Source organism: Pygocentrus nattereri, chromosome 11, assembly GCF_015220715.1.
Source record: "Pygocentrus nattereri isolate fPygNat1 chromosome 11, fPygNat1.pri, whole genome shotgun sequence".
NCBI classification, from domain to species: Eukaryota; Metazoa; Chordata; class Actinopteri; order Characiformes; family Serrasalmidae; genus Pygocentrus; species Pygocentrus nattereri.
Window position 1 is genome coordinate 24798990 of NC_051221.1, and position 71771 is coordinate 24870760.

General features: G+C 38.8%; 5 protein-coding genes across 5 annotated transcripts; 4 read left to right on the forward strand and 1 right to left on the reverse strand.

The window, feature by feature from the left end:
* The first annotated feature begins 8968 nt into the window (after window positions 1-8968).
* hexa (hexosaminidase A (alpha polypeptide)) lies at window positions 8969-16122 on the forward strand. The gene is made up of 14 exons (XM_017722873.2): window positions 8969-9351; window positions 9609-9710; window positions 9849-9914; window positions 10333-10379; window positions 10524-10634; window positions 10743-10844; window positions 11031-11163; window positions 11772-11952; window positions 12068-12154; window positions 12651-12723; window positions 14686-14866; window positions 15467-15557; window positions 15672-15779; window positions 15896-16122. Exons 1-14 carry the CDS (start codon window positions 9096-9098, stop codon window positions 15957-15959), a joined length of 1602 nt encoding a protein of 533 aa, XP_017578362.1. The 5' UTR covers window positions 8969-9095; the 3' UTR covers window positions 15960-16122.
* An 8190-nt stretch (window positions 16123-24312) lies between these two features.
* On the forward strand, window positions 24313-28270 carry nr2e3 (nuclear receptor subfamily 2, group E, member 3). Its single transcript, XM_017722849.2, has 8 exons — window positions 24313-24756; window positions 25062-25212; window positions 25449-25552; window positions 25660-25935; window positions 26201-26382; window positions 26786-27026; window positions 27140-27245; window positions 27730-28270. Exons 1-8 carry the CDS (start codon window positions 24666-24668, stop codon window positions 27860-27862), a joined length of 1284 nt encoding a protein of 427 aa, XP_017578338.1. The 5' UTR covers window positions 24313-24665; the 3' UTR covers window positions 27863-28270.
* A 2447-nt stretch (window positions 28271-30717) lies between these two features.
* On the forward strand, window positions 30718-33686 carry stoml1 (stomatin (EPB72)-like 1). Its single transcript, XM_017722850.2, has 6 exons — window positions 30718-31106; window positions 31204-31353; window positions 31568-31771; window positions 32218-32431; window positions 32537-32731; window positions 32886-33686. Exons 1-6 carry the CDS (start codon window positions 30837-30839, stop codon window positions 33080-33082), a joined length of 1230 nt encoding a protein of 409 aa, XP_017578339.1. The 5' UTR covers window positions 30718-30836; the 3' UTR covers window positions 33083-33686.
* Window positions 33687-36223: 2537 nt separating this feature from the next.
* Window positions 36224-43668, forward strand: LOC108442685 (cholesterol side-chain cleavage enzyme, mitochondrial). The gene is made up of 9 exons (XM_017722851.1): window positions 36224-36510; window positions 37578-37733; window positions 37815-38014; window positions 38290-38493; window positions 39602-39762; window positions 39874-40040; window positions 41651-41729; window positions 41821-42012; window positions 43546-43668. Exons 1-9 carry the CDS (start codon window positions 36224-36226, stop codon window positions 43666-43668), a joined length of 1569 nt encoding a protein of 522 aa, XP_017578340.1.
* Window positions 43669-43804: 136 nt separating this feature from the next.
* On the reverse strand, window positions 43805-55584 carry ccdc33 (coiled-coil domain containing 33). The gene is made up of 11 exons (XM_017722852.2): window positions 55536-55584; window positions 52739-52923; window positions 52565-52631; window positions 49577-49772; window positions 47810-47898; window positions 46261-46392; window positions 46002-46095; window positions 45570-45694; window positions 44470-44559; window positions 44223-44339; window positions 43805-44054 (listed from the first exon to the last, which is right to left on the reverse strand). Exons 1-11 carry the CDS (start codon window positions 55578-55580, stop codon window positions 43992-43994), a joined length of 1203 nt encoding a protein of 400 aa, XP_017578341.2. The 5' UTR covers window positions 55581-55584; the 3' UTR covers window positions 43805-43991.
* Between the last annotated feature and the right edge of the window lie 16187 nt (window positions 55585-71771).

A 71771-nucleotide genomic window follows, 5' to 3' on the forward strand; every position in this document is an offset into this window, starting at 1 on the left:
TATATTGGAAAAGTATAAGACATTATGGTATGCTTTCTTGCCAAGCATAAATTTCTCTGTTGAGAACTGTTGTTTGTTTATGGTTAAGTACTGTGAAAAAAAGCATATATTGTAAATCTGTATACAGTAAATTATTTTGAGAACAAAAGATATACTATTAACATAATTACAGTCCATCAGTGATAAACACAGTACAACTGTATGACACATTACAGTATTACATTTATTGCAAAGTTCAACAAAGTATATGCAAAGCAATAACAGAAAGAGCAGGTTACTGTGAATAAACACTGTACTGTCTTTTACAATATCACACAAATTTTAAAGTTCTATTGTTTTCATACAACAGTTTTGCAAAGTAAAGAAAAAAGCAAACAGGTGAGTCAAATACATGTTAAAATACATGATACCGACAATGTCTTGTGCTAAAAGACGTAATAGAATATTTAGCGCAATATGTAATAATATTACAAAGAGAAAGACCATAAAGATACTATAAATTAAAGTAACTGGGACAATGCCTGATCAGTCAAGAACCAGAAGCAGCAGTGGATGGCTGTAAAAGATCAAATATTTGGTATTAGGGTTTAAAGGTTTAAAAGACTAGCTTCAACAACTGAAATAGATACAGGCACATTTATGTTGGCTAACTGCATTGGTATAAGCATTCCAAGTGTTGACAGGTGTTGGTAATTTGAGTAAAAGCAGAAATCCTCTTGGTTAAATATTACTTGTCAAAAGGTATTCAGTCCACATCTGTACTTGAGTCAACATGCACCCTCAATGAAAAAACATTTTAAAATATCACAAAACTGTTCTTTCCCAAATGTTATTACAGTCAGTCAACAGTCATTCATAAGAAACACAGACATACTAATAACTATTAAGTTTAAAACACTGACTTCAATTACTGACAGACATATTCAAATTTAGAAAATGAGTGTAAACAAACCAGCAACATGCCAGAGAACGAGAGGTAAATAAAAGCTGCTTCCATACCTGAGAAATGCTGGTGGTAGGTGTAGGAAACGTAGGTAACTGCAAGAAGAAAAGATACGGTTAAGCCTGAAAATAGTGACACAACAAGAAGAAAGAACAGATTTCACAAACTTTAGGGTGATATAGGATTGTTAGCATGTAAAATCACTTGCCAGCTAGTTGCCAAACTGCAGCTCAGTTGACCTTATTAAACTAAAGCTTTAACTGTTCCAATCACTCAACATCGCTGTTTTTATCCTCTAAACTCCTGTGAGAAAAGTACTGAACATGCTCTGTGGTGTGTGAGCCCCTTAGCCTGCTGGCCACCAAGCTAACAGCCCCACACATCACAGACCGCAGTTAGCTAACCTAGCTAGTTTCTGCTATTCTGTCATTCAAACACCGGTCAGTCTCTCAACGTCTCCCATTCAGATTTGAGCCTATCAGGGTCAGCACAGGTTAGATGGAGTAAACTGGTCATCCAGCAGAGCTATTAACTTATTAACGTATATACGTAGCTAAGCTAGCTAGGTTATTTAACTAACTAGTCAGCAACTCTAACAAATGTACACACTAGTTTATTATACCATACATTTGACACCGTCTCACTTTCAAACTGTAATTTAGCTAAATGTGCCTCTCATATTTTGTGAGAGCAAACAGTCACAAAAAGAAGTGACTCGATAGCAAGTTAGCAAGTGATGCTTATTGACATTTTCACATATGAACTGTTCAACGTTCACAAATTACAGAATTAGGTTTGAATAAATATCCGATTGAAAAGCCGCTGCTAAGTCAAATAAACCAATAATTTATTCACCAATGCATTTGGAATCCTTTCGAAGTTTCCAGAAGCGGCTCTAGGTGCGCAGTTAATGTAAAAAATGCAATTAATAAAACTTATTGGATAAAAATAAAATTTAAAATAAAATTTATTGGATTCAGCTTAGTCTTTTTATTATGGAGAGGTTACTATTAGTTATATAGTAATTAACCCCAGTCCCACTTTTTTTTGTGTGTTCACAGTGTTTGTAAACTTTAAAGGGAAGCTCTTCTTCACACCATAACCAAACAATAAACCTACTTATTTATTTTATCTTTCAGAATGGGAGGCATAGACTAAATACATGCATACACTACATATATATTACAAAAGATATATGTAATGTTGTTCCTGTTACAGGAATAATAATAATAATAATAATAATAATAATAATAATAATAATAATAATAATAATAATATTGCTGCTGCTGTTGTTAATTATTGTAGCCAGTTAACTACCTTACTACTAAAGTTCAATAGCACGATTTACTACTAACCTACTACTTATCGCTTCTACCTGCATCAACTACCACAAACACACCCCTGAAATACCCATGTGTGGAATGTTATATATCACTGTTGTCGGAACAAAACCTCATATCTCCAAAGTGGTAACTTTACAGGACAAGGAAAAAACCTACTTTACTTTTAATGTAAGTCAATGGAAACAGACTTTTTTCCAAGTCATTTTGGGCTGTTTCTTTCGGTCCATTCTTCATGTAATTTACACAAATTATGTCACAATCTAAAAACCAAAAATAAAGATACAAGGTTTTGTTCTGACAACAGTGACATGTTTCATGAATTCATGGATCTTGTTGGACAAAGAACATGTCTTGTGTCTCGTGTCTGTCTCTGCAATCATCTCAGACCTCACCTGTAGAGGCAAAGAAGACACTATAGAGCAAAGAGTTGTAGTGGCTTTAAAGAATCTGAAATTACTTAATTCTGATTCCATTTCACACACGTTTGGCATTGGCATACGTACAGCATGCATGGGACCACCAGGGATAAATGGCGCTTCCCTCAGCATACTGGGGCTACACATGGCACATATGTGCCTAGCAAAAAATATATAAACTTGATGTGCATTTCCTGAAGGAACAAGCAAGAGTGCTTGAAAAGTGCTGCAAGTGTGTGTGTGTTTGTGTGTTTCTGTGTAGGTGAACAACACCTCCTTAGGTATGTGTCTGTGTGTGTGTGTGTGTGTGTGTGTGTGTGTGTGTGTGTGTGTGTGTGTGTGTGTGCGCGTGTGCGTGTGTGTGTGCGTGTGTGTGTGTGTGTGTGAGGGAGAGATGTTTGAGGGGGGAGGGGGAGAGTCATTCAAATGAACCGTCACTCTGTTATTATGCAGCTCTTAGTGGAGAAGCCTTGTTTGAGTCTGATTTGCACCCTCTTAAACCGTTAAACATGGAAAATCTTGAAATAAGCAGATTCTGATTTTGAGAAATTTACATGGGAGTGAATGGAGCAGTTTTCTGTGCCTATTGCCAAACTCCAAAGCTAATAGATAAAGTGATGAGATATTTTGACATTTCAGAAAGGACAAGTTTCTCTACCATTTAAAACTGAAATGGAGTTTCTAGGTGAAAGTTTAATTAATCACAGAAAAGTGTGGAAGAAGAATAAGAAGTATGAGATAACAATAGCACTCTAGCACTTTCAAGCATTCTAATAAATAAAAAACAATAAATTACCCAGTGAGACATTTAGCTGTTGAACCTGTTCATGTTGTGTAAAACCGTTGACGGTGGTTCTGGGTTTAGTAAGCGAAAGGTGGGTGTCTCCTTGTGGGAAATGGCTGCACCCATCACGTAAGCAAGCATGCGCATCAAGTCTTAAACATTTTCCATCTGAGCCTGTCAGCATCTGCTCCTCCTCCACTCCTTTTCATTTCGTCTGTATTTGTGCGCGTTCTCTCAAAGTTTACGGATACGGACGAGATAGAGCCGCACAACTGGAAGCCGTGGGGTCCAATAGTTCACGCGAGACTGGGCGCCAATTTCTTTCATTGGTCATATAAATGAAGAGAACTCTCTTTCCACATATCACAAAGTATTTAATGGCCTCACAGACCACCACAGTCCACAGTCTACAATTTTGTAGTTGGTACATTATTAAGACCTCCACTGCCGCCATATTTGTCGTTATCAGTTTATTTTACTCTATACTGCCCTCTAGTGGATGTACTGCTTGACGTTCATGCCGACGTCTTGGTTGGTGTAGTATTGGGTAACACCTCAGCCTGCTATGTTGTAGACTAGGGTTTAATCTCCGCCTGGGTAAGCACCCTACACTATACCAATAAGAGTCCTTGGGCAAGACTCCTAACACTACCTTCGCCTACCTGTGCGAAATGATCAAACTGTAAGTCACTCTGGATAAGAGCGTCAGCCAAATGCCATAAATGTAAAGATCTCTCCAAGACACATTCAATGAACAAAAAAAAAACTCCTCTCCCTGTAGTGCGTCACTGGGCACATGGTCAGTGTCGAGGAGACGACTTAATCATGTAGGTCACGGTTGTGTACCTGACAAAACAAAATGCTAAACAGCAATATGGACAGACACTACTGTGCAAAACTAACTGTAGACAGAGTCTGAATGTAGATTAAATGTACAGCAGGTTAAATATATAGCAGATCCAAAAGTCTGAGACCACCGCAAAAGGGAAACACCACCAAATACTAAGGAATTCTGAAATGCATGGTCAAATTTGGTCAAATTCTACCTCTCAGGGTTTTAATCTTTGTATTAAAAGGAATGCAATATGTGTGTGTATACATACCGAATGTTTATCTAGAACCTGAACATCATTTTCATGTAGAACAGTGTGAAATTGACACAATCATGTAGAGTACAGGTTTTAATCAGAAGGAAGGGTGGAAGATAATTCACAGATGAGGAATAAAATCAAAACAAACAATGAAAAAGAGAAAAATGAACAGAATAGAGAAAAAGTAACCAGAGTAAATAATTATAACTAAGATAAAGAATTATAATGGAGTGTTTATGGGTGTAAAATTTAATTATGTTACAGTTTATTATGCTGATTATTATATTCTTTCTTATATAATCTATATTTATTATGATTATTAATGCTGTTGTTGATGTTAATAATAATAACTTAGGCCTTTTTATTATTATCATATATAATCTCCATGGTGGTGAAATTCATGGTGAACTGTTAAAGATGGTTCTAACGCTCCAAAAAGGGTTCCTCTATCAGTTTCAGAACCTTTGTTGCTGTTAAATGTCTTCTTCTATTAATTTCTATGATGTGTGTCAGTAGCTAAACTGATTGTTCAACAAACAGGATTTCTGCATTAATTTTGTTAATTTGTTTGTAGTTTATGTTATTATGTTGGATTACACAGTAATGCATTAATAATGAGGTGATTGTAAGGTACTGTAATGCACACATTGCTAACAGCGCCCCCTTGTGGACGACATTACTTTGTCAAGTTGAAACTTCCATTCCTGAACAGACTCTGAGTAACGTATCCCTGCATGTCAAAATCTTTGTGGACTTGCTGTTATTTCAGATGGAGTTGTTTACAAAGTCTGAGGTATCGGAGAACACCCAGTCAGAATGTCCCCTGACGCTTCTGTTACACCTGAGCTGCTTGTAGACCGTATGCTTACATGTAAGAGGTCCATTCACTGAGAGCCAGACACATCAAGGTGTATCTCAAGAGGCCGAACCAACTCTGTCTGTGTGCTCAGCCTTGACATTGTCTCTCCTCGATTTGGTCATTGATGGAATCCAGGAACAACTGCTTTCTGGTATGTCATCTGATGGTTTGAAAGAGACACAGTCTGAACCTTCTGATTGGAAGAAATCAGGTTCTGATGTTTCTGAGGAGAGTCTGGTCCAATGCGAGTACCATTTACACGAGTACGATGAGCTAGCTCAGAGACTTTTCTGCAATGTATCAGCAGAAAGCAGCTACAGTCGACCCTCCAGAGATCAATGGGGGGGAAACTAAAGACTTGTACCGTCCTTCATCAGTTCAGTCTGGTTCCTCTCCCTCTCTCTCCAGCCAGCTGTTAACAGACAAGGTTTGCTTAAGTCTCACACAGAGTTTCTTTGCTGGTTCTTTGGATTGTGGCACAGTTGGCAACAGCTTCATCAGACCTGAGAAAAGAAGTGAGCTCCAACAATCCTAACAAACTTTCTCTACATCATGTGGTCCTGCAAAGCTAGATGGAATACTAAGAGGTATGTTTGCTGAGCCCCTTCAAAGGTTTGGTGAGGAAGGTTCCCTGCACATGATCTTGAACCCTCAAGACTCTATGTTTGATGAGGCCCTGTTGACTGCTTTATGAAAGCATCTAGATCCAGAAGCTCCAACTGCATGTCCTGAAACAGAGGAGGGTGAAAAATGTAAACATGAAGAAGCAAAAGCATCTTCTTCCATCTCAAGATGCCAAAAATCAACATCTTCAAAAAAGTAAAGTCATTTTTAAGTAGTTTTAATCTTGTGCTGTTTTATTCCAGTAACAGTATAGTAATAACTTAATTATATTCATTATTAATATTAATACACTGAAATGTGGTAAGACTTCAATGATTATGAGGTTGATATGTCTCATACAGAGATCCAAAAAGGACAATAATGCTGGATTTTCAGATCAGGAGCGTTTGCAGAGTCGCTGCAAATTTACATTGTTAAGTTTGTATATAGTGTAGATTTTATAACATGCAAAAAAGGTTGAGATGAATGTCCATATAACTTTAAAAGTAGCATGACTTCTTCTTCTTCTTTCGGCTGCTCCCTTTAGGGGTCGCCACAGCGGATCATCTGCCTCCATCATGCCCTATCCATTGCCTCCTCTACTTTCACACCAACCATCTCCATGTCCACCTTCACTACATCCATAAACCTTCTCTGAGGTCTACCTCTTCTCCTTCTACCAGGCAGCTCCATCTCCAACATTCTTTGCCCAATATATTCACTATTCCTCCTCAACACATGTCCAAACCATCTCAACCTGGCCTCTCTGGCTTTATCTCCAAACTGCTCCACCTTCACTGTCCCTCTGATCTGCTCATTTCTAATCTTGTCCAGCCTTGTCACTCCCAACGAAAATCTCAGCATCTTCATCTCCGCCACCTCCACCTCAGCCTCCTGTCTTTTAGACAGAGCCACAGTCTCCAAATCATACATCATAGCAGGACGCACTACTGTCTTGTAAACCTTCCCTTTCACTCTTGCTGCTATCCTTCTGTCACACATCAGCCCTGACATCCATCTCCACCCACTCCATCCTGCCTGCACCCTCTTCCTCACCCCTTTTTTTGCACTGTCCATTGCTCTGGATGGTTGACCCAAGATATTTGAAATCATCCACCTTTACGACCTCTACTCCTTGCATATTCACCTTTCCACCTGCCTCCCTCTTATTCACACACATGTATTCTGTCTTATCTCTACTGACCTTCATTCCTCTCCTCTCCAGTGCAAACCTCCACCTCTCCGTATTCTTTTCCACCTGCTCTCTATTCTCACCACAGCTTACAATGTCATCTGGAAACATCATGGTCCATGGAGCCTCCTGCCTGACCTCATCTGTCAACCTGTCCATCACCATTGCAAACTAGAAAGGGCTCAAAGTTGATCCCTGATGTAAGCATGACATATTTAATAAAACAGCCTTTTTCAGTCATTGGATCAGTAACTCATTATAGTTCTCCTGATGACACCCAGGTTCACCCAGGTTCAAGCAAACTTTAGTTTGTTTATTTTTTCTTAAATGAGTACAAGTATGAGTATGTTTTTTAGTACTCGCCAATATCGATTATTGTACCATAATGAGTAACCTACTAAGAATTAAGTAGTTGGCAGTGTAAATAAGTGCAACATACCTTAACAGTTTAATCGTCAGTCTTGGATTGAGTAGCGTTGCTGAGGAGAAGGCTTTGTTCCATGTCAGAAAAGTGCTTTGATCCTATGCTTCTCATCTATCTCTTTCAACAACATCACAGTAACTGTAGGAATTGCATCCAAAGATAATCAGTGTGTTTTTATTAGTATGAGTATGAGTAAATAAGCATGGAATTGGGCCAGTAACCAATACCAGTATTGGTATCAATGCATCCCTATGCCAAATGGCATAAATATAAGCTTAGCTTCTTTAAAAATATATATTTTATTCACAGCCTAAAGATGAATGAACATACAAATGTTTGTTAGTTCAACAAATAAACCTTATATAAGGATGACTAAAAAAGCAGCTGTTTAGAAAACTCTAAATTGTTAATGTATCATGTTGCCTAGATATCTGAAGCTCTGATCCCTTTTCATGCACTAAGACACTGTACAGGTGAAAAGGAGACTACAGAGGCAGATCTACTCTTGGGATTGCTGTTTGCAATGTAAATCATGCAAAATATGCCAGATTTGACAGAATATTAAATCGGATATGTGTAATGAAACAAGGAAAAAAGACATATCGCAATAAATGTGGTTAGTCGACTGACTGGATCTTAGTTAAAAGCTACTACTGTTAGCCTACAAGTCAGCAATTTAAGTGTTTGTGTTTGAGTTCTAGTGTGTGTAAACTGACCAACTATTAAAATGAATCATTTTTCTGCAATAAATGTTCTTTGTTAATTTATTTATATAGAAGAATTTCTGAAACTGAAAAGTCCATATGATATGTTTAGGTATTTCAGGATTTTCCCTACAAACTGTCTTGTATTCATAGACATATAAACAAATTGGTTACCTTTTTTACTTTTTGCTCCTTTCTTTATTTCTGATTATTCTATTAACGCATCATTAGATCAGAACTATACAGTGCCTTTTCACTGTTTAAAAACTACAAGTGAAAAGTAGGACAAATGGCAAGTATTTGGATTTGAATCTAACCAATAAAAATAACGTTCCTGCCATACAGCAGGCTCTAGTGACCTCTAGAGGTTTAACAGACGTTTCCGGGCTTTTGTTTTATTTGAGAACGTAGGTCCAGCATTAGCGTTAAATATTAACACTTTATTGTGCACTGAATTGGTTCAGAGTACAGCAGTAATCACAGCCTGGATCTCTACATGACCCAGTCGTCTGACAGCCGCAGTATCTTTTCGGTCAAAATAAAAGCCGGGAGCGAATGGACAGCGTTGCTGCTGGTCACCTGACCACTCTTTTACACAGCAATGTCATATGACGTTGTAGTACGTTTTTCCCTCTTCAGCGTTTTCATTTTTTTGCCAAACATTGCTGCTCAGGGTTTTTCAGTCAGGACTCTAGGCTTTATAACGCGTTAAAGTAGGCTACATACAGCCTTTACTATGTTTCTGACCGAGACCAAGCGTTTTCACTTTTTACTTCTACTTATTATTCTTCACAGTGAAGTAGAACAGGCGTACGCAGTGTGGCCAATGCCACAGCAGATGAGCCAGTCTACAGACCGCTATCCTATAAATCCTCAGCTGCTCGCCTTCAGCTACGCCAGGGATTCAGCTGCGCAGAGTGGATGTTCTGTCCTGGATGCTGCTTTCGAAAGATACTTCAACCTGATTTTCCCCGACTTTGTGGGTGGAACAGGTAACGATCTAACTCAATAGCTTTCCTTTTAGCAGAGGAGCCTACATCTATTGCTGAAGTTGCTACTGTGGCACAGGCTTCATCCTTACAGCTCCATACTGCTCTTGAATTCTGATACTAAAGTCTCCAAACTCACCTTTTATGAAATAGAAGATATAAGATACATACTTCTTAAGAGGATACCATAGCTTCTGAGTGTGTAATACTCTTTTGTTAATTCATTTGTCTGACAATTATTGCCTCATTTTATTTTTTAGGACTCAGTAACATTTGGTCAGAGCCAAAACCCTTCACAGTATCAGTGAAAGTCAAAAACGGTGAATGTGATGGATTCCCTGATGAAGGCTCAAATGAAAGCTGTGAGTACATGTATTTTTTATTTCTGGCTTTATTTTTGATGTGTCTTCTAAGGGGCACAACCTTACCTACCATTAATTCACTTCTTTAGACTGTTAACCAGTCACATTCACATGTACATGTACATTTCCTCTCTTCAGATAACCTCAGTGTATCTGCAGGTCAAGCTGTCTTGAAAGCAGAGTCAGTGTGGGGAGCTCTGAGAGGTGCATCTTGATTTATGCTGCCATATTCTGTGTTGTCTTTTTGTTTGGAAGGAAACAAATCTGAGCACATGATTTGGCCTCTTCATACGGAGCTACCAAACCGTGACCTGTTTAACCCCTTGAACTTTGTATTTCCACATACTAAGGCCTATTATTCTGTAACTAAATGGAAATAATGCAAAAAGGTTGCATTCAACAATGCTTCAAAAGTTTAAATGTTTTTAATGCTTTGCGTAACTATGAAACTAAGAAAGCGTAACTCATCTTTTAATTTTACAGAAAACCTGGAAAACAGCCATATTTGACTTTAGTCTGTTTTACTTTGGTTTGACACAACAAATAGCATAAGACTCCATAAGATTCCAGATTTATCCTATAAGACAGTTTCATACTCATCCCCCATTTCTTATAAAAACAGGACTGGAGTCCTTTAGTCAGCTGGTGTACCAAGATGATTACAACTTGGTAAGTACGATATGAAACTACAAATCTGTACATCATAGTTTGGATGCCATCTTGATGGTGAATGTGTAAGAGAATATCAAAAAGACCAGACTTTACTAGCAATTAACTATGCCTGTTTTTTCGTTCTTACTTTATTTTTTGCAGTATTTTGTCAATAAGACTGAAATTGAGGACTTCCCACGCTTCCAGTTTAGGGGTCTTTTGCTGGACACATCAAGGCATTATTTACCCATGCCTGCTATTCTGAAGACGCTGGTAACCAGCTAATATTTTGGCTAGTCGTAATCACCATATGATAGCTGCTGACCTATAACATGATTATAGGAAATTAAATGCCCTTTCTGATGCCTTTTCTCCTTGTAGGATGCCATGGCCTATAGTAAATTCAATGTGTTTCACTGGCACATTGTAGATGACCCTTCTTTTCCTTACCAGAGCCGCAATTATCCAGACCTTAGCAGCAAGGTAGCTCATACAGATCTTACAGATATATCATGTGTGATTATTTACACATGAAAAATGTGATAACATCTTGGCCCGTAGTATTCTTTCTGAAACCCAAGTGCAAAATACCATTATTTTTATACTGACTTGTGCATACTGAATCAGTAATAATGTTTGGTGTTTTGCATGGCTTTATTTTTGGTGCAGGGAGCCTTTCACCCGATGACACATATTTACACACAGTCAGATGTGAAGAGGGTAATTTATCATGCAAGACTCAGAGGAATCAGAGTGGTGCCAGAGTTTGACTCTCCAGGACACACTCAGTCCTGGGGTAAAGGTATGACAAACACAAAGGTTTGTTATACAGTGTCAGTGGTTTTATATAGTAGTGAATAAAAGAAATAATGATTATGTATGTCAGTGTGTTTGTTTAACCATTTCCCAACTTCCCTGCAGTAAAGCCCAGTATTATTTGTAATCATCATCCAATACATTGTTTGGCTACTTAGTGCTTCATTATGTTAATGCATATGATTATGTTTAATCAGTAACTACATGGACTACAATTATGGAGTTACATCATAGTTATTTTTAAGTTACAGGAATGTGTATTAAAAAATTGGGCCCACCTTTTAAGAGGTTAATCAGGTGTACTGGTGATGGAACTTAACAAATCCATGTTGGTGGTGTTGAGACATCTGGAACTAAACTTCAATCTATCTCACAAGAACACAGTAAAATGACAAATTATTATTATTTTTTACTGAATTTATGTTTATTCACAGTTATTCTAATGATATATGGAGTTTGTACAAGCACAGACACACTGACTAAGCATGATCTTGCACTAAATCACTTATTAATTTAAGACCAGAAACAAAAAGTGTAAACTGTAATTTAAACCTCAGTGTTGTGGCTTTCTTTCATCCATTGCTTTGTTCTTAGGTCAGCCAGACCTGCTGACTTCCTGCTACAAGGGAAAAGTTCCCTCTGGAACATTTGGCCCTGTCAACCCAACCCTGAGCTCCACCTACCAGTTCCTGAATGGCCTCTTTAAAGAAGTGACCTCAGTCTTTCCTGATTCTTATTTACACCTGGGAGGAGATGAGGTTGATTTCACCTGCTGGTAATATTGCTCAGAAGTTGCACTGCTTTTATATCACATGATGATGAAGTGTCTGAGTGCTTGGTTTTACATTGCCTAGTAAAGGAGTTATTACATGCATTATTGCTTTTGATAGGAGGTCAAATCCTAATGTGCAGGCATTCATGGCAAAAATGGGTTTTGGAAGTGACTATACCAAACTGGAGTCATACTACATGGAAAAGTAAGTGGAATTCAAAACAGTGCTGAACATGTAACTGCTGATACAACACGCCATAGGTGGTCAAACTAGTTTCTCTCTGTTTATGGTAATTGCATTTTTCGAGAAATAGACCCCGGAGTCAGATTCTTAACAAACTCAACAGCAGCAAGTTGTGTTGCTACTTGAACTTATTATTTGTCAGATATTCTACAAGCACTGAATCCAGAGTTCCATGCCAAACACAGCCCTGAAAATTTTACCATTACTAATAAACAAGAACGTAGTAAGTTATTTGACATTGTATGGTAGTCGACATTTCACTGACAATAGAAACACCAAAGCTCTCTTATAAAGATATGTGTTCCACTTTGTACTGGCAGAATTACTCATTTAAATAAATGTTTTACACTTTACGTCTTAGACATCCACAGTATTTAAGTGCACTGGAATCAGCTCAGACATGTGATGTTAAAAAAAAAAAAAAAAACTTTGAACCTTTTTTATTATTTTTTTTTAGCATTGTGAACATCACTGCTGCCCTCAACAAGACGTCCATTGTTTGGCAGGATGTGTTTGACTACCGTGAACGAGTAAGTGCAAAACTATCCTCTCCTTTCCTCCTTAAAGCTTCTGCCTCCTCCTTCTATGTATGTATGCTGACTGTAAGATCATCCTCTTCTTAAAGACGCTTTCTAAAAGGAACGGGTGACATATGTTCTAGCACAGGGCTCACTATGTGGTGGAGGTGTGGAAGGGGGGCTGTTACTTGTGTGAAATGCGCAGGATGACTAAGGCAGGGCTAAAGGTCATCCTGGCAGCGCCCTTCTACCTAGACCTGCCTGGACCTACGCATAACTGGGCCCGGTACTACAACGTGCGGCCTCTTGCCTTTAAAGGTCAGGCTTTGAGTGCAGAGTGCTCAGAGTGTGGTGATGTTTTGCTGTGTAATGACTTATGGTTCAGTTCTGTGTACTTTTCTCTCTTTGCTTTAACTATGTGCTTTGTGCACAAGAATTCTTTGTTCTTATCTGTTTTCTCAGGTCTATGAAAGTGTTTACAAGTTCCATTATTCTCTTATTATATTTCATTATCTCTGCTCTGAAAAATTGCACGTGATTTGTGATTTAAAAAAAAATTGTGATTAAACTTCCACCGATTTTTCAAATTGCCAGCATAATTCAATGGTGGACATGTGACATTGACTCATTCTGAGTGGTCTGATGTGTAATAGTGCATTATAGAGAAACTTATCGACTCATATATCTTTATAGTGGTGGTGCTAGAACAAAGGTCTATAATGCATAAATTTAATTTGCTATCAAAAGCAACTTGTTAGCCTAGATATGTCTTCTGAGTAACTGACTAATTGTAATTGATAATGGTTAAAATAGTTTTAAATCTGGTTAAAAAAATAAATAATAATTTTTTGAGTACTGTTTTGCCTTATAACACTTAGTATGTACCTCTCCCCTGTGATTACATTTTTAGATTACATTTTAGGCCTCAATAGCTTCTCAAAACTATTGTAAAAGTGTCTCAGACATAAGGCAACAGAACCCTTTCGTTAGTACAATAACTGTCTGTGAGAGAGCTTTTAGAGACATTAAGCTCTTCAGACATTTGGTTCCAGTCACCACCGCTGTGAATAACTGACTTCACATCAAACCACTGCCTCAAAAATGCCTGTTTACACCTTAATGTTTTAAATGTAAAGTAAGAAAAGTAAGAAAGTAAGAAAAGTAAAAATGCAATGTAACAGCTTGATATATAATGAGCAAGGAAATCATTAGAGACTGCAACACATAGATGAATGTGTATATACTTGTTGCCAAGTTATTGGAGTGTATTTTATACCTGTCTTAGTTGTACCTACAGTTTATAGGCTGTTTTATCAGCTACACCTACCATAAAGGTGCACTTTGTAGCTAAGCAATTACTGATTGTAGCCAGTCTGGTGCTACAGTTTTTCTGGTCAGTGGTCTTACAGTGGTTCCTTTCCATAATTGAATCAAGGGTGGCTGACAAACCACAACAACAGATGGGCTACAGTCAGCAATTGTAAAACTACAAAGTGCACCTACGTGGTAAGTGTAGCTGATGAAATGGTGTGCTTAAATATAATAAACTAGCAACTCTGTATCTAATCATTTTTATCACCACCAGATGTCAGCAAAGGGTCAACTGTATAAGCCCACTGCAAAGTGATTGTGATCTCAACAATCGTCAAATACCCTCAAGCTGATATTAAAGTAGCTGTATCAGAGCAAGTTTCAGAGACTGATCATCTGGGTCTCAAAAGCAAATAACTTCTGAACTAAGCTATGGTTCTTAAGTTTGTAGAACAGGGGTGTCAGATTCCAGTCCTGGAGGACCACAGCACTCCACTGTTCAGCCTTCTATCTCTTAATACACCTGATTTTAGTCATCCACTAGAAGACAGAAACCAATTATCTATACAAGGCTGTGGCCCACCAGGGTCTGAACTGCACCTGCTGTTAAGCGTTAGATATGTGGGCAAGCGGAGCATTACTCTTTTGTGTGTACTCTCTCAGATCCCCATGGACACAGTGCTGGAGATCTGGAAAGGAGTTCCTGCAGATTACCGTGCTGAACTGGGCAGAATCACTCTTGCTGGGTACAGGGTACTGCTATCAGCCCCCTGGTACATCAACCATATCAGCTACGGGCAGGACTGGCGCAATGCCTACACTGTGCAGCCCCAGAACTTCTCCGGTGTGTGGAGCTGCATATTCAGCTGGGGGCTACATTTAGACGGGTCTCCAATTCCAGTCCTTACTGGTGTGGCCTAGTGGCCTGGGTAGTAGTGGATTAGTTCTATGTGAACAGTCATGTGCATTTCATGACTGGCACTTAGTTGGTGGTTGTGGTTATCTGTGCCATGTTTGTCATGAGGCATCTGATGCTAAATTTGCATCACAGCTTAAAAATCAGTAGCTCTTTTAAATGCACAAGCACATAGTACTTTGCATGGTCTCAATTATCTGGGGTATTTTTATCTGTTGCAATACGGTCAGACTCCAGTCCCATAGTGCTGTAGAGTTTAGTGTTTTGCCTGTTTTAACACAACCAGTTTAACTGCTCACTTCATTATTAAGTCTTTTATGAGTCAAGTTTAGTTACAATCTATTGCAAAATTCAAACTGCAGTGCTGTGGTCTTGGGTTGGGTTTGACACTGGGTTTGGGTTGGTGTGTCTATACGTTTAATGTGTAATGTTTGCCTAACCACTTACCTTGATGTGTCTTCCAGTTTGCATTGTTTCATGTTGACATGCAGTGTCTGTCTGCTTATTGTACTCATGTGTTGTGTTTAGGTACAGAACAGCAGAAGAAGCTGGTGATTGGTGGTGAAGTCTGCATGTGGGGAGAATATGTAGATGCAACCAACCTCACTCCACGCCTATGGTGAGAGAGAGAGAGAGAGAGAGAGAGAGAGAGAGAGAGAGAATATTTAATTATGTTGTTAAAAGCAATGGTTTCAATAAAAAATCAGCTACTTTCATTTTTTTTTGTACATAGGCCTAGAGCAAGTGCAGCGGCTGAAAGGCTGTGGAGTGATGAGGAGAAGACCTCTAGTGTGGATAAAGCTTTCCCTCGCCTAGAGGACTTTCGCTGTACATTGATTAGGTACTGAGAATGCAGAATTGCATAATTACACCTATAGCTAATGCACAAGCGTGACTGTAATGCCATGGAAGAAAAGGCAACTATCACATTTTTCCCATTTTTCTTTCTCTTTTCAGACGTGGTATCCAAGCAGAACCTCTGTTTGTAGGCCACTGCAAACATGAGTATAGTGGACTTTAAGTAAAAGGATGGAAATATAAATTAACACTGAACATATTTTGCACATAGATTGTGCTTGCATTTCTAAAATAAATAGTACTGTATATTTTCTTAATATTTTAATGTTTTTACTATAATGCTGTAAATTGAATCTAAAAGAATTAAAATATGATTAAAGACTTGACAGACTTGTTGTAGTTCATTAATTTTATTTTCACTGAATTGTAAAATAGTAAAATGTCTCTTTAGCCATGTGTGTAAAACATAACCTTTTCATAGAATAAAATCTGGGATATGGTGATAGCACTGCCTAAAATGTTGAGGTAATGTATACAGACATCTAATGAATTCTGCTGCTGCGATGCTGGTCCCATCTCACTATGCAGCATGTGCATCTATTGACCCTGATGGAGTTTATGCCTGAGCTGATGTAGGACAGCAAGGTGTTAGTTTCCTGAAATATCATGATTGCAAGATGATCTGTTTAGACACTTCTATTCAACTTTTCAACAAACAAGAAATTATATTTTTGTTTAATTAAATCACTGCTATTTTTTTCTCACAAAAATGGCACTATTTTTTATAAAATAGCTTCACTAACTACTGTTAATATATATATTAATATATATTAAAATAAATCTAGACAATGTAGAATTGTTTATCTTTTTCTTCCCTTCAGCTTTATGCTGTAAGCTGTGGCCTGATCCTTTTTGTGACAATTCAGCAACATTCAGCAGTTGTATATATTAAGCTTCTCTATCCCTTGTTCAGCAGTAACATGGTCTTTTAACTTAAGTCCCCCTAATGTTTAATTTACTTGCCAAATGAGCTTACATGTCTTTGATATTTACTTAGACGATTGATTTTCTCATTGCTGGGATTATGCTGCTGACAGCAGATGGCAGGAACTGGCTAATCCTGCAAGGCTCTGGTGCAAGGCCTAACACTCCCTGGACCACTGACAACCCCCTAACCCCCAATAACTTATTTTAACTTCCACTTGAGGGGCTTCATATATGAAAGATATAGCCAATCCTATCCAGTAGTCAGCATGATCCAGCAGGGAACTGACCTCAACATGAACTTTTGGCCTGTTCATCCATCCACTTGCCTATATAGGTGTGTGTGTGCATTTGACATAGTTTGCATGCATGTAGTCCTTTTTATTGTGTGTAAATATCATGATGAATGGATCATATCAAACAAATGGTCCAAAATGACTCAGAAAAAAGTCTGGTTCTCTTAACTTATATTAAAAGTAGTTTTTTTCCATCTCCTGTAAAGTTACCATTTTGGAGATACAAGGTTTTCTTACGATATATATAAAACAGCAATAGATCACTTATATATATTATACACACACATGGTTGTAACCCCCAGAGGACAAACACAGAGCAGGTTATATCTGAGTGATGATAATTCTCAGCACTGTTGTGCTGGTATGAGTAGATCAGATGCAGCAGTGCTGCTGGAGTTTTTAAAACACCTGAGTGTCACTGCTGGACTGAAAAAAGTCCACCATCAAAAATATCCTAATAACACAAATTGTGCAACAACAGATGAGCTACTGCCTCTGACTTTACATCTACAAGGCGAACTAACACAATAGCGCATTTAATAGAGTGGACAGTGAGTGGACAGTGTTTAAAAACTCCAGCAGCACTGCTGTGTCTGATCCACTCATACCAGTGCAACACACACCATCACACCACCAAGTCATTGTCACTGCAGTACTGAGAATGATCCACCACCCAAATAATACCTGCTCCATGAGGGTGTCTGGATTCTTGTGTATGTATATTTAAAATTATATATACACTGTACTTACATGCACATATATTGTATAAAATCATTTCTTTCCAGTGCTGATATATATATATATATATATATATATATATATATATATATATATATATATATATATATATATGAAATATTAAAACAAGTGATTTCATACAGTTTTTCCCATTTAAACATTATTGCAATAACAGAACTAATCCTAAATCTGAAAAAGCCCAGTCATCAATTTCATAATAATTAGACATCCCCTACAAAATCTTTAATTGGCAAGTGACTGCAAGTTCTCTGCCGATCAACACAAAGGTGCAATCTATTTAGTGATCTAATTAGTGCTTAAGCCTGATGTGTTGTTTTTGCCAAGTTTTTTTTTTCTACTATCCCCATTCATGCAAGTTGAGGATAACCTCAGCCAGCATATGGCAGCTTGAGTGCTTTAATGTGTTTAATCCTAAACTGATAGATGAATCACAATGAGTCATACAGAGCTATAAACCCTTGGCTTGCCTGTAGTTATTTTCAACTGTTTATCATGAATGGACTTAATTAGATATTAGAGCTTAACTTTATGATGAAATCCACAAAGAATACCAATTATGTATTATACATGGATAATACTTGATTTGGAATGACGAAGGCAAACTGTTACTTTCATCTGGTCATTCCATTCAAAATTATTACAAATGACAAAACATGTTTGTAAAAACAAAATTATTAAGAATAGACAGGCAGATTTAATTTATCCTAATCAGTATGAATAAGGTCAAAGCCAATTAGTGTGTGTACTGTGAAATTTGTGCTTTTGGCAAATTTTATGCACTGAGTGTTAAACTGGTTTCAAGTTTAAAACTGGTTTAACTAATTAAGTACTTCACACTAAAATGTTTGATGAAAAAATACCACACATTGTCTAAATACCCTAATAAAACAATTGAAAAAAACCTACAGTTACAAAGGAAAGGCAACACTAGACAATAAATGTCACATTCTTTAGATGAGAGACCTAATCATTTGAAGCAAATTGAAGATAAAGGGAGGATTTTTGAGATTTTGGAGTTGTTTCTTAAAGTTAGGTCTTCATTTACGCAAAGATTCATGCACAATAAAAAGTTAATCTCACTCTTTGACAATAGCTGACATTCAAACAGCTTATACACAAAGCTGCTTAGAGTGATGCACGGAGATGTGAACTTATGGCAATGTGCTTTCAAGGACATCATATTCACCTGACAAGGCTGTCATGATAAAATCTTGCTTGCTGTGGTAAACATTTGCGGTTTTCTCTGCTGATTCCAAAAACAATATTCATGTAATGTTATTGTATTACAATTAGCATTTGAGATGTTATTTAAAAGAATGTTAACTAAAATCTAAGAGTTTCACTGACAGATCAAGACATTCTATGACCCCAGACACACATAGCTGATGTGTAGCAAGTCAGCTGCCAAGGAAAATATTTGTCCAGTGCGCAGCAGTTAGTGCTAATTACATGGGCTGGCGGCTTGGGTGGCTGCTCTGTTTAAGTGCCTCTGGATCTTCTAAACAGTCTGAGGGCCGCTGAGCCCCATCAGGAGGCTCAGGAAAGGAGCAATCTGACACTGATCCGCTCTCAGGCCGGGGCCCAGCGCACCATTCTGCTGATGGCAGCAGCACCTCGAGCCGGGCAGCAGCTGTTTACTGTCAGAGATCTAGGTCAGGCCATGCGTGGGGAAGGGTTACGGCTGTGTACATGCTATGGATGGAGTGGGCCTCTCCTGTTTGGGAGCTGGACTCCTGAACATTCTGGAAGCTCCATGTTTTGAAACTGCCTGATATCAGCCAAACACTTTTGTCTACCTCAACCTGTTATACAGCAAGCTTATTTAGTTATATAGTTACTTAGTTAGTCTTAAGACTTAATTTTTCAGTAACATCTACAAATTATTTGGCAACTACTGTGAAACTGATATGCAAGTTATGAAGCTATGAAAGTAAAGAATTAAAGTGTCGGCTCACATACTGGCCCCTTACAGTTTAAGAGATGAGGCCATCTGTCAAATATTTCTAATTCCACCCATTTTCAGCATCCTGACCCCTCAATTCTCAGTGCATGGCTATTAGCACACTGCCCACCGCCTCTACATACATGTTAATAGATGCTGCTCTTATAATACAATGGATTTCCAATTCCATTCCAATCAGTTAAGATCTTATATCGCCCCTTTAAGAGTGACTGACATCAACAGCTTTCTCCTGACGTGTAGGGAGTGTAAGAGGCTAATCTCCAGAGCTCATGGCCCTGGCACAGGCAGACTGAGGTACAGGTTTTAACACATGGTTATGTAACACAGGCTACAAAGTTACACTGTCAGCACTGCACAGATCAGATTCTAAACACCTTACCTGACCCATGTATGCTGGAAAAGAGCTAGCAGTGGAATGAAATGGTACTTAGATAGATCTGTTCCTACTAAATAACATTCCATCAAGGTGTTTATTTGTTGGTTGAGGGGTTTGGTGGGTGAGTTATGATCATGCTGAAAGAACCTAGCCAGTATCAAGTGCTTTGGCACAAGCAGGAGGTATACTTCATATTAATACTTTAATAAAGTATAATACATTACTATAACATACTTTCAAAATACATAATAATGCTAGTAATACTGGTTAGTAATAGACTAATACATATATTACAGTATATATATATATATATATATTTTTTTTTTTTTTTTTTTTTTTTTTTTTTAATCTTGCCTTGAAGCAAGCAACAGCAATAAATGCATTTCATTCATCCAACATTATCCCAAAATCAGGTGAAAGAGTGTCAAGATGTATAAAGGATACCTTTTCACAGCCAGTCATCACACTTTATATTCAAACTATTTTGAGACATGCCGTTTCTAATCTCTTCCTTTTCATATAATCTCTGCTCTGCCCATCTAAGCAAGTCTTGTCCTAAAAGGCACTAGAGAGCATTATGCATGATGACAGCCACCTGCCTGTTACATAAACTCATCTAATACGACTGCTGTGGCTGCTACTGGCCCCCACCTGCACACACAGCGGACTATGCAGCGTACCCAGGTGTGTCATCCTCACATGACATCAACAGAAACAGGAGCTGCAGCTAGTCTTTGTTTTGGCAGCCTACATGTTTTCAAGCTTGTGTTTTCAACTCCCATTCTTTCATGTCTTTCACATCTCCCCCTGCCAGAAAAATCGCAAGCCAAAGTAAACAGCCTTTGATTAATGGCCCCTAAAAGATACCAGTATGACACAAAGAGCTACAGGAAATACTCCTTCCAAAAGTTTCTAATGCTCTTCCATTTTCTAACTAAGATGATGACAGTGTAATTCTTCATTGGAATAGCTATAACTGAATACTGTTGCTGTAGTCACAGGAAAATCTCATAACCTTGTTTTTTTTTTTTAAACATCAGTTGCTCTAAACACTATATGAGCCTTGAATAATGAATGGGCCAAAATTGCTATCTTCACAGATATAATGAACATAATTTCCTTCAACAGTTACTGTTTCCCAAGGTATAAGCTTTTATGACAGTTATGATAAGACACATTAAAAGGTTAACAGCAAGACAGTATTTCTCTTCACTATGAACTTTTCTCTACAGTTACTGGTTGCTATCTGCTACAATTAGAGATCACTAAAGAACTACCTTAACAGTTTCTCCACTACAAGAATATATACAGTCCTGTGCAAATATCAGACCATCCTTCATTTATTTAATTTCTATTTAATACAATCATTATGTACAATTATTAGATTTTCATGATATATTGTAGGTATAAGATAGTCCACCCACACAGGGAAGGGGAAAGTCAAAGGAAAACAAGTGGAAAAGTGCCAAAACTGGTGTTATTTACACTGCATGTATATTTAAAAATATAGAGAAAATGGGACACTTAACAACAATGCAAGACCTGGCAGACCAACAAAATGGTCACCATCAGATAAAGTTATATTTGAGAAACAGGAGAAAGTCAAGTTCTAGTTTTGCTTCAGATCACAAAATAAAAAAATACAAAAATTCACAAGTGGTTTTGTCCATCTTACCACTGTGAGAAAAGAACTCAACACTATGACTGTAAAAATGTTCCGTCAGATCAACCTAAAAATTACTTGATGTAGTAACAAGCAATTTAACTAGTTTTATTGAATTCAAAAAATGACATTTGACACACACAACTTCTAAGGAGGAAAACCCACGCAGACACGGGGAGAACATGCAAACTCCGCACAGAGAGTACTGTGGTCGCCCAGCTGGGGACTCGAACCCAGGCCCTCCTTGTTGTGAGGCAACAGCGCTACACACCACACCACCTTGCCGCCCTTATTGGAAGACTCATTCATTCAAATTATTTATTTGAATAAAACTAGTTAATTTACTTGTTACCACATGAAGTATTTTTTTAATTTGATCTGATCTATCTGAACCATTTTGGTGGGTATGAAAGGATGTGCAAAAAGCCATTACTGAGAAAAGGAAACAGACAAAAAAAGAAGAACATTTACAGATTAAACAAAGAAGCTGCTGGTGGTTTCAGAACAATGAACTGGAGTCTGGTGCTCTGGACTCATTGGGCCAAAAGTTTTTTTTTTTTGTTCTTGAGAAAGGTTCCTAGATAAAGTGTGTATTAACTTGTCCGTTTCATGACATGTTCTTAAACCATAGCATTGTTTGACCTTTGACCTGTGCTTTTGAGCGTGTGTAGATTCTGTTTTACCTAAGAAATTTTAAATCTTAAATAAGATAAACAGTGATGAATGTCAGAATCTTCATACAAACTGTGTAAGGGGGTTTCAAGAAGAAAGTTCTAAAGACTGGTTAGACAGGCCCAGTGAGTCCAGATCTGATTGCAAAATTGAAGATTAAATGCAAAATTTAAAAATTTTGTATTACATGTAGTTGTTGAGAATTTTGTGCAATTTTCTGTTAAATATAAGTTTGTTGTATTTTTCATGATGGTGAAAATAAATTACTTGTATTTAATGGCCCTTTTGACTAAAAAGATTTAAACGAAGAGAGGTACCTGACTTCTGCGAGGGGTCTTGGGAATGTTTCAGCATGTATTAGAACCAAGCAGGCAATTTTGTTCAGTTCAGAGTTCAGATACCTCCGTCTGCTCTGCTAGACAAGCCCCCTGCCCTAATCAGGATCTCTAATCTTTTTACACAGCAGTTTAGGTCAACAGAGAGGGGTCTGTCACAGAAACAGAGACACCAGCCTAAGATGAATTGAGCATTAAGTGGGATTTTTGCTTACAGAGATCATCTTCTGTCCTATGTTCTGCCTCTAAGCTATTTGTACTTTGAACTGGAAACTGGAAAAAATTGCCTGTGGCAGTTCTAGAGAAAGAAATATGGCTTTATTGACTGGTACCTAACATGCTAAAAACATCTCATTTTCTTGGTTGGATGTAAATTACTTGCAGTGTTGTTATTTAATTTACTGGAAGTTTTCCTACCTGTTGGGCTCATGGCACCAGCTAAAACCCCACAGCCATCACAACTTGGGAAGACCCCATAAAAGTACAGAGCCATGTGTGGCTGTCTAGCTTTTGTATGTGACCCAGCCCTATTAAGTCCTTAACAAGGCAAATCAAAGAAAAAAGCAAATAGCTGACTTCAGTCCTCTAATTACCAGTAAATCATGCAGGGGTCACTAATTAGGCAGACCAGGATCCAGAAAGCAGTCACCATATGGCACTAGGCACTAGGCTGGACTTGCGGTTGGGCCCCTGACTGCCTTTTCAGCCTTGCAGGCGGCTAATTGACCCCCACCACCCCCCTCCTGCAGTCTTTGTTAACTTGGGACAGCACGTTTTGTGGTAAGCCAAGCTGCTTAGCTGACTTGAGAAGGGTGGTGTTTTTTCAGGGTCTCCTTGCTGGGTAATTCCTTTTAAAGTTGAACAGTTGAAAAATCAATGCTACAGGACAAATCCAAATCTGTCAACATGTCAAACCAAATAATAAATGCAGAGAAAAATCACAATAGGCCACATTTAGCATCACTTTTGGCAGAGAAAGTTGGATTAGCGTCTTTATTATCTGCTTTTTGGAATGGATCCAAACAATATGACTCATTTTAGTGGTGGACAATATTGAGGATTAAAAATGATGAAACACTATGAAACTAACGGAACAATAACAGACCTCTCTCCAGAACACAAGTATAATCCCTTTTCCTTCATGGGCAGACACATTCTTATCGGCAATTACATTTTTGTTGCTTCATTTTCTGCAGCAACAGCTATAGCACTTGAATTAGTTAAGGGCAAAAAAACATTAACAAGATGATGTACACCTGCCATGTTTCTGAAGCATGCTACTGCAAGCTCACTTGCAGGACCACTCCTGGACAAAGACAACAGGACAGAAAAACAGAGACAGTGTGTCCAAACTAAAGCCAAAGCCTCTTCTTTATTCTTTTATTCACCATTTGTGGAAGGGGCTAATGCTGAATAGTGTGACTGATTGATCCACCCCTAGATGGACAGTAAAGATTAAGAGGATGACAAATAGGCATTTGCTTACACAGCGCTTGCTACTAATCCCCTTGTCTTCCTTTAGGGAGCTCAGACTGGACAGGGACTCAAACACATTTCAGCATCACCAGATGCAAGATGAGGAGGTGACAGGCTTCACTGGACTTTACTGCAGTAACAGTCAACAGGTTCTAGAGAAGAAAACAAAGTGCAAAGACAGTAGACCTTCATCAGGAGTAAAGACGTGGGAGTTTTTGGAAGACACTACAGAAAAACCTCAGCTTAACTGAAGGAACTGAAAGCCAAACTTTGTTTGGGGAAAAGGTGAATCCACTTGGAAGGGGACCTTCAGGACTCCACTTGGGCCAAATTTCACAGAGGAAAAATTTGAGGAAGCAATTTTGACGTGCCACAACCATTCACCTCTATAACAGGTTGAACTTAATGGAGGATCCCATTTTGAAAATTTCCATGGTGCCATCCACATCACCCACAGACTCCCCCAGGAGCAACTCCACAGAGGAGAGCCATGACGGTGAGTTCTGAAGCTGCTTAGTTTATCCCAGTACTAGGTAGCAACAGGTTTCTACTTGTCCAGCTTTGCTTTACACCATGCATTCATCAGGCATGTGTACCAAAAATACTGCATTTTTAATGCTGTTCCTCTATTCAACTACTTGCACTTGACAGAAAATGAAAATTTACAAAAACTTATTCTTCTTATTCTGCAAAAATGGTGCAGGCCCATTCAAATGAGAACTCTATGATGGGAAGGGAATTGGGTTTGCATATGTTTCCTTGCACTCCACATCAGGTTACAGAGTTGTTTCCTGTGTCTAGGTAAAAGTCCAGCTCCTGGAAAGACCCTAAGCACAGGTATGCTGTGTAAGGTGTGTGCAGACACAAGCAGTGGGAAACACTATGGTATCTATGCCTGCAATGGCTGCAGTGGTTTCTTCAAGCGCAGTGTGAGACGCAGACTAATTTACAGGTGAGGACAATGACAAAACATACAATGGGCACCTTCCTGATCAGGTTTAGGTAAAAAAGATAGGGTTAAATTGTTTTTAAGCTCACATATATATTACTGTATATATCCATTCATTCAAACTAGATTACAAACTGTAAAAAAAAAAAAAAAAAAGAACCTACAAAAGTAGTGTTGTAAATGAGTGCCTTCTGCACTGCAGTAAATTGTATCCTAACAACAAGCATGAACTGTTGCAGGTGCCAAGCTGGAACAGGCATGTGTCCAGTTGATAAAGCTCATCGTAACCAGTGCCAGGCTTGTCGTCTCAAGAAATGCCTTCAAGCTGGCATGAACAAAGATGGTAAATCTAATTGTCCCCTTTTTGTCTGTCCCATTTGCCCTGTTTTTGCCTTTCTCTCCCTTTCAGCCAATCCCTCTCTCTAACTAGCCACATCCATCTTTCCTCAGCTGTGCAGAATGAACGTCAGCCCCGAAGCACTGCTCAAGTCAGGCTGGACTCTCTGGATGTGGACACAGAAAAAGAGCACCTGGCCACCACCCGGGAACCCACGTCCTCATCGTCTACATGCTCTGTGATCAGCAGGCCCCTGCTTGCCTCCTCCATTAGCTCCAACATAAGCTCCACTGGCCCCAACCAGCGCAGCATCAGCCCCAAGAACAGTCACCGCTTCATGGCCAGCCTGATGACTGCAGAAACCTGCGCTAAGCTAGAGCCTGAGGATGGTAAGAACACATACAGAAATAGAGATTGACTAGACTAATCCAGCCACTCATAAACAAGCTTAAAAACAGTGCATTTATGTTTCAGATATGAATATTTTGTTAAGCTTTTGTTCTATGAAGCTCTTCTTTTTAATCTTGGAAGTAGTGTTTGAAGTCACAGCTCACTTAAGATACACAGAATCTCTGTGAATTATCCCATAATTCCAATGCCTAGACTTTATTTTCAATTTGCAGTACTAACATTGGCTTCTCTCTTATTTTGCAGTGGATGAAAATATTGATGTTACCAGTAATGAGCCTGAGAGAAGCTCTCCAGAGTGCAACACGTCCCTCTACTCATATTCTGGCCCTGAGAGTGTATATGAGACCTCAGCTCGTCTCCTCTTCATGTCTGTTAAATGGGCAAAGAACCTGCCAGTGTTCTCCCATCTGCCCTTCAGGGACCAGGTAGAAGCCATTCACTGTCTGTTCTAATAGAATGGCGTGTGGGAAAATAAATCATCACTGAAATAAGACAAAATTGTTTGTTCATTTTTGTAAACTTTTTGGAACTACCGGCACTCAGTTACATTATGGGAGTATTTCAGGATGACTGGAATAATATTGGAGTATTATTTATTACCATTCTGGACAATATTTTCTTGTGACAGTGATGAATGGCTGAGATGGCAATACTAACCTGGTATTCGTTGACTGCAGCAATAGTCAACCATTATACATACCGTGTACAACTGTAGAATGTAATATATCTATCTGAAACTCAAAATTTCGTGACCTGGTGAAATGTCAATGTGTTCTTAACTAAGTTAAATGAATAACTGTTACCTCTTATCTTTCTCTGTGTTTGCAGGTGATTCTACTAGAGGAGGCGTGGAGTGAGCTGTTCCTCCTCTGTGCCATCCAGTGGTCACTGCCACTTGACAGCTGCCCCCTGCTCTCCTTGCCTGACTTGTCTCCTCCTTCCCAGTGCAAGAGCAGCCCCTCTGCCTCTGATCTGCGCCTTCTGCAGGAGGTCTTCAGCCGCTTCAAAGCCCTGCAGGTGGACCCCACTGAGTTTGCCTGCTTGAAGGCCATTGTTCTTTTCAAGCCAGGTCAGTGATCATTCCTATGCTACAAGTAGGAATAAGTAAGCATGTTTTGAGCGCACATGTGTGTATTAATAGTGCAGTTTGATGAGTGAAATGGATTTTTCTCTCTAAAACAGAGACACGTGGCCTCAAAGACCCAGAACAAGTTGAGAATCTGCAGGACCAGTCTCAAGTAATGCTTGCTCAGCATATACATACACTGTACACCAGTCAGGCAGCAAGGTGAGCACAAGCACATGCACAAACACTTATTTGCTTTTCTACTTACTTATACCTTCTAACTTGGGCTATATAATACATATTGTACCCTAGATTCTATATATAATTCTTGATCATTAATGTAGCTCAATACAATATTTTATTTGAATAATTAGACATTTTGACCATTTCTATTGTTCCATTTAACAGAACACCTGTTTGTTCTGACAGTGATAGTATATTGATATGAAAAGTCTAAACCTAAACCCTGACTTACCCTAAACAAAAATACATTTATTTGTCCTTTCAGTTTTAAAAATGTAAAACATGTAACTTTTTTAAATCATTGTCAATTGTCACTGGAATGGACAAACTCATCCTTAAAAATACTTCTACAGATAAAATACATGTCTATGCATGCACACGCACACACACATGCATGCACAGGCACAAACAAACACAAACACACAGGAGGAAAAGACCTAATCAAATTCTCTGTGTTTCACAGGTTTGGAAGGCTATTGTTACTTCTTCCCTCCCTACACTTTGTGAGCTCAGAGAGGATTGAGCTGCTCTTTTTCCATAGAACCATCGGAAACACTCCCATGGAGAAGCTACTCTGTGACATGTTCAAGAACTGAAAAACTGTGAAAACTGTGATGCTGCTGAGAGTGCACTAAACACTGGAGCATAAAATCATTTAACTTTTAGGTGCTTTCTTCCTTGACTGCTGTATTAGTGAGAGGTTGCAATGCTTATCACTTCAATCAATTCCTCATGGAGAGAAATGTTATACTGTTCTTCCTTCACACATATTTTAAAATATTTGTGCTAGACTTTGTATTTTAATACTGCTCACAAGTATATGATGTTTATTTTACGAATTATGTCATTTAGGTAGAGCGCTTTCAGTCATCTTTATGCGTTAATGTATTTAAATGCATAAATGCCTTTTAAGCTTTTTACAATGCAAGATTATTTTGATAAAAGCTTTTCAAAAGTAGGACTTTTTATTTAAAAACACAGTATTTTTACTATGCTCACAGACATGCCTCTCCTCTGTAAAAATTGAAATAAAATTATGATTTTTTTCTGAGAAACCTAGAAATCATTCTTGTATCTTGCAACATTGAGTACAGATTATTACAATCTAGCATCTAAATACAGTCTGTATAGATCTGTAACTTCGTTGCCTGTGTGGTACTTCATGTAATCACATGAACTCCATGTAATTCACACTACAGAGCCTGCAGCTGTGAGTGTGCAAAGAAAAACTAACATTGAAAGCACAATAAGAGTGAAATTATTTCACATCATACATTTTATTTTACAAACATTTTGTTTTACAAGATTATATATCCATCAAAATAGTTTACATAAATTAAAGTATAATGTATTCTTTTTCAACGTACAAAGTACACTGCAGAACCATCACAGCTACAATATACAAGGCTATTTTAAATTTCCTACAAGTGCAATCTGTTTTTGGAGAATGCATGTTTCAAACGAGCTCTGTAGCTAGATTAATATTCATGAAAAGCACTCTGTTTTGAATAAGAAACTATAGAAATGTTGTGTTAACTAAAAATTGTAAAGCAACTTTCTATCAGCTTTTTTGAGACATTTTAAACAATTAATGAGAAACAGGTTCATTATAACAGTGGCAAATGGACTAGTTGCACATACACTATATTGCCAAAAGTATTCACTCATCTGCCTTCACACGTATACGAACTTGAGTGACATCCCATTCTTAATCTATAGGGTTTAATGTGATGACAGCCCACACTTTGCTGCTGTAACAGCTTCAACTCTTCCAGGAATGCTTTCCACAAGGTTTAGGGGTGTGTTTATGGAAATTTTTGACCATTCTTCCAGAAGCGCATTTGTGAGGTAAGACACTAATGTTGGATGAGAAGACCTGGCTCGCAGTCTCTGCTCTAATTCATCCCAAAGATGTCTTGTCAGGTTGAGATCAGGACTCTGTGCAGGAGTCAGGTTCTTCCACACCAAACTTGCTCTTCCATGTCTTTATGGGCCTTGCTTTGTGCATTGGTGCGCAGTCATATAGGAACAGGAAGAGGCCGTCCCCAAACTGTTCCCACAAAGTTGGGAGCATGAAACTGGAACTAAGGGGCCAAGCCCAACTCCTGAAGAACATCCCCACACCGTAATCCCCCCTCCTCCAAACTTTACACCTGGCACAATGCAGTCAGACAAGTACCGTTCTCCTGGCAACCGGCAAACCGAGGCTCGTCTAGAGTCCAGTGGTGGCGCTTTACACCACTGCATTGGATGCTTTGCATCGCGCTTGGTAATGTAAGGCTTGGATGCAGCTGCTCGGCCATGGAAACTCATTCCATGAAGCTCTATGCATTGTTCTTGAGCTAATTTGAAGGCCACATTAAGTTTGGAGGTTTGTAGCAATTGACTCTGCAGAAAGTTGGCGACCTCTGTGCACTATGCGCCTCAGTATCCGATGACCCCGCTCTGTCATTATACGTGCTCTACCACTTCATGGCCGAGTTGCTGTTGTTCCCAATCGCTTCCACTTTGTTATAATACCACTGACAGTTGACTGTGGAATATTTAATAGTGAGGAAATTTCATGACTGGACTTGTTGCACAGGTGGCGTCCTATCACAGTACCATGCTGAAATTCACTGAGCTCCTGAAAGCGACCCGTTCTTTCACAAATGTTTGTAGAAGCAGTCTGCAGGCCTAGGTGCTTGGTTTCATACACCTGGGGCCATGGAAATGATTGGAACACCTGAATTCGGTGATTTGGATTGGTGAGTGAATAGTGTACATTCACAAAGTCCTTACTCCAATCACACCCTGTACAGCTTATGAACATATAATAGTGATAGTACAGTCTAACGTTAACGTTACTTAGCAAAATATTAAAAGTCGATCCTAAAAATGACCGTTAACCGAAACATGTTCACTCTGGGTTAGTTAACGCTAACGTTATGTTTTATGGATCTATCGAATCTAATTAATTATGTGTTTGCTTGTTATGATACCAACAAAACTAACAACATTGCCGTCCATTTTAATCTGCCTCAATAACTAGCTACAGAACTAATCTGACTGTTAGCTTAGTTAGCTATCTAGCTAATTAGTACCGCTACGTTAGCTAGTGTAGCGTTAACGCTAGCTAAATTCGGCCTGCCTGGAGAAATTCAGAGTTTAACTAACTCACTCTGTCGTTACAAAGTCACGACAAAATAACACGAACTAGTGTTGAATAAAACGAGTAATATTAGCTAAATCTCAGATTAACAGTAAGAGATTAATTCATGTTCTCGCCTGTTCCTGCCGAAGTTGAATCGCGCTGTTTTTTTTTTCCATTTGAAATGATGTGCGGGCTTTTCAAATACGGGTGAGAATAAGCGCTTTCTTCTGTCTTGCGACCTTTGTACACAAGGTGGCGGTATGAGCCTTTATTTCAGTACATTCAGTGCCCGCATCTCTCTTCCTCTGCCCTAGAGGGCGCTGTTGGGCTGAACTTGTGAAATACCCGGAAGAAATGTTAGCTGCAGCCTTGAAGATTGAGAAGCGTTGCTGTTTTTATTGTTAAAACTGAGAGGAGGCGATTTTCTGTTAGTGAAAATGTTCAGTAAGTCTACAGGTTTCGGCTATGAATCAATTCCGCAGAGAGACCCTGGCAGTACTCCGGGCCTGTACGCGACCCCGTTTACCTTCGGACAGTCTCAGTTCAGCAGCGGTCACTCCTTTGACTACGTGCCTGAAATAAAAGACAACGACTTTACTGACAAAACTCAAGGATTGCTATCATGGATATGCAACTTGATTGTCACATTCCTGGTTTTTCTTTGCACTCTCATCACATTTCCTATCTCAGCGTGGTTCGTTTTAAAAGTAAGTCCTTTCTACAGCTCAGACAGACGGATATGGTGCATATCTGCAATGCTGTTGTCATTTCAGGTATAGCAGTCAATGTACACTGTGCCTTTAGACAGTGCCCAACTATCAGAGAATCGTTGTGTTCCGGCTGGGTCGCATCAGACCTCCTAAGGGTCCAGGAGTGGTGCTAGTGCTTCCGTTGATTGACCAGTGGCAGAGAGTGGACCTGAGAACCAGGGCCTTCAACATACCACCATGCAGGGTACTAACAACCACTTTTGCAAACACAAGTCAGTTACCCATTTATACAAGACTTGGACCAGCTTTTCCTGCCCAAGTCCTTACCTGGACCAACTTGCCACACTAGGCTCAGATTTGAAAGAACATTTCTGTCAATGCCAATATTAGTCTGACATTCTTCTTTACACCATTCAGCATTCTAGGAGAAGTTAACACTTCCTTCTGTGCTTTGTCAGGTGACCACTAAAGATGGTGGACTGGTGTCGGTAGGAGCAGACATCCAGTTCCGGATCTGGAATCCAGTGATGTCCGTGGTGGCGGTGCAGGATCTGAATGCCTCCACACGCCTCACTGCGCTGAACGCCATGACCCAGAGCCTGGGCAAAAGGACTGTGAGAGAGATACAAACAGAAAGAGTTAAGCTAGGTGAACATCTTGGGGTAAGATACTAAATCATACTTGTTATGCGAATGCCTATTCAGTGCCTGTATGTTTTACAGCATATAGAGAATACAGTACGGGCAGGCGCATGCCACAAACACTAAATTGAAAACTCAGAAGACGTGAAGGTTCACTGGTCATTTTGCATAGTAAGTAAAACAGCTGTATATGCTTTGTTAGCATCATAACCTCTGGTTCCTATAACTGCCACTGAAATCCAGAAGTTTCTGTTCAACGAACCATATCACATCTAAACCCTCTGAATGGCATTGTTTACATCTTAATGACCAAATTATGCAGACACAGGTGGCCAAATTTCTCTTTAACTTTAAGATCTGATTAAGGTCTGAGTAATTGAGTGACTGATTTCCCGTGCTCAGCAATCAGGATTCATTAAAGCATAACAAAATTCTTACATATTTTCTCATGCTTTGATGTTTTGCAGATGGACATAAATGAGTTGACAAAGCTGTGGGGACTGGAGGTGGACAGAGTGGAGCTGACCCTGGAAAGTGTGCTCCAGGCTCCAGAGAACCCTCAGGCTGGGCCCCTTATCATGCCTCAATCTGTCCCTGGCCTGGAAGGTCTCACAGGACCAATACAGCAGCTTGCCATGTGTTTTCTGGGTCAAAGCACACAAACATCCCAGCCTGTTAATGGTACATTTACTCAATTCACTTTTTTACTGCCCAGCCAGGTCATTCATACATTTAGTGTTCTTATATCAGTGCTGTGCCAAGAGCGTATTTGCATTTCCTGTGCAGACACAGTGAACTTCACCGATGAGCTGAGCATGGAGGCCCCAGTAGCTACAGCCAGCAACAGAGCGGAGGAGCTGCTGGCAGCAGTGAGTCTGGTGCTGTCTGAAAGTTTGGTTAAGCAGGTGGGAGCCTGCTTCCAGTTTTACATCAGCACTAGTAGTGGTGAAATCAGCAGCTACTACGTGGACCTGACTCAAAGTAGGTACAATAACAAGAAATATATGAAAATCTATTTTTCATGTTATGCAGCATTTTTTAAAGTATTTTCTCTTTTGCTTGAGAAATTAGACTATACTATGTATTATTAATATTAATGCATCTTTTTCTGTCCATTTTTCTCCAATATATCCAGACAGTGGAGCATGTGGTGTGGGTGAAGCAAGGCAATCAGACGTCTCTCTGAGTATGAGCGAGCAGGACTTGATGGCCATGTTCCAGGGAAGCCTCCAGCCATTTGCTGCATACAGCTGTGGTAGACTGAGAGTACAGGGAGACGTGCACACAGCCATGAAGCTAGAGACCCTTCTTAAACTCCTTAAGCCTCATTGAGGCCAGTTGTTAGTAGTGCACATGCCTCATATGTGCTGCCTTTGCATTCGTGTCAGCAAGTCGGTTCTCTTTCCGTAGGTTGCAGTACTATATTAACGCTGTTTGAAATAGGAACTTTTTAGTTATTTAAAAGACAAAAATGTAATTGGCCTACCATTAAAAAGGCTGTGAATGTGATTTCCTGAATAAATTACTGCCCTTCAGGATAGATGTTAGAACAAACAACATGCTTGAAAAATAGGTTCTACTTTGGAAATGTGAAAGGAGTGTAACATGTCACCATTTGCTGTGCAGAACAGAATATATTTCCACATTATATTTGCAATAGAATATATATAAACTTTATTGTGAAGTGGTAAATGAATACAGAACAGTTTTTACTAGATTATTTATTTGTAACTCGTAATATTGTCTTCCCTTTTGTGAGTAAACCGGTCATGTTATTTAAAGATTGTTTGAAGGAATTTAGTATTTTTTGTTGTTGTAAAGTTTGTACACACATAATTGAAATATATTTTTGACAGAAATCCTCAGCTTAGTCATGTTTATATATGTTCTTTGTTTAATATAAAACTTTAAAATAGAGTTTGCTTTGCCAACCGTCTCTAAAGCAGAGGTGTCCTTGGGTTTGTGTATCTGTCATCACACATCCATACAAGGCTGAGTGCCTCTCTGCTGCTCACTCTGACCCTCACTCCTGTGGTCTTCTCTGCCTACACACAGCTGCTTACAGAGAAAACTCCCACAAGGCCACTCTGCTGTGCCATCAAAATCCATACTTCCATGGAAAAACAATGTGCAGTATATGGTGGAATACATACATACACATACATACATACACTGCTCAAAAAAATAAAGGGAACACTCACAACACATCCTAGATCTGAATGAATGAAATATTCTCATTAAATACTAAAGTATTTATAAAAATAGTTTGTTAAAAGTAGTTATAAGTTGAATGTGCTGACAACAAAATCACACAAAAATCATCAATGGAAATCAAATTTATTAACCAATGAAGGCCTGGATTTGGAGTCACACACAAAATTAAAGTGGAAAAACACACTACAGCCTGATCCAACTTGTCCATCCAGCAATGTCCTTTTAAAGTCAAAATGAGGCTCAGTATTGTGTGTGGCCTCCACGTGCCTGGATGATCTCCCTACAATGCCTGGGCATGCTCCTGATGAGGTGGCGGATGGTCTCCTGAGGGATCTTCTCCCTGACCTGGACTAAAGCATTCGCCAACTCCTGGACAGCCTGTGGTGCAACGTGGCATTGGTGGATGGAGTGAGACATGATCGCGACATGTGCTCAATCAGATTCAGGTCTGGGGAACGGGCATCTTGCAGGAACTGCTGACACACTCCAGCCACATGAGGTCTAGCATTGTCCTGCATTAGGAGGAACCCAGGGCCAACCGCACCAGCATATGGTCTCACAAGGGGTCTGAGGTTCTCATCTCGGTACCTAATGGCAGTCAGGCTACCTCTGGCAAGCACATGGAGGTCTGTGCGGCCCTCCAAAGAAATGCCACCCCACACCATTACTGACCCACTGCCAAACTGGTCATGCTGAAGGATGTTGCAGGCAGCAGATCGCTCTCCACAGCATCTCCAGACTCTGTCACGTCTGTCACATGTGCTCAGTGTGAATCTGCTTTCATCTGTGAAGAGCACAGGGCGCCAGTGGCGAATTTGCCAATCCTGGTGTTTTCTGGCAAATGCCAAGCGTCCTGCACGGTGTTGGGCTGTGAGCACAACCCCCATCTGTGGACGTCGGGCCCTCATACCATCCTCATGGAGTCGGTTTCTAACTGTTTGTGCAGACACATGCACATTTGTGGCCTGCTGGAGGTCATTTTGCAGGGCTCTGGCAGTGCTCCTCCTGTTCCTCCTTGCACAAAGGCGGAGGTAGCGGTCCTGCTGCTGGGTTGTTTCCCACCTACAGCCTCCTCCACGTCTCCTGGTGTACTTGCCTGTCTCCTGGTAGCGCCTCCAGGCTCTGGACACTACGCTGACAGACACAGCAAACCTTCTTGTCACAGCTCGCATTGATGTGCCATCCTGGATGAGCTGCACTACCTGAGCCACTTGTGTGGGTTGTAGAGTCCGTCTCATGCTACCACGAGTGTGAAAGCACCACCAACATTCAGAGCCACTTCTTTATTGAGTGTGTCTGGCAAATTGCCAATAATTTCCATCTGTTGTCTATTCCATTTGCACAACAGCATGTGAAATTGATTGTCAATCAGTGTTGCTTCCTAAGTGGACAGTTTGATTTCACAGAAATTTGATTTACTTGGAGTTATATTGTGTTGTTTGTGTTCCCTTTATTTTTTTGAGCAGTGTATTAAAAGCTGTTGTGTAGCTGTTAAGAAGCTGTTGCTGAGAAAAGGAAAAAATAATTGAACTTGCAAATCATACAAAGATGATGCTGATGTTCTCAAAACAATGGACTGACCTCCCCAAAGTCCAGACAATGTCACTGAACTTTGGAGGAGTGAAATCCTTGCAGATTTATCTGAAAAACCATGTTGTTCCTGGAGGAATGTAATTTCACTCTACTGTGTGCTTGTACATAGACGGAATGACAAAAGCCTCTTGGCTTGACTTGAAAAACTGAAAGCCAGCATCCTGAAAAAAGGAAAAAAGGAGCTGGAATAACGGCAAAGGGTGGACACACTGAATAATAAAAAATATATATTTAGTAGTTGATGCTTTTGTGTAATTTTATGTTAAATATATATTTAGCCTTTTTTTCCTGACACTGATAACATTTTGACTGGAAAATCATTAAATAGAGGGTCTTTGACTTTTGTATAGTACTGAATGTTTAAGTAAAGAATGTTTGAACTTGTTAAGACAGCAATGAAATATTAGAAATGATGTTTACAGAATTTACAAGCTAAAAACACTAAAGGTAAATAATTGTTTTAAAAATTGTAGTGAATAAATGTGCATTTATAGGAAAGCAATCTGTAAGTAAACTTGCATTTTAACCTTGAATTCAAGCAGTGAGAGGAGGTGTACATAAAACCAAAGACCCTGACCAGAAGAACTGTCCCTGAGAGTTTCATTGAGAAGATAGACAGAGAGACAAGGTGTGATAGAAAAGAGGAGTCTGTGCGTGTGTGAGTGAATGTGTGTGATGGCAATGAGGTGGAGAGTGTGGTCAAGCCCTGTGGCTCAGTCCCTGGCCATGCTCAAGGGACCAGGCCAAGTAAGGACCTGCCACAGCGGGAGTGTGTCTACTGGAAGAGAGACACTTTTCTCAGAGAGCAGCTCCAGCATCAGACCCTTTAGTGAAATCCCTGGACGGTGGAAGAACAGCCTTGGAAACCTGTACACCTTCTGGAAACTGGATGGCTTTCGGAACATCCATCACATTATGGTGCATAACTTCAACACTTTTGGGCCAATTTATAGGTAAGTCGTCACTAAAGATCAAGATTTGTATTTTGACTTATCTATGATTTTGCAGCAAAGACATGTACTCTTTGTTTGAAATATTTTGAAATAATAAATTGTCCCGTGAAAATTAGAGTAAGATATGCACAAAGCCTTAAAACTGAATTTTCGTTGAGGATGTGTTCATTTTTTCCCCTTATTTAGATAGATAGATAGATACTTTATTGATCCCGAAGGAAATTTAGGCATCCAGCAGCAACAACACAATACAGTAAGAAACATATTCAACATCTATTAAACACAGAAGAATAGAAAATATATAAGGGTATAAAAACTTTCTGTACAAGGTAAAGAACTATCTGTAGATGGAGCAGTGCAGTAGATTTTGCTAACAGCCAATAAATAAATTCACAGAGCAAAGTGCAAACGACATTGGTTATAAAAGTGACTGATGTGCCATAGAATTATTAATATGTACATGTAAAAAATATAGTTCTGTAAAGTGAATATGTGAATATATGAATATATTAATGCCACACCATGAGTAAATGAGTAAATTTGACCAAGGTGTTCAAAATTTTGTGTGCTCCTGTATGTCCCAGTAAGCTTTACATAATAGGCCTAAAAACTATGGTAACACTGTACACTAGGGCAGTACACATAAGGCTATGTGAATCCTAAATAAGCTTGTCATGACTACTGATGTAAATGCATAAATATTGGTAAAGTCTTTTTCCTAAAAGGCATCATTAATTTGTCATAAAGGTTACAATTTTGATCAAAGTTTGTTTAAAGCAGCCTTTATGACAAATAACGCCTGTTGGAATAAGACTTTGTGAATGTTAACGTAGGTTTGTCATATGTCATTATAAGCTTATTTAGGTGTCATGTAACCCTTATAAACACTGCCAACCTACAGTAAAGTGTTACCAAAATTGAATGAAATTAAAAAAAATTACTATTCTTACTCAATGCCACATCAGTAACTTAATGAACAGAACTAGCTAATGACAATGATCAGGTTTTTTCATCACATGCCGTCTCATGATATTTAACAACTATATCTTTACATTGTTTATTACCAGAGAGAAAATTGGATATTATGAAAGCGTGAACATCATCAGCCCTGAAGATGCTGCTATCTTATTCAAGGCAGAGGGTCACTATCCCAAGAGACTTCAAGTAGAACCTTGGATTTCCTACAGAGACTACAGGAACCGCAAATATGGTGTTCTTCTCAAGTATGACTCCTCACATTATGCTACCAGTTGTACTTGAATATTTCTGAGCATGGAGTTCAAGTCACTTGTTTATCTCTTCAGGGATGGAGAGGACTGGAGATCTAATAGAGTGATTCTAAACCGAGAGGTGATCTCACCAAAGGTGCAGGGCAACTTTGTGCCACTGCTGGATGAGGTGGGCCATGACTTTGTTGCTCGTGTCCATAAAAAGATTGAAAGAAGTGGCCAGAATAAGTGGACCACAGATCTCTCCCATGAGCTCTTCAAGTATGCATTGGAATGTAAGGTTTGGCACATAACCAATACTTATGTCAGTGTTTTTAAATACTAGTTTGACAACAGTTCCGGCCTTTAGTTTTGTTGTCTGGTCTGATTCAGTTTGGCAGCTCATAAAGCCCTTATTGAGCTGAATCAGACTGGTTGGAGGGTAATGAACACAGAAAAATTCACAGTGCTGGACTGTTTCAGGATGTGGGCTGAGAACCAACAACTTGCTTTACTCAGTAAGTATCAGTTTGCTTTGTGAATGCCTACTCATGCCCTGTCTGTTCCTCAGCTATCAGTGCAGTGCTGTATGGGGAACGCCTGGGGCTTTTGTTGGACTATATTGACCCAGAGGCTCAGCACTTCATTGACTGCATCACTCTCATGTTTAAGACCACCTGCCCCATGCTATACATCCCTCCTACCCTGCTGCGCCGGCTAGGATCCAAAGTGTGGAAGGACCATGTGGAGGCCTGGGATGGAATCTTCAACCAGGGTAGGACTCAAAAGAGGGACTGAATAATATTATATTATGTTGTGGTTCTTAAAAAAAAAAAAGAAAAAGGTTCCTCACTAAAAAGTAATGTGTAAAAGTTTAATTTATTTAATTTCTAGTCAAAACGGTCTTTTTTTTTAGCATCAGTGGAAAAATCCGAAAACAATTATTTAACAAAAAAATAAATACACAGAGGCTTCAACATCTAAATGTAATTTTTAGTGTTTAGTGTATCCACCCTTTACATTAATTTACAGCTTGCTTTCTTTTTTGGGAGACTTGCTTGTAGTTTTTTAACGAAATCTGCAAGGATATTTTGCAAACCTTCAAAGTTCAGTCTTAGAAAATGGTTACATTTTCTGCTTCTCATGATCCAAATAATCCTAAACACATTCAGTAATGGAGAGATCTTGACTCTGGGTTTGTCAGTCCATTGTTTTGAGAACACCAGCAGATTCTTTGTTTGTTGCACAAACTTTTCTTTTTTTTCTTTACACAATAGCATCTTCTTGACAGCTGTCTATCTTTTCAGACCCACAGTGCTGAGTTGTCTTTTCACAGTGGAAGGATGGACAAGTAGATCTTAATTTTCTTGAAATACTCAAAATGATTAAAGATACTGCTTATCTGATGGTGACAGTTTTGGTGGTCTGCTGGGTTTTGTATGATTGTTAGGAGTCCAATTTTCTCTTTATCTTGTAATAATTTTAAACTCCAGTCTTTGAAACTTCTGTTTTTTTCCCCACTTGCTTTTCTTTGATATTTCCCTTCCTGGTGCAAGTGGGATGTCTTATATTATATCCTGGGAAATGAATCACTTGTACATCCTTTTTGACTGGATGTCAAATAGGTAAAGGGTGACATCTGACTTTTGCACAGTTTTGTATGTTAATGCAATGAGATTATATTCCAAATAAATTTGGATCATTTTTATTGGTCTATTCATCATGAAATGTTCATAGTGTGAAGGGCAGCTGCTGTTTTCAGATTGTGTAAATTTAAGAGGTGACAGTGACAAGAAAAGTCATAATGAAATAGACCAGTAGAAGAATTGTGTAATCATGGTCACATCACTGCATTACACCTACTGCAATCTGGTGCTCTATAGCGGACCGCTGTATCCAGAACACCTACAGGCAGCTGAGGAAGCAGTCTGGAACCCCAGGCAAATACCCTGGAGTGCTGCCCAGCCTTCTGATGCTTGACCGCCTGTCCATTGAAGAGATCAAGGCCAGTGTGACTGAGCTGATGGCTGGAGGAGTTGACACAGTAAGATACATAAATCAGTTTTTATCACTTTAATCACTGACATATATTTAGCAGTGATTCCACTGCATGATGAGCCTGATGCTGTGCTGTATGTGTGTTTGCATGTTTCAGACATCCATCACTCTGTTGTGGACTCTGTATGAGCTGTCGAGGCACCCTGACCTGCAGGAGGAGCTGAGGGCAGAGGTCACTGCTGCTCGTGCTGCCTCTCAGGGAGACACAGTGAAGATGCTGAAAATGGTGCCGCTGCTAAAAGGAGCTCTAAAAGAGACACTGAGGTGGGTGCAGAGGGACAAGAGAGCAATAGCAAGAGTGATGTTCACCTTTTAACCGTTTTAAACAGTATAGCACTATTACAAAAAATTGCACCAGGTCACAAATCATTTTCTGACAAGGTTTTGTGTCCTCTAAAATGCTCCTAAATTTGATTTATTAGTCATAATGGAATCCAGTAAGCATATCCTAATCCGTATGGCATTCTGATTAGTCATATACATCAGTGGTGCTCAGACTGGTTCTCAATGTCCCCTAGATGGTCCAGATGTTTTGCTGCACTGGAAGTCGAGATGGGTGAATTGCGGATTGGTTTGTAAACCACTGATATCAATTTGGGGTATTTGTATGATCAAACTCAGTGTGTAAATTTGAGGGCTATAGTTTAACAATCAGAAAAAATGCCTGACTTGCAATTAACAAAATATAAGTTTATCATCTGCAATACCAGTAATAATCCATCACATTATCCCTTCTGGATCATGGAGGAAACATCTTGGATAGTGGGGGTAAACATGCATATCGTTGCTGTCAGGAGAAAACCAAAATCCATTTTTGGCATTTTTTAGTTTTTGACTTAATTTGAAAGTATCTGTTACTCTTTACATTGTTTGTAAATTTTATGATGAATGGCCTAAAAGAAATTACCCCAAATGACATGAGAAAAATTCTGGTTTCATTGACTTACATTGAAAGTAAAGTTTGTTTTTTCCTTCTCCTATAAAGTTACCATTTTGGAGATACAAGGTTTTCTTCTGACAGCAGCAATATATACATTACATATATACATTCACGCACACACACATACTTAGGGGCAATTTAATGTGTCTAATTTGCCTGACTGCATGTCTTTGGACTGTGGGAAGAAACCGGAGTACCTGGGTGAAACCCATGCAGACACGGGGAGAACATGCAAACTCCACACAGAAAGGACCCCAGCCGCCTGGCTGGGGAAGTGAACCCAGTAACACTAATAATTTTTGCACATGGCAATCCCTTACAAAAGTGGATACTTATTTTACATGTGATTTGGTATAAACAAATGATACACCTATTCTACAACACATCTTTACATTTTTTTCTAACTCTCCATCAACCACTGTATACACTTATGTTATACAAGTGGCGCCCTGTGGCAGAAGGGGAGGAGGAGACAGTGAGGATTATTCAAACAGAAGACAGCTTCAGTGACCCCTCAAAGGGCTCGTCTAACACCCTTCACCTGAACCAGTAAAGTAATAGAATGGCGCTGGGGATTCCTACGAAGGGAAATGACAGCGCCAAGTGGGTGCCTTCTTGGCTCCCCACTGAAACATTCGTATGAATTTGGGTGTGCTGATTTTTAAATGAGGTACTGGTTAGAGGGAACTTGATTTCATGCCCTTAAACCGATAATAATTTACCTTCAAATCTCTGCTTGTTTCCACAACATTTTAAAGATTTATGTACCAGACTAAGAGTACATTGATCAGCAATCAAATCTGCATTATTTTCAAACAACTTTAATGAATAAGGGTCTAAAAAAAAAAAGATTATTCCATCCTGGGAGGCCACTTCTGAAATATACATGTAACCAGGATTGGGATTCTTTTACTGTCACTTTTTTCCTTTAAAGGCTACATCCTGTTGCAGTGAGCCTGCAGAGGTACATCACTGAAGATATTGTGATCCAAAACTACCATATTCCATCTGGGGTAAGTGCCATTTGAATAACCTTAATCAGTTCCATATGCAGAGATGTAAAGCACTGTAATTCTCATCTGGGTCTTTTTATGTGTGGGTCAGACACTCGTGCAGCTGGGGCTGTACGCCATGGGCAGGGACCACCATGTCTTCCCTCAGCCAGAGCTGTATCTGCCCTCTCGCTGGCTGAGGAATGAGAGTCATTACTTCAGGAGCTTGGGCTTTGGCTTTGGGCCTCGCCAGTGCCTCGGCCGTAGGATTGCAGAGACCGAGATGCAGCTTTTCCTCATTCATGTCAGTTCTGTTACACATCATTTCATTACTGACTATACCTACTTAATATACACAATATATTAATTATTATAATAATTATTAATTATTATAAACACAAAGTTCTTTTCTTGATTTATTTAATATGTGAAGTATTTTCGGAATAACAAAAAGCTATTACGTGATACACAATATGATGTATTTATAACATTTTTGTCAGGTTACCTGTCTTAAGGTTTGATCATGAAATATGAGGCATTCTGAGTTTTAATTTTACAATAACTTAATTTTCACTGTTATACAATCTTCTTAGTAATTTTAAAGTCATATGCAGCTCTCTACTTTGCTCTTTTTATTTCTTTCATAACTGCCTACTAATTTGCACAGTGCTAGTATTATATTAGATTCATTCATTTACATTATTTATCTACAATAAAACAAAAAAAAAATCCGAACTATAATATATATATATATATATATATATATACACACACACACACACACACACACACACACACACACACACACACACACACACACACACACACACACAAACTATATTGCCAAAAGTATTCGCTCGTCTGCCTTCACACGCATATAACTTTGAGAGGCATCCCATTCTTAATCCACAGGGTTTAATATGTCAGCCCACCCTTTGCAGCTATAACAGCTTCAACTCTTTTGGGATGGCTTTCCATAAGGTTTATGAGTGTGTCTATGGGAATTTTTGACCATTATTCCAGAAGCGCATTGGTGAGGTCAGACACTGATGTTGGACGAGAAGACCTGGCTTGCAGTCTCCGCTCTAATTCATCCTAAAGGTGTTCTATCGGGTTGAGGTCAGGACTCTGTGCAGGCCAGTCAAGTTCTTCCACACCAAACTTACTCTTCCATGTCTTTATGGACCTTGCTTTGTGCATTGGTGCACAGTCATATAGGAACAGGAAGAGGCCGTCCCCAAACTGTTCCCACAAAGTTGGGAGTATGAAATTGTCCAAATTCTCTTGGTCTGCTGAAGCATTAAGTTCCTTTGACTGGAGCTAAGGGGCCGAGCCCAACACCTGAAAAACAACCCCACCATAATCCCCCCTCCACCAAACCTTACACTTGGCACAATGCAGTCAGACAAGTACTGTTCTCCTGGCAACTGCCAAACCCAGACTCGTTCATCGGATTGCCAGACAGAGAACCATAATTAGTCACTCCAGAGAACATATCTCCACTGCTCTAGAGTCCAGTGGTGGCGCTTTACACCGCTGCAATCAATGCTATGCATCGCGCTTGGTGATGTAAGGCTTGGATGCAGGTGCTCGGCCATGGAAACCCACTCCATGAAGCTCTCTATGCTGTTCTTGAGCTAATCTTAAGGCCACATGAAGTTTGTGCATATTGTGCCATAATTTATAACAGTGACTATGAAACATTGTCATTTTAACCCTTAGTTAAGCCTAATTTTCAATGCTCTAAATTTAATGGAATCATCACTCAGAATAGATCAGAACTGCCTGATAAGACTGACTGATATAACTTATCCTCTGTAACCTCTGTATCCTGCAGATGCTGGAGAACTTCAAGATTGAAAAGCAGAGGCAAGTGGAGGTGAGGAGCACCTTTGAGCTCATTCTGCTCCCTGAGAAACCCATCGTGTTAACTATCAAGCTTTTGCACGGTTCCAGATAGTAGGGCACTGGATGAAATAAAATGGCTTGAAGACAGAGGTTTTTTGAGACTGACTTTTTTTTTTTTTTTTAAGAGGGATCAAAGGCAAACAAATTCCAAAGGCAACCTTCATACCCATTCTAGAAGGCATCAATAGTGTTTTAATTTGTCTTTGTACCATTAAGACATACTTTAATAAATTACTACACAGTCTCTCTATGAAACACAAAATACATCAGAAGTAAAAATGATAGAAGGGCAAACATTGAAATTTGATTTCACTTTTCAAAAACACATTCTTGTTTTATCATTAAGAAAATATTTTACTGTGACATGGACCATGGTCACTTCAAGGGATCCAGCTGCTTGTGACGTACATGTCTCATAACAGGTTCGGAAACATCTTTCTTTAAAAAGAAAAACAAAATTATTACTGCTTGCTACATCCAGGCTTCACTTTGGTGTTTTATGTGTTAGTCCTGCACATTTTTTCATACAAACAGATACAGGCATACAGACTCTTGCCTTAGTGCCCACATTAACAGACGTATATGTAATCAAGGTTACATACTGACCGGTGGCTGGTCATGCAGGATCAAGGTTGATGTGCGAATGAATCCATGGTCGTATTCACTGAGTCTGATCAACATCTCCTGCTTTTCTTTCCCCCACTGCCTGGTGTTCTCCTCCAGCTAGAGCACAATGCAGGCTCAGCTGTCACATTTCAAATGTACTCAAGGACACAAAAAACTGAGGATGTAACATAGTGGAGTTCTAACATTTATTTTCCTGTTAAGGTGAGCTGCTCCTTGAGAGACACACCTGTTTTTCCAGTGTGTGGATGTAGGCCTCTGCTCTCTCTAACTGCCCCAAAAGTCTCAGCTTCTCACTGTCTGAAAATGGCTGCTGCAACTGAGTAGAACAACACATACGGCATGGTCAGTTGTGAATATACTGAAAGTGTTGGCTTGTTTTTTTTTTGTTTTTTTTTTAAGTGTTTTATAAGCTTTACACTATGAGACACTTTGCCATGACAGCATGAGTTAGTTTGACACACAACACTCATACATATATGCAATACATGTATAATCCAGCAGGTTTACCTATGATGCATGTTATGCATTGGTCTAATAAATAATGGCAATGATGAGATCAATCTAGCATTAAGCATCTTACAGGTATTTGGTTGACAGCCAAAATGCTAACTTTACAGAGAAGAAGGAAAAACAGGTAACACTTTACTGAAGGATGTTCATAAGGCTAGAAGACACATACATGAGCCTTTCATAACAGCTAGCCTAAACATTTTTAGAAATAGTATACTCACAGCAGCTTTTATGGCAACTGATGCTTGTTGGAATAAGCTGGAATATGTCCTACAGATATTTATTATTCTCTACAGGGAACATACATCGGCACAGGTATAGTTTACTTGATAAATTTAACATATTGGAGGAAAAAACATCATAAAATATGGCCGGTGCAAAAGTTATGGTGCAATTTATATTTTACGTTTCATTTTTTTCTAATATGTTAAACTCAGCAAATAAATAAAAATTGCAGGAAAATGACATCTTTAAGTGTGTTTCTGTAGGGGATGTGTTAACTTCACTTAAAAGCAAAACAATAAAACAAAGTGTAATTTGACCTAGGATATACAAACCTTTGCATTCAACTGTGCATTTATGTTAGTTGTCAATGGAGTGTCATATAGCCCTACAAATGCTGCCTTTTAATTGTTTAGCTTGATGTTGTTTAATTGTTAACTTGATGTTTGTTCATCATGAAACATTCACACAAAATAACTGCTCCATATTTTCATATGGTACAATGGAGTTACAACATTTGCATATGAAAGCAATGATATATACTTGTAAATACATGAGTCTGAGAATCTGACAGAGTGAAAAAAAGAGGTTCACTTGAGCAGGTTGTTGTATAAGAACAGCAGGTGGCTGATGGCGGAGTCTTTCCAGCTCCTCTCTGAGGCGAGTGTTCTCTGCTGCTAGCACAGACTCAATCTCTTTCCTCTTACTCTCCTCTTCACCTACATATGCAGACACACATATACTAAAGGACTACTTCATCAGCTTTATTTTCTTACAACATTCTTATTCAGAACAGCACACTCAGGGTATAGCATCACAGAGCATACATCACTACATTATTGCACCAGATCGATCCCAAACCAATAATTACCCCATTTAAATAGCCAAATGTGAATGCCGTACCATGTCTGCACTCACTTAAAATGTAAGCGCAGCTCTATTATGGTGCAGGCCGCAGGCATTTTGTCTGTTTACTGCTCTCATTAGGGAAGTATATCAGGATTATTCACCCTGTGGTGGACACACCTTTGTGTTTTAAGACTGCCTTCTTCCTCTGTGCATTTTCTTTATTTCTTTCCCTCAGCTTTGTGTCCAGCAACTTTTCCATCCTTTCAATAACCTCAGAAAAGAATGAAGGAAAATACAATAACACATAGTGAGGGGCACAGGAGACACAAAGAAAGCTACAAATATATTCACAGCAAACAGATGAACAAAGGTATCGAAGAGATACACATAAAAGAATAACAGGTTTCTGCAGTTATTCTGCACAGTGGGCTGGTACCTTCTCCTGCTGGTGGACTGTGGCCTCCAGGCCTGCAAGTTTCCTAATGCGTTCCTGATAACGCTGCAGTACGGCCTGCTGCTGTTGGTGAGCCTGCTGTAGCCGCACTAACTCCTTCTCGCTGTCATTCTTCTACAGCAGAGGAACAACAGGGAAGATCACTTAACCTTTCTAGCAACTTTCTCCCCCTGCCATAGGCACCTTGTAGGACCAATTCTTACATTTTGTTTACTTATTTTTCATTCTGAAATTTAAAATATTGGTTTGTAAGTACAAAAGAAAATATTTTATTATTATTTCCATTTAAAAGTATTAAAAATGAAAGATACTGTTATGCAGATTATTTCATAGTAAAAATTTTGTTATGTTTTTGTCTTTTTTTTAAACACACAGAAAAAGTGGAAGTTGGAACTGAAAGTTGAGTTTTGAGATTTTGAATATCTGACTTTAGACTAAATTCCTTGTGCTTTTACTGACCCTATGCTATTAGTATGCTTATTTTACTAAAATAAATGATTGAAAATTCCATTTTGTCACTAACAAAACATCATAACACCCTCAAAGCATTATAATATGTTTCATGTGAGTGGAACTCAAAAATGTTAGCTAGTACATGACTAGCTAATGCAGCTTTGAATAGTTATACATACAAAAAATGTATATTTTTCCCTGAAAGAGTTCACTTAATTGCAGAAAATGTGTTTCAGTAATGAAAATTCTTAATGTTACACAATAATTCTCAGACTTTGTAACACATTTACTTCAAAACAATGAGATCTAACTGCTGAGAGACAGGGATGCAGTCTCAGTTGTTGGTCTAAAATGCAGGGCTGTGGCTAAAAAAGGGCTTCGCCTTTAGACTAAAACTTTGTGTGCTTTGGTAGTGCCATGCAAACCTATTTTTAGAAATTAGAATTTTTTTATTATAAATTATGAAACAATCGTGATAAATCAAAATTTTACAACTTTAAAAAAAATTACCAAAAAAAAAAATAAAATAAAATAAATTAAGCATTATTTCCACAAGTTGAAATTCAGGGGTTATGGTTTGGAGCAGTCACCTCCCGATATAAGCTAATGTAAAGTACAAAGAGAGAACCTACAAATAGGAACGGACAGAAAATCTTGAATGTATAATTTTACAAATGAATGCTTTTCCATATATGTATTTATCAAATGCATCATAAAACAATCCTTGTAAATATATTCAGCTGAATGGTCCATGTAAGTAGATATATAAGTATGTAATGTAAAGTAAATGTACAGCTAAGGGTTAATGAAATGAAGCTGACATACTGTAGAAAGTGCTACAGAAACATAATGAACTGAATGACCTTATTCGATCAATAGACTTGGGCAGAGACCATTGATATATTATTCAGCACAGCATTTCCTTAATTTCAGCCAATATAATAAAGGTGTGGCAGGCAGTCAATGGGTAATCTCTTTAAGGCTGCAGGAAGCCACCCATGCAAATGGCAATAGCCTACCAGTACTTTGATATCAGAAAGTCAGAGTGAGAGAGGCTGATCTTAATGCTATAACTCACCCTGATGAGCTCATTCTGAAGCCGCTGGATCTTCTCCCTCTGTTCTGCTGCTTTACTGCTCTCACTGGCCAACTTGACCTTCAGGGAAACTGGAAAAATAACATACCATTGGAGTAATGGACAAAGAGAGAACCTACAAATAGGAAGGACAGAAAATCCTCAATGTATAATTTTGGGTAAAAAAATGATTTTATAATGTTTTAACAAATAGTGGAACTAGGAGAGCCCTGCCCTCCATAGAGACATTTTGCTGCATCATTCAGTCAACATCATAAAAGAGAGTGTTCAGGAATGTTTAATAGCCACAAAATATTTCAGAAGCATTCCAAAGGTGGCCAAATAATGCTAAAAGGCATGACCATGGAACAGAGGAGATACAGCTACAAACTTTGCCTTTCAAAACTTCATGACAATCAAAAGCTCTGAAAAGACACCAATGAATTTTCCACAGAATTAAACCTGCTTGCTTTGATGGCTTTAAATGGTCTGTGAAGCTTCCTTCAAGCAAAGGCCTTGTGAGCTCCTCTGTGTGTGTGTGTCACACACTGTCCTTCAGGAGATAAGGCCCTGACTACTTATCAGACTCTATGCTAAATGAGCAGTCTTATCAAGCCACAGCACAATCCAAAGAGAGGGAAAGACTGCCACATTGGACTAGTAATGAACACCTTCAGCTTCCCTCTGAAATATCATACCTACACTTAGGACCACACCCTACTGGGAGGAAAACTTTGAGAAAGCCTTTTTTTACAGCAGTTATTTGTTCCAACCACGCAAGATAAAGGTTGATTTATCTAATCAGTTTCCCTCCTTGTTGAGGAGGAACCATGTGGTGTTTATGGAGTTGGAACAAATATCTGTAGATGCTGTGGCCATTCATGGTGTGTAGCAGAGTCCTTTAATGTCTCTCTGTAGCTCAGGGGTGGGGATCTGCCTGTTCTGGTATTTATTTAACCTCTTTTCACAGCAGGCATAAATTTCCACCTGTTCTTGAGGTCCCACAGTTGAACCATGCATTTCTTTACCGTTGATAGAATATATTTTGATGAAAATGTATATGATTCACAAATCAGAAAGCAAACTGGATTATTATAAATCATCATTTATAAAAGTATTTTATTGTGTTTAAATCCTATATTTACTGTGCCATCTGTCTGTATTATCTTGTTACTGCTGTCTTTGTGAATAGATGTGAATTGTTTTCACCCTTTTCCCCCATATTGCTTCCTAGCAGCTGAATACAGAGTCACATTTTTTCACAAATAGTGAGTTTCCTTGTTAAAGTTACACTATATAAGTTCTGGAGAAAGAACATTTTGTAACATCAGTTGCCTTTTGGACCTCTTCCCCGAGCAGATGAATCTGTTTATTGCGGGTGTGTTGAAAGAGTATTTAAAGAGAATTCAAAGCTATATAAAGACAAATGTGTGTGACTCACAGCAGCACACGCACACCATACTGTAAAATGTTTTTATTTATTTTCTGCCCAGGTAATGGCCATTTGAGGGCTTTCAGGAAGAGGCTACAAATGATCTGATCAATGATCAAATTAAAAAATTAGCATTGTGCTAATTGGGCAGTCAGAATAACTATCCTTCAGAAAGAGCAATTTGATATATAAAGATGCTATTTAAATAAAGCAATTATTATCATAATAACTTGGTGTCAAAAAGTCCTTTCAGTGCACTACTAAATATGGAAGGAATAAACTAAGCTAGTGATCAATAGATAATGACATAAGGATATATAAGAAAGAAAATACCATACTAATTCTGTCTGTGATCTCAGTCTTGGTCATAACATCAATGTCTGTGTCGTCCAGCAGGGTGCGGCCCAGGTCCTGGTGCAGGGAGAGCTCAGTGCGCAGCTGGCTGTTCTCCGCCTCCAGACTGGCTAACTGAGAGCGCAGAGCAAGGATGTCCTCAGCCATCTTACACATTGCAGTACGGTAGTTCTCCACTTCCTGATGAAGACCGACAAATGAAGACATGCTTCTTTAATTGGAGGAAGCACACAAGCATTAGAACCTGCACACTCTGGCACAGTTAACCATCCAAAATTAAAACCAGTTACCATCTATACACAATCCATACATAAAATGTAGCCTTATATGTCAGTTTAAACATGTCACCTCTCATTCCCCATAGAAAATTCTTAAGGATCAAAGCTAAGCATTTATTTGGCTGAAATATTAAGACTAGGAGGCTGAACAATTAAACATTTTGTGTGGACAATCACCCTTGCACATAACATACTCTTAGACAATAACAGAACTGATGATAACCAAGTCTACAGTCAGGTGACAGTAGTTACAATGTCCATGCACTAGGTGTCCTCATAGCACCAATGTCTCACATACCTAAAGAGTATTTGAGATAAGAGCAGAATGTGCTTCACACTGCCAAAACAGGATTAACATCCATCTCTTTATGCTATGTTTGTCTGACCTGGCTTTGATGCCTGCTTAATTAGCATTCATTTATTACATAGAACTCAAATCATGTTAGAAAGAAAATGAGAGGTGCTCAGGTGTAACTCAGCTTTGACAGTAATCCATTATTCATGGCATTCTTCATTATAATCAGTCTCCAAAGTTTAGCTGCACGGTGAAAATGAGACCTGTCTGAGAATGTACAGGGATTTGAGTAAAAGGTGCATCATGCACTGTAAAATCATGTTTACAGAACAGCATGGCTCAAAGTGAAAAGTTGGCATGCACACTCTAAACAAAGCTGGAGAGATCATGCAGCCAGTAGGAATTTAAAGGGGAAGTGTCCCTCTTTTTTATTTGTACATAAGGTTACCTCCTCTGTTACAAATCTGTGTGAAGAATAATCCTGGAGTCTGTCCTGAATTTCTGTCCTGAATGGTGTAAACATAATGGAATGGTATGAGGCCAAAACGCAGCCTAAATTCTGGTTATTGTTGAATTAATTAAACTCCAAAAAGCTCATATTTAAAATTCCACTGTCCCTGCATTGGGAAGTAAGTTTTAGAAATTTTAAACTGTTCCTTTATGTAAGGAGTTGCATATGCAGTTTGAAAAAGTGCTTGGTACACAGTTTTTATTAAGCCTAGGCAGACATAGATATTTGGCCTTCACACGTCTGACCGTCCTTGTTACACTGCTTCATTATAACTCACTGAACAATAGCACCATTGTAGCATTGCAATAAATGAACATTCAGCCTGGTTGGAGTGTCGTATGTCTTTGTGTGCCTTTGTGTTATTGTGTGAACTGTGTCATGAACTAACACATAGATGTGAAGTCTTTTTCACATCCCCCTGTCCATCACTCAGGCCCCACATGTATAACATGGGGAGGCGGGGTAAGTTCGCTAGGTGGATGGTGGTAGGGGGCCAGGGACAGGAGAAGAAAGCAGAACCGATTAGGAGATTCCAATCTGGGCCAGTGTGGCGCCAGCTCCCTTGGGCCCTCTGGATGAAATTGAGCGCCTAATTGAAAGGGCGCACACGCAAGGCTAGAATCATGACTTGGTGATGAGATTGGAGACTGGGGAATTGCTTGGGGGGAGGGACATGGTTCGGGAAAGGGAGGGGCATAATGATGAATCATTTTGGACAAATAAAAGAGTGAATAATAGGATGGAGGAAAAGGGGGGGTGGGATGGTCAGAAAGAGAGTTAGAGAGGGCCCCAAATGAATGTTTGACAGCAAAAACAACAGTGTCCCACAGAGTGTTAACTGTTGCTCCAGGACAAACAAATATAGAACACAGAACATCTCTCTCTCTCTCTCTCTAATGTGAGGAGTGCATTCTGGCGAAGTAACGGATGCCAATATATTCTCTCAATGTCACTATAGCCTTTGTGTTTCCTGTGGGTCATTGCTAGGTGATATTAATCAAATTTAATATCATGATATTTTCTGCATGAATTATGGTATTATGGTGTCAGACATTAAAGGTTTTAAAGGGAAAATCCACAGATTTTTCAACTTTTTTGCACAAATGAATGGTTCAGATGTAAGTAAAGACATTCAGAGTGGTTTGTGAGATGTGCTATTTTAGAGAAATGCTCAGAACATTTCACAGTTGTAGTGACAGGAACCAGAAATCTGAAGCTTTCGATGCCTCTGAAAGCTATATCATTAAAATATATTACAGGAAATGGTTACAGTTACAATCACTATTAGATTGCCTTTGCCTTTTTTATTTGTTCATGACAGACAAATAAAAGCTGAGGGCCGTAAGACAAAACAGTCTCCAAACAAAACCTTTTCAGATTTTCAGATTTACTAATATTTTCATTATCAAAATTCCTTAGAATTTAAAGAAATCTGAGCAGGTGAGTCTCTCCACAATGAACAATTTCACATCCATAAGAAATTGGATTCTTTAAAGTATAAAGCCGGTAATATAACACCAATAATTATGCCTTGTGCTTATGGGACGGATGTAAATTTGATCAGTATTCTTATTTATGCATTCTAAAACTGTCACACAGAGGGATGTGTGTAAATGTTAATCTATTCACACAGTGGCTGTGCACCCCTGGTGACAGAAAAAAGGAGGACGAGGGGGAAGAGGACAATTTCTCCTATGAGAGAATAAATCTCTTTAAAGTGTGTAGTGGAGGGTTATAAACATATGTTTTTTTGCAGGCAATGATAACACAAAGCATGATATTGAGTAACTGCACAATACAGATTTTGTCACCCAGTATGGGACATCTTGGGCTGAGAGGAGCTGGAGGTATGGGAATGGTTACAGTGTGAAATGCTGTATAAACTCACTTTTATTTGGTGTTCGGTGATCTCTGCAACATGTGGGTCACTGTCTTGAACATTTGACACTGGGAGTCTGAAACATTTACAAAAACCCAGGTTTGGGTGATGAAAAGATAAAAATAAACAACTAATCTGACTTGATAATTCTTCATTGCTCATGCTTAGGTCCAGGCAGCTCACCCCTCATGTGGAGAAAGGATTTCAAATGTTTGGTTGAGCTGTGATGACTTCTGGCTCTTCTTCTGTTCTCTTGGTTCTCCTCTGCTCTCTTGAGGAGCTTTGGGCTTTTTGAGGAGGTGCTGGTATTCAGAGAGGATCTGGGCGAGGGCATCGTAGGCCGGTAGGTCAGAACCATCCTTCTGGAGCTGTTTAGAACCACAGAGCAAACAAGCTAGAATCAGTTTTCTTAACCAGTGTCTTTAATGCTGAATATATAATCTGCAGGGGTCATAACTTTGTTTTGAATAGTGCTGGGGACAGGGTAGTACAGTACGGGTCTGTACTCAGGGGAGGCAGTAATTTGGGCTAAGTGAACATCATCATTCTGAGACAGCGCAGCTGCGGGTGCAAAGTGCAGACAGCTAGCCAGAGATGGAGAAGATTCTCAGGGCACTTCGGTTGGTGTGGACTTTTTTCTTTAGCTCACTCCGTTTTGATGTGTTAAGATTCCACCCATATTTGGGTCTGCAACAAACAGCTAGTCTCGGTCCGCTTCAAACAAACCCTATTCAGTTCACTGCTGATGGAAACACACTCTGTGATCAAATGAGGGAATTCATCAGTAGAACTGGCTTTCCATCTCTTCTAGCAGCACATTGGTGCCGTACAGGCGGCGTAACGACTGTTTTAACGAATGACTCTTTAGACGCTGAACACAAGCTGCTGTTAAAACAATAGATGAGCAATAAAATGATAGAGAAGAGATGCATTTCCTTTCAACTCATGAATTGCAGAGTATATATTTGGTCAACCATCAGCAATCAGAGTGGTTAAACTTCAACTGATAAACCAAAGACAAAGAAGCAGATATCAGTTAAGACTTACTATTACTGTTGATTGTGACAACACTAATCAAAAAGCCCAGCAAATGTAGTGAGGTTTTTTCATATGAATCACAAAAACTCTCAAAACTAGAGACCAAACTATTACTCTTTTGAGAAACCCAGTAGAGTATTTTCAGTGAACACGCACATCTACATTGTACATTTCTATTCTTTTTTCTTTTTTTCCCCTGCTTTTTGACATTACTACAACCATGTGGTTTTTAACATGTTTCATGTCTTTCAACATACCTGTAAATTCTGCAAACCTACTGACAACCAGAATGGCCAATCTAATCTTTTTCAGGCCCTAGTTTTCAGGTTTTTGATATCAACATTTAAGATACAAAAAAAGTTGATGTTAGTTTTCCTGGTCCGCTATGCTTTGTAGTTATACAAAGGTGGGCCTTGGGGTGGAGAGAACCCCTGGTATATATGACATTTAATCATGTTGTGTCCAAATGTAACATAAGAAATAATAATCATGCTAAAGAGATATGCTCAATCTGTCACCACTTACCTCTGGTCAGAAAAATTCAGCCTTAAAGAAATATTGATATTATTTCAACACACATAAATACAGAGCTGATTTGTTTAATAAGAATGCACTTTATAACCACTGTCAACTGTCAACAAAATGGTGACAAATTCTTCATTGTCATAGTGATGTTTTTAGAAAGTGTTTCTGCTGCAAAGTATGAAATAATAGATTTTCAACATAATACACTTTCAATACGTGCGAAGGACAAAACTGAACATGGGGGAAACAAATCCAAGATTCTTAGTGTAAATTATTGTTATGCCATTCCTAATGTGAAAATTCTACTTTGTAAGTTGTGCCCTAGTTCTTAGAGGTATTAGAGGTTCACATTCTTTACACATATACAAATTCATGCCTTATTCAATTGAGTAAAGAAATGTGTAAAGAATGCCAAACTGTTTCAGAGTGCTGCCGTGTCTGTGTGCCCTTCTGCGTCTCTCCTTTTAGTTAAGCTGTCATAGTCAGATCTGCCGGAGTCGTTAGCCACACTCTGTAAATGTTTACATTCCCTGTTTATGTACAAATGGATAGAATAAAACTAATTCCATCTACCTGCTTTCTTTCCGAGTATACAATCACCCATATGTCCAGCTGGACACTGAAGGACGACCGACTGCTGAGCCCTCCTGCTACCCACTTCAGACCAGCTGCCCATGCCCCAGCTGCCACCACCTGCCTTGGACAAGCTGCCCACCCTACACTGATGTTCTCATAGACTCCTAGTTATTCCTAATACCAATATTACTGCTATTAATATTAGTAATATAATCACTTGTAGGTAGTTTGACCAGAGGAGGATGGGTCCCCCCTGGTGAGCCTGGTTCCTCCCAAGGTTTCTTCCTCAGTTCTGAGGGAGTTTTTCCTTGCCACTGTTGCCCCTGGCTTGCCCTGGGGGGTTTCTGTACATTCTTACAGTCCTGTTGAAACTTTGTCTTTTCCGAAATTCTGTAAAGCTGCTTTGTGACAACATCCGTTGTAAAAAGCTCTATACAAATAAATTTGATTTGATTTGATTGGAGTTTAAATTAGCTTGCTTTTCTATTTAGTCTATAACTTGGAAAAAATCCTATTAGCTGTCTTACTACTTACAGCTCTTGTGAATGGTCTGTAAATCATATTCATTTTGAAAACTCAAACATAGTGCACCTCCATAGCAGTCCAGCTACAAGAATCCTATTTGTCCTTCAGGCTCTGTGAGTCTAGTATATCTCAACGCTGCTGCCAAGGACCCTCTGTCACAGTCACATGTTATATGGCAGAAAGAAGAAATATACTCCCTGTAACTAAAAACAACCCACCCCTGGCTAACTATCTCAACCTTGTGTTTGCCTTCTCTGAGAAGAGAATCGTAAACTCTAGAACAGTTAAGGAAAGTTTCTCTCTACTGACAGCATACCTGTCTAGTGGCAGAGAGCACCTGTGGTTCCTTAGAGGTCTGCATTTGATTGAGGGATTCTGACTGTATGAGAGGAACTAATTCACGAGAGTGAAAGTTAAAGAGAGTGAAACTAGAGGCTGTTTCCACAACAAAAGCCTTGCTTAGCAACTGTAATGGGTAATGCTCACATAACTGTAACTCTCAGATTTCATGTGTTGTCGCTAGCTATACAGAAAGCTGTTTTTTTTTTAAGAGTAATACAAAATAATATTCAAAATTTCTTTCTGCTGTCAAGAAAATCTTTTTCAGTTGTTGACATGCCTGTTGTTCTTTACATTGTGTGCAAATTTCATGGTCAATGGACTAAAAGAAATGGTCCAAAATTATTTGGAAATCAATCTGGTTCCACTGACTTACATTAAAAGAAAAGTAGTTTTTTTCCCTCCTGCTGTAAAGTTACATTTTGGAGATACGAGGTATAGATATATATGTATGTCTATGTATGTGTGTTTGTAACAAAGTGACATGTGTTTTGAAATAAGACCTTTTAATACAATCCAAAAGTAAAACTCACTGATTGGAGCTACAGCACAGTAATCTAAAATTTCCAATTATACGTATGTCTCTCATTTTTCTATCATATTTTCTCATAGCAGAAGAAAATCAAGTTATGACAGTAAACAGCATATATGCATCATTATCACTGTCAACCAAGTTAATGAAAGGAAAAAAACAAACAAAAAAAAACTAAGATACAAGGGAAAAAAAAGGAAGACGAGATGTTTTGCTGCCATTATGTTGCATATTTGCTTGGACCGCAACTGAACTCTAACTGATCAGCCTGATTACATGCATCCATACAACGCAGAAAATCGAACTGGCTCCAAGTAAAAATTTTACATAGTGTTGCAGTCCATCAGTTTTGGATTTGATGTGAAAGTGTGGTCCTTTTTTATTTTTATTTTTTACAAATTGGACATGACTGGTTGACCAGCAATATGTGAATTAATATTTCAACTCATGACCCACCTATTTATCATAAACAATTTAATTTTGGGGAAATTTTCAACACAACTATGTTTGAGTGCCTACCCCCTCAATACAAGACCAGGAAACATTAAATATCAGCTGAATGGTTGCAAATTAAGTGGAATATTTCTACCAGTGGTGCATGCAGAAATATGAGTAAGCCTGTAAAAAAATGAATGTGCCAATTTGATAGACACAGTTTCAAAGCACATTAATGTCCTGCAATAATCACCCACCCAGCTCAACTACCCTATCCAAAACAATAGCAAGACTGTACACATCAGCTGTGCATGCATTAGCAAGTAACGTTAAATATTTTGACCGCAGCTGAAGCTAGAATTTCAAACACTGGTACTTTGATAACCAACTAAAGGCCTGAGGCAATGATGGATAGCAACTGTTGGTGGAGAGCATAACGTTTTTGATTGGCCATTATACAGTGACAGCATTCATGGAAAACAAATCAAGTTTCAGTGTCATAAAAATGCAGCATAATAAATATTCTACTCTCATTTGTTTGCATGGGCCTGTGATGAATCTGGCTATGCCCCAGGTTTTTACAACAAAAAATTAATTCAATAATCATCCACTATGGACCGTTTGCTCCTCTCAGTATTGGCCAATACTGACCATCAATCTTTGCTTTGTGGACCACAAGTGGACTGTCCATGGTTCAGGGTATCTCATCTAGAGAACTATGTGAGGTTAAAAGTCACCATTAAACCATTTAACAAAAAGTTGTATAAACTGTATCATGTTTTCAATTAACACACTGTTAATTAACCTTAGCAAAGCAGATTTTTTTTGTTCTGCTATAGTAGCACTATTTGAAGGCCAAGTTAAGTTTTACAGCATCTGTTTTGTTACAAAAGTCATAGAAAAATCCCAGACAAAGGCCAGTTAAGAGCCTTCCCCTCCAGCGCTAGTCTGGTGCAGCAGTAGATTGATGAGGAGTATTTGTTGGTGTGCTGTGATCATGCTGTGAGGGCTTGTTCCTTATTCCTAACACGGTTGGAAGCACACCAAGATACCTGTTTGCTTCTGAATACAAGATGTTCTGCTCCCCATGACAAAGGTTGCAAATCAATATTCAGCCAGTTCATGTGTCATTTTTGTACTATGTACCCTTTCTTTAATTACTTTTAAAAGAACTTTTCCTCATCATTTTCTCCCAGTTGAGTCAAAATCAACACTGTTAGATTTCTTCCAGTGTACACAGGCACACCAATCCCATCACCTCTTCTGATGTGAATGAAACCACATGACCATCGAGTTTGCCGAATGGCTGGTAGGTCGCATAGCGACAGTGAAGAAAGAGACCCTGCAGTCCTTCTCTTCCAATGAGAACACAGCCAATAGCATATCTAGACACAAATGGCACATTTCTCAATGCAAATGCTTACTTAAACATTCTGTTACAATTACAACTCAGTCATGAGATCAAAGTAGTTCTTTTTTTTTGTTTCTTAAGAATCCAAAATATGCTTTAAAATATATTCTTTTAGACTGATGTTTTTCCCAGAGAAAATGATATCATTTGAGACTTAAACTGAAAAGTCTTAAACTTAAAGCAAAGTTATTTCAGAAGGACAAATAGTGGTTTTCAATATTGACTGCTTTAATCCATAATTAATTATTCATTCAGTCCTCACAGCTATGTACTCTGTCTGGGTAAGAGAGAGAGGGAGCAGGAGAGAGAGGGAGTAAGTGTGTGTGTGGGTGTGTGTGAGTGAGAGAGAGAGAGAGAGAGAGAGAGAGAGAGAGAGAGAGAGAGAGAGAGGCACGAGTAAGAGAAACAGAGAGGGAGAGTTAGTGAGTGAGGGTATGTGTGTGAGAGTGAGAGAAGACAGTGAGAGAGACAGAGAGCAGGAGAGAGTGTGTGTGAGAGAGAGAGAGATATGAGAACAAGAGAAATATAGCACACCAATGAATTAAATATGAATTAAATAAAATTGTTTTTCATCATCCATTAAATTCTAGAGTGACATGGTGATGTTAAATTTAAAAAGAAAAAGCAAGAATCATCATGTGAAATGCAGTGCACACTGATAGAAGACAGACAAAGAAGAGAGAGAGAGAGAGAGAGAGAGAGAGAGCATGAGAGAGTGCAAAGAAAAGAGACAGACAGAAATAGAGAGAGAGAGAGGGCAAGAGTGCTCTGACTCCAGACGGTTTGCTGATTGCTCTGTGAGCTCTGTGCTTGAAGGCTTGGCTCTCATCCTTGCATCAGTATTCAGGACACAGGCTGCTAAATGCAGCAAATGGGCCTTCAGAAGAGTGACAGGCTCAAGTCTGCCACCACATGGAGCTCAATTAGCCTGTCAGAACAGGGCTGTGTCCCCAGAGCCCCCTGTATTCTCTGCCACTATCTACACTTTCCTCTTTCCTTATCCTCCGTAACATGTGCTTCTTCCTTACACTTCTTCTTCCTATCTCATATTCATCCACCCTAACTCCACATGGAAATAATTTCTCTTTTCTTTATTTTTTATTTTCCATTCTTTATTTTAATTTCTTTATGCATTTTTTCATATGTATAACTGCATCATGTCTTTCGTTTTCACTAACATTTTCAACATTTAAGGGTTTTCTTTGATGCTGTATATAAAACAGAACAGTAAAGTACGAAGCACAGGGGTCTGCAGGGAAGGTCTGACAGTTATATGACCACATGACTTCATATATATATATATATAAATATATATATATATATATATATATATATATATATATATATATATATATATATATATATATATACATTAACACTTTAACACTGTTCAGTATAAAGAGCTGTGTAAGCTGCATGACATTTAAAGTAAAATAGTCTACCACAGCAAAGCGGATGTTTGATTTTTCTGCTAATGTAGCAACATAAGAAGGCCAAATACATTTTTAGAAGCTTTGTGAGATTCAAAGCCATAGCATCCTGTTCCATCAACAGGATAAAGACATTTCCCTTTAATCTGCACTCATAAGCTTCTATACCAGAAACACACTACTGATCTATGAACTTACCAGAAACTCAGCAGAGACGTGGATCATGAACCATGCTTATGACTCACTCACAATTAGGTGGTTCACAGAAATATCATCAGCGGCTTTGTGCAGAGAAGGTTTATACTTAGGTAAATGGTTTTAGTTTCATGAGACAGCTCCTTTAATTTAATTCATCATATGTAATGACCCAGTTGAACTGTGATCATGAAGAGGGGAGGTCTGATGACTGATAGTAATTCGTATCTAATAACGTGAAACAACATTACCATGACTTAAATCAATCTACACCCTATTGTTGGGCTTAGATTGGTTATGCTGCAGCTTGTAAATTAAATCAGTAGGTTCCCATGTGGGACACGAAGCCAAGGCACAATCTTAATAATGCAGTGTCAGCAAAGGAAAACACATCAGTGGAATTTGTGTGTGTGTGGATGTTTTTGAGGAAGCGCGCATGGGAGCGTGTACAGTATGTGTGTGTCAAGGACAGCATTCTCGGTGAAGGACGCGTTATTGAATAGCATGTAATTTAAGCCTGCAGTGCAAACAACCAGTGGCCAATGTTTGTAGAGAATGAAAATTTTGATGCCATTTAGTTAATAGCAAAATAAATCAGCTGTATTAGCAAATAGTCCAAAGACATTTTGCTGTATCTTTAAAAAGCAAAAATCACAAAATGAACAAGTATGCAGCCTAATCTCTGTGTGAATTAATTCTACACTCAAGTACTATCTTACTTCAAAACAGTGAAGGTATCTAGAGTGACTGTGTAGTTGTCAATATTTTTTGGCAGATTTTAAATAGCTGTTTTTTTCACAGCCTACTAAGAGAATAACTTTGTTTATTTGCTGGCGGAATAGACTAAGAGAAGGATGGTATGTATGCATGCTCAGCATTCAAATGCCTCACAGGTACGTGGCTGGCTTATATTACTTCTAGCAAAAAAATTGTTACAAAGATCGGCCACTATAAAACAAAGCTAAAACTATTAAAAACAAATATCAGAAGATTTTAATTCTCACAGATTACAATCATGCATCTTTTATATTTCCTAATTTGTTAAACTCAGCAAAAAACACAGAAATTTTCAAGTTTCAAGTTATCACTTGGAAAATCAACAAGTCATGTAATCTGACCAGGGGAGTTCAAACTTCTGCATATCGTTGTCGTCAGAACAAAACCTCATATCTCCAAAATGGTAACATTACAGGACAAGGACAAAACCTACTTTACTTTTAATGTAAGTCACTGTAACCAGACCCCCCACTCTTTTTTTTTTATATTGGTACATATATTGGCTGTTTCACTCAACAGACCGAGTGAGTCAGTATAGCTTTAGACAAAACCACTCATCTCAAATGGCACCACAATAAAATACAAAAATCTCACAATATTCTATACTGAGTGTGTGGAGCACACATGCAGCACTTTACCCTGCTGGTACACAGTCAACTGTTGCACCCATCATTTCCCATAGGGCTATTGTGACCTTTGCAAAGTGCAAAACAAGCATGACTGAATGGCTTACACAGAGTGTGACATTTACGCATGCCAACCTGCTGCTGAAAAACACTAATGTTCTTTATGCCCAACAGGCAAAGTGCTCATGTACCAGGATACACTTGAAAATGCAGATTTGCACAGTACAGTCAATACAATTCAAGAATTTTATTTGTTCTTTCAAAGTGACAGATTTTGTGGACTTTTTGGTGACAGAATGGATAGCAAAATAAAAACGGACATGCACTATATCTGTTCTCACCCATACAGTACATGCAAACACACTGAAGGCTAGGAAGATGACTCTAGTATATCTGGGAGATTGATAGTGGTTGGGAGTGGGTTCATGGTAGGTGACACCTGATACTTTGTGGTTTAGTAGCACTGTGAGTGAGATTGGATTCAGATCAGAAGCCATTTTTTTAATGGAGGATATAATTTATTGCTTCCTCTGTTTGAGGCAGCACTTAGCGTAGATATGAAGAGGTTAGTGGGCAACTCCATAAAAGCATTAAATGAAACATTACAGTGCATCACAGTCATCCACTGATAATAGATGCAAGCAATATCTAGTCATAAGGCACTAATTTCAAAATGAAAACTTATCTAGAGATGGGTGTGTCTGGAGAGACTTAATTATATCCCAAAAGGCAAAGCCAGTGGACCAAAATATTGCCTAATAAATTGCTTGTTGTTTGGTGCATATTATTAGAGAGCAAAAAGATCTTTTCACTACTCAGGATGGATTGTGGGTTATAGCCATGTGGCTATCCATATAACATGGGATGGTAGCTAAAATGCAGGTCATGCATGGTACTTTTTCCATATTTCGTGTACTACTGTAGTAACTAAATTAATTTAGAATAAAAATGCCAACATTTTTCCAAGCCTGCATTACTTCCAAGCCAAGACTAAAAAAATTCCAATGGTGAATTACCATGTGCACTGCATTTTAATGCAAGACTAGTCTTAAATGTTGTCCAGGAGACCAGTTCTATAGAGCTTAAGACTAAATTCAAATCAGTTACTTCTGTAGAGCCTAGGAATGTATACAATATATTATGCATTATGGTTTTTCACCATGATAAAACATTTTTTCAATACAGAAGTAAAAAACGGTCAACTTTCATTTTGGTTTTTATTTTTTGGTCAAAATTAAACTGCCAAAACAAGGCCGCAGCATCTGGCAAAAGCATATTTAACACACACATAAAGTATTCTTGGACAAACTGAAGAACACAAAGGACAAATGGCTTTGGGAAAGTATACTTTTATCTTGTTTTCATGGTTGTCTTGGAACCTCTGTTTGAAAAAAAAAGTGAATATCAGTAAGTTTCAGTGTTTTTGAAATGAAACTAGGCAGACACCAAAGATTAGTGCACAATGGGCTGAACACCAAAATCAAAAACCACAAAAAGCTGCTAATTAATAAAACAAGTTTGCATCAAATAAACATATTAAAATAAATTTTTAGTGCAAACTTTTAGCTATACTTTGCACTTTTTGACATTTTAAAACATGTGGCTTCAGATGGTGTTGATGTGCTGGCAGTTTCTTTCCTTTTTGCCTGTTATTTTGCAATGTTCTGCGTATTAAGCAGGATGTCCGGTGGAATCAAACCTGTCCTTGGCCATTGTCCCCCTCCTGTCACTCCTAGTGGATGCATGCCATAATGATCTGCAACTTTCCATTCAGCGGCAAAACGATTTCATAACAAACTCCTAAAGAAGACACCTGCGAGGAAAACTGCATCTTCCTGCTGTATGTGAAGAACAGTATGTAAATATTCCAAACAAAATGGTAATTGCAGTCAAATTGCTGCCCATAACAGCATCAGTGCTGTGTGAGTGCAAATATGGAGACTGAATTTCTCTAACTGAGAGTAATAAAACCCACTTTGCAGCAGAGCGAATATGTGCCTGCTAAATGTAGATTAAAAATGGATCAGAATGGGGAGGACTTGATGACCTTTGACCCCTCCTTTATTCCACTGATGTCCTTCCGCTGATTTACAATGCAGTGTCCCTGCTCTGAGTGTGTTAAGATGAGCAGATAGAGGAAGAGAAGGGCCCATGAGACAACACTGGAGTCACAGGACAGAGAGGACAATGCAGGTGAATGGTAGGACAGCCTGACTGCATAGTAGTTCATGTTTGTGCAATGGAGTGAAGAATCTCATACACAGCAATTAGGAGGGGTTCTGGCTAAATCTCTCAATACACACCACTCTCTTTCTTTTTTTCTAGATCTTTCTCTTCACCTCTCTCCTTCGCTCTCTTTCTCTCTACACAGCTGCTGTAAATGGATACAAGTCCATGCTTGCTGCTTCAAAGCAGCTCAAAAAGCCAAATCTGTCCCTCCCTCCCTTCTCTCCTCTATGAGCCACTGGAGACTGTTATCAGAGCAGCACAGGAGCTAGACTGAACCACCGCTGCTCCAAACAGCAGTAAATAAGCCTGATAACACAGGTGCTAATGAAGCTGTCTCAGAAACAGCAGCTGAGGAGACCACTAGCCACTTTAAATTCTCTGCTTATTTACCAAGGACAAGGACATAACAGCCCCAAAATATATGACAACATTTTATCTATTTGAAGTAGTGCTGGGCAGCACTCATAAAATTCAGTATCATGAAATGTTTTCAAATATTTCACAGTTTCAAATGACTTTTAAGCCAGCATTATTAGTTAGTGACTTCATGCTGACTGAGTACTGCTAATCTATGCTATGTGAATGCTTTAGAATTCTGCCTTTTGCACAGAAGTCATTCACTTACAAAAGGAAGTGGAAAATCCTAAGAAAAATAGGTAAAAAAAAACAACAGGAGTTTACAAAACTGGAGCTCAAAATTACTAAAAGGTATAGAGAAAATGGGACTAACAACTGTACAAGATCTGACAGACCCCAAGACTGTCAAATAAATAGCACCTAAAGGTCCACTCTTCCTTCAGATCTGAAAAAATCCACAGGTGTTTATATCCATCCTTCCACTATGAGAAGACAACTCAACACTGATTTTGAAAGGATCTGTAGCTGTAAAGTAGCCTTACAAAAAAAGGAAGCAGAAGTCAAACAAAGAAGCTGCTGATGTTCTCAGAACAATGGACTGACCATCCCTGAGTCCAGGCCTCAACATCACTGAATGTGTTTGGGATTTTTGGATTGTGATAAGTACAAAATGCAACCAAGTACTAAGACTGAACTTTGGAGGCATAGAAAAAATCCATGCAGATGTAGTAAAAGCAAATCTTTTGAAAACAATGAAAGGTTTAACTAAGGCAATAGCTGAACACAGTAAATACCGAAGGTTCTGATATATTTTGTTGTTGAAATTTCTTTGTGAATGTCTGTTAAACATGTTTCTGCTTTTATTCCTGATGCTAAGAAATCTAACACATTTAATTTCTAGAATCGAATACATGAAGGGTGGTCTCAAAATTTTACTCTGTACTGTAGCTTGGTTTTATTGGACAGCTTCCTATCCTTTCTCTAACAATTACAGCAAAGTGAACCAAATACACTATTATTAAGGATAACCAGACAGAAAGCACATTTGCAGAATGGAAACCTACTATTTATGCAGTGCCCAGAAAATGAGATACAACTTTTATTTTACAAGTTTTTATGTATCACTATACCTAAAACTGAAACCACTACTACTGTTTGACACTAATGGTATAACTGGTATACAATATATCGGCCAACACTAATCTGAAGTCTAAGCCTGAGATTACCAGCAGAGTTGGAGAGTGTGATGTAAATGCAAACATAGGCTCTCTAGAAACACTTTACATTAGTATTCAATACACAGGCTGGCGGCAGACAAACATGCTGTTATGCTGTGATGGAGTCCTGGCTGCTGAAAGCACTTGTAAGGGCTTTCAAAGAAGATCAGCCTTGAGCGTCTGAATGTGTTCTGTAAGTGCACACATATCCACTGCTTCAGCTTTGCCGTCTGCCGCGAGCATCCAATAAAACTACATGTCCACATATACACACGCCTACACACTCTCATACACACCCTCCAGCTTGACTCTGCCATTGTCTCTCAAGGCCAGCAGGCTGTGGGCTTTTCTTGCACAGACAACCCGCCGGTGTTATGCTGGACTGACTTGGACCTGCAGTCAATCTTTTGGAACCCCTGGCTGAGCAGAAACTGATGAAAAACCCAAGACTGGATTCAAATGAGGAGAGGAAACTCCCTAATGATCTTGAATGAAGGAAATACAATGTACTGAATATTTCCAAATATAAAACTGGAATGACAATGTTATGATGATGCAACTTGGGTAATTTACTTATGTATGTACTTATGTAAGTAATGTTAGTTAATCAAGTATGTAATGTATCAAGTGAAACCATCTTGTTACACTTGCACAAGATGTTACTTCCTTCAAGCCTTATTTATTAAAACAAGTGAAATTATTTGCCAGTGCAAAAAGATCAATTTAACTGATGGAAGCAAACATTTAAGTAAACATGTCTAGAATTAGGTGGAATAATCCTACAACTTTACAATTAAATTAAATGTATTATCTACATTTAAGACACTTTCATTTTACCAAGATAAATCATTGTGTGCAATGTATTAGTTGTGTTAGAGTCTGTGGGCACTGGGAAGAACTGGACCACTACAAAGCAGAGCATCATTGTGAGAGCAGCCAGAATTTCACAACAGAATGTCTGAGGCATGGCTGTGTTAAACATGTTTCGTGATCTAGGAGAATATGTCTAAGACAGAATTCAGTCCATCCACTAGATGGCACTGTGGGCCAATACAGCTCTGTGAACCCCTCTCCACCCTGAAGCCAGTGGATCGGTCCCATAGGATAATCAGCCAGTACTCAGCCAGAAACTCAGACTATTGCACTGTCCTGCTATGTAGCTTATATGAGCAGGAAACATGGCAGTATCAGTATTATTATTCATAATATGCCTACGTCTACCTCAGGCATGGGTATATGGGTCTGTGGGTTTGTGTATGTATGTGCGTATCTAAATTACAGTAAATTCCTGCACTAGTGGGCACAGACTGCATACATTATTCCACATCTGAACCCTAGGCTTTTCCTGCTGGGAATACCACACGTCTGCCAATAAAAAATACATAAAAGATTTATCACAAAGCAAAGCTGAGCTCCTGTGCAGAGCTAACATTAAGGAGGTTGGGTAACTAATAGTGTTTGGGTAATACTATGTTTCTCAAACCCAAGAGAATGCTTTAATCTTTCAAAAGTTTTCTTATTTTTTCTATTATAAGCAACTGGTCTGAAAAAGCTGACTGTTTTTCTTTTTGAGTAATATAGATAATCCACTTACTTTACATGCAGCAGAGAGTTAGACTAATACTACCAAAAATGGCCAAAAACCTCTTCTGTGCTCTCCTACTTTCCTTTATATAGGAATGGACAAAACCACACTTTTACTCTCCTCTATTGTCACAAGGCTGCCATTGTTTTAGAATGCTGGGAAATGGTAATCAGATTCTTTTCATGGCTTTCAATCTGAAGAAAATCAATACAATATAAAGAGACTTGATGAATTAGAAATTTGTACTCAGTGTGAATATTGACCAGCCTCAATCGTGCGGCATTTGACAGCCAGCGTGTTCCTAATCAATACAGATTTAATGCCAAATTCAGTCTTCTGAGAACAGAGTACTATAAAAAGGAGGAAACAAAAAAAAGAGCACATGTATATATGTGGTTGTAATTATAGCACCTTAATCTTATCCTAACCAGGGGGAAGAGAGGGGGGATAGAGTGGTGGAGAAAGAAGAGGGGAGGTGACTTACAGTAGGGTGTGGTAGTCTGAAATAGATGGAGAGGAGGAGAGTGGTGAAGGATGGAGGAGGAGAGAAGAGGGTTGACTCACAGTGGGCTGCTGCAGGGTGTGGTGTTCTGAGAGGGGAGGGCTGTGACCACCATCAGTGTTCTCCAGCTCCAATTCCAGCTCCAATGCTGAATGAATAGCCTCAATCTCTCCTTTTGCAGCAGGAAAGAAATCCTGAAGCTGTCAAGGCAGTTTACTACAGTCCTCCTGACTCAGGATCGAACCTGGATGCTATGAGAGTAACAAAGATAAAAGAACATATATTGAATTAACAGTAGGGCCCAATTGATATATTGTTGGGTCAATAAAATCTGCCAATATTAACGTTCCATAGCAAATACTAGACCATCCTAAATGCCTTACTGTACTCATAAATCTGTGAAAACAAATCATTATGAGCTAGTTAACCATATGTAAATTTTCATTCCAGACCAGATGAATGTTATCTTGTTTCTGTTTTCACTAGGCTGTAGCTGCCAGTTAATCTTAAATGGTGCACCTCAACTTAAAGGATGTACAGGCACATTAATGTAACTATAGCATCATTTAAAGTATAACAGAAAATTCTAATAAAAAAGGCCTAATTCAGCTTCATGCTATGTTCTGTGAAAAATACTGTTTACTTTTATTTTCGTTCCTTGTACCAGAAATGTTGGCATTGAAGAATCAATTCTTTTGGAATAGACTCTCCATCACTACTTGTTTCTGTATATTAGAAAGTTACTGGAAATAATGATTTAAAAGTGAGAGGCATCAGTTTGGTTTTTGTAGGAGTTTTCTGGACAATGCCAAGTGTCTTTACATGTTAACATCACACACACACTGCCCAAAAGAATGTCCAACTTAATGGTTATGTTTCAAATGCAAAGTCAACTTCATACTCATGGAGATAACAACAGGAGATAATTAACTTCCTCAGAAGCCACACCATTCAACACATTTTCTCACTGAATGCTCTTTAATGCACTCAAGAGCCTGAACACAACCAATATTCCAAAATGTTCTTCAGTATGTGGTATGCAATTACACATTTCCTCCACAGAGGTCTCCAAATATATAATCTGTATTATCTGGGTTGTGAATTAATCTCAGTATGTTGTGATAGTGTGTATTGACAGACACAACAGTGCTGCTGGAGTTTTTAAACACCTCACTGCCACTGCTGGACTGAGAATAGTCCACCAACCAAAAATATCCAGCCAACAGCGTCCTTTTACCACTGATGAAAGACTACAGGATGAATAACACAAAAAAACAGTGAGTGGACACAGTGTTCAGCAGCACTGATGTGTCCGATTTACTCATCTCAGCACAATACACATTAACATGCCACCACCATGTCAGTGAAACTGCAGTGCTGATATTGATCCACCATTCAAATAATACCTACCCTGTGGTGGTCTTAAAGGGGTACTGACCACTGAAGATCAGGTGAAAAGGGGGATAACTAAGTATGCAGAGAAACAGATGACTACAGTCTGTAATTGTAGAACTACAAAATGCATCTTTATGGTAAGTAGGGCTGGTAAAGTGGGCAGTGAGTGTAGATACAAAGAAGGTTTAACTAATAAAGTGGCTAATCAATGTTTTTAATTCTAGATCAGATAAAGTTATATTAGTTATATTTTTCAGAATATATCAGCTAATTTAAAATAGGTACTTGCTTTGGAAACAAAATAAGTTGGGCCCTTATATAGCCTTATAAACATTTTTGGACTAGAAAAATTGGTATTGAACCTTTACATTTACATTTACGGCATTTGGCTGACACTCTTATCCAGAGCGACTTACAGTTTGATCATTTTACACAGGTAGGCCAAGGCGGTGTTAGGAGTCTTGCCCAAGGACTCTTATTGGTATAGTGTAGGGTGATTTACCCAGGTGGGGATTGAACCCCAGTCTACAGTGTAGAAGGCAGAGGTGTTACCCACTACACTAACCAACCACATATAGTTGGTTCCATTTATCTTGTGCTTACACCACATGGACCAACAATGAAAGGGTTCTTTAAGGAACCAAAACTGGTTCTTTTATGATATCGCTTCAAAGAAAACATTTATTTTTAAGAGTGTAATAGGCAGACACACAGGGGGCAGACAGAGGGTTTTCATGGAAAGGCTCAGCACTGCCTTTCCATTTTATGAACACAGCACAAAGTCATTTTAATCTACACTGTTGACTATTGAGCTGCAAAGAAGCAGACAGTGAGAGAAAAGGCGCTCACAGCAGAGCACGCCCTTGATAACCTTGAAATAAAAGCCTTTCAGAGGCTGGGTCATGCTGCTTTAATTGACACTGAGGGCTGAGAGAAGAATTACTGCGAGGGGGAGCAGAAGTCGGCTGGTCCAGCCCAGCAAAGACCTGCACCCACGTTCCATCAACCACCACTTTCCCCTCCTCATGTCTAAATGGAAGCAGTGTGCTGGAAATGCATCTCCAGACTCCGAACTAATGTCATTATCAGCGGATGCACATCAGCAGGACTAATCCAGCTGTTCTGCACAATTACATTACACTGCATTTCAGCCTCTTACTTCAGTCCTGCACAGGTCCACTCCACGTTCTTCCGCACAGGAAGTAAACAGAGAGAAACAGAGATAATTTTGCTTCTCTTTTATTTCAAAAAGAAGCAGAAATTATTATTCTTATAGTTCATTCAGTGACAATACTGCACTTAAACATCCTCTAAGCATTATTTTTGTATTTTGTATCAATATTAATTTTATTAAACTTTACCAGTGTGAATGAAAGTCATTTTTTAATACTAAATATTGACATTTATTTAAAAACAATGTTAGCACAATAATAATTATTTGAAATAACCAATAACCATGCAATAAATCATATAACATGACTTTAGTAGTTTCATCCCCCTGTTTTCATCTTCCCTTTATCTAGAGGCAAACACAACATACATATAGTAATTATGTATATATCATCATATACAATATTGTACACTCAGACTACCCCTTATTTATTACATTTCCAGTCAAAATGGCCTTTAAGTGCAAATTCTTAATTTTTCAGGAGATTTCTTGGGAGATAAGATATAAATAATCCACTTGCATAAGGAGGGAAAAAAGCCAAAGAAAAATAAGTTGGAAAAAACTCCAAAAATAGAGTACTAATAATTATATTATTATTATTATTTTATATTAATATTATTATTAATAGATAATAAAGAAAATGGGAGGCATAACAACCATGCAAGACCTGACAGACCAACAAAACTGTCACTATCAGATAAACAGCACTGAAAGCTTTGGATAAAAAAAAATAATAAATCAAGCTCTTGCTTCAGATCTGAAAAAACCCACAACCTTCCGCTCTGAGAAGACAACTCAATGAATCTGAAATTATATGTTAAGATACTGTTAAGAAGCTTTTACTAGAAAACAAAAAAATTAAAATTTGCAAATCAAACACCTCAGACTGACCTCATATCCAGACCTCAGCATCACTGAATGTGTTAGGGATCACTTGGATCGTAAGAAAATGAGAAACTTCTAAGACTTAACTTCGGAGAGCTGGATATGTATGTATGTAAAATCACTGTGTACATTGAAAAAGTACACAATAAACAAACAAATGAACATACAGGCCATAGAAATGACTACACACATAATGATTACATAAAATACCATAGAAAATGCCAGAAGAACTAAAACACATGCAGCTTTTTTGGGAGGGTTAAGGGTTCAGAGAGCAGAATGAGCTCTTGTAACTAATGCACCCACAAATGTGAGTTTTTGGTCGCTGGGGTAATGAGGCAGTCAAGACCTGAAGTGTAAGTTATGCGCAGTCACACATACAGAGACACACACAATGGTCCTCTTAAACATTCTGTCACTCCTTCCCACCTGAGTGCCCCTCCCCAAACACACAAGACTGACCTTCTGCACTAGCGGTGTCAAAAACAAATGGCCACAGTGCAGAATCATTTATCACCGTCTCATTGAGCTGCACATCCTTATTCCCTACATTTCTTCCAGAAAGCAGAGAGAGGCAGTCTTTGTATATGCAGATTATTACGTCGTCCATGTATTTGTTCTACATCCCTCCTTTAACACGCTCAAACACATGCAAACACACAGCCAAACATCTTATCCACAACTCTGGGCGCACTCGTTGTACACAGAGCCCAAAGCACAGCCCAGCATGCCTCTTAACTCCAGCAGCACACAACCAGTTGCAGCTGTGCATCTCTGGGTGCTGTCCGCGGTGCTGAGCCAAACAAAAGCATCAAAGCCTGGATCTGGCTTCTTCTGAGGCTCTGGGCTGGGGAGGCACCATGTGTACTTGATTCAATTAGTGGGTTTCAGAGGCATCCCCTGGGACAGCGGAACGCAGTGTGGGGGGACGGCGATGTCTGCAGCCTGACAAAGACATGCCTCCAACCCTTGTGCCCCAGCTCAGTCCACCTCATTAGTCAAGCAAACGAGTGTGCCTCAAAAACACATGCACACACACGGAGGTAACCATGTGCATCCACATACTGTGTGCATTTAACCCCACTGCTTAGATACCTAGATTTTTCAACCTGATTTCTAGCTGCAGCATTCGTATCATGCAGCTGATTATCATAGACATCATATCATTTTTGCATGTTTCCTTGTATTTATAAAAACAACAGAATACAAAATGACTGAGGACACATTTATAATACATGCTTCAACTTTGGCCCTTTTATCCGTGTGTTTTAAGTCAACAGTTTATCAGCTTTTTTTTTTTTTTGTAAAGTACATTACTGTCTGTGGTCATCAACCATATGAAATTAAGTTGGAGTATAAGCTGGAGTATTCTTTCAACATTCATTCAGTTGTGATCAGAGGTAGGCAGAATATTTTGAAGATACTGACTACTCTGAATACACTGTTTGAAATATTTTCAGTAACAT

Excerpts from the sequence above, each read along its gene's own strand:
- stoml1 (XM_017722850.2), top strand. The coding sequence starts at position 30,837 with ATGTTCAGTAAGTCTACAGGTTTCGGCTATGAATCAATTCCGCAGAGA. Across the intron at positions 31,354-31,567 it reads TCAACATACCACCATGCAGG|GTGACCACTAAAGATGGTGG; the intron begins GTACTAACAACC and ends GTGCTTTGTCAG. Across the intron at positions 32,432-32,536 it reads AACATCCCAGCCTGTTAATG|ACACAGTGAACTTCACCGAT; the intron begins GTACATTTACTC and ends TTTCCTGTGCAG.
- LOC108442685 (XM_017722851.1), top strand. The coding sequence starts at position 36,224 with ATGTGTGTGATGGCAATGAGGTGGAGAGTGTGGTCAAGCCCTGTGGCT. Across the intron at positions 36,511-37,577 it reads ACTTTTGGGCCAATTTATAG|AGAGAAAATTGGATATTATG; the intron begins GTAAGTCGTCAC and ends GTTTATTACCAG. Across the intron at positions 42,013-43,545 it reads TGCAGCTTTTCCTCATTCAT|ATGCTGGAGAACTTCAAGAT; the intron begins GTCAGTTCTGTT and ends TGTATCCTGCAG.
- nr2e3 (XM_017722849.2), top strand. The coding sequence starts at position 24,666 with ATGGAGGATCCCATTTTGAAAATTTCCATGGTGCCATCCACATCACCC. Across the intron at positions 24,757-25,061 it reads CACAGAGGAGAGCCATGACG|GTAAAAGTCCAGCTCCTGGA; the intron begins GTGAGTTCTGAA and ends TCCTGTGTCTAG. Across the intron at positions 27,246-27,729 it reads TACACCAGTCAGGCAGCAAG|GTTTGGAAGGCTATTGTTAC; the intron begins GTGAGCACAAGC and ends TGTGTTTCACAG.
- hexa (XM_017722873.2), top strand. The coding sequence starts at position 9,096 with ATGTTTCTGACCGAGACCAAGCGTTTTCACTTTTTACTTCTACTTATT. Across the intron at positions 10,845-11,030 it reads ATCCAGACCTTAGCAGCAAG|GGAGCCTTTCACCCGATGAC; the intron begins GTAGCTCATACA and ends TTTTTGGTGCAG. Across the intron at positions 15,780-15,895 it reads TTTCGCTGTACATTGATTAG|ACGTGGTATCCAAGCAGAAC; the intron begins GTACTGAGAATG and ends TTCTCTTTTCAG.
- ccdc33 (XM_017722852.2), bottom strand. The coding sequence starts at position 55,580 with ATGCAGACCTCTAAGGAACCACAGGTGCTCTCTGCCACTAGACAG. Across the intron at positions 52,924-55,535 it reads TGCTCTCTGCCACTAGACAG|CTCCAGAAGGATGGTTCTGA; the intron begins GTATGCTGTCAG and ends GGTTCTAAACAG. Across the intron at positions 44,560-45,569 it reads TTATACAACAACCTGCTCAA|TTGCAGCAGCCATTTTCAGA; the intron begins GTGAACCTCTTT and ends TGTTCTACTCAG.